We start from the raw sequence: 72,089 nt of genomic DNA, 5'->3' as shown, positions 1-72,089 counted from the left end.
TGGCTGTCTGAGAATACGTGTGTGTGCATTTCTGTATAGTCCGAAAAAGGCCTTTGCAAACTAGTGCCTGAGTTGGAATAGGAAGGTGGAGTTTTGAGGAGGTTTTTTCTTTTGAAATTACATGAATACATCCTCACTGTGAGAATATATAACAAGTAAGAAGTATTCAAAGTAAATCGTGATGGTCTTTCTTCACCCCCCATCAATCCCACTCCCCTCCTCACAGTTATTCACTCACTGCTAACAATCTCCTCTCTATACATTTAGCTGAGGTTTGGGGTTTTATTTTCATAAGTGGGTTCAGACTCTACATATTGATGTGTGACTTGATTTATCAACCAACAACATGTCTTGGAGGTCTCTCTGTGTCAGGACATATAAACCTATCCCATTCTTTTCACACCACTGCATAATATTTCACAGTAATGGATGTACCAGTCTACTCATTCAGGAAGAGATATTAAAGTCCTGGGCAAGATGCAGCTAAACCATCACCGGCAGATGGCTGGTCTAGGCACCATGAGAAATCAGGTGTGACTTGTCTTGAATATCTTCCTAGAGCTCCTCTCCCACGAGCCTGGCTCCAAAGCCAGGCTCTGTTGAAGCCTGGCATCTCCTGCACTCCCATTCCAGCTGAAACCTGTGGCCCTTGGTCCCATTCCCTCGGGGTGGATGAAGCGCCCTGTTGCATCCTTGGTGACAGCTCACCGTGACCAGCCTTTAATGCATTCGTTATAGGATAGTTTGACCAGAGACTAAGCCCTTTCATTCTTCCCTTTCTCAACCCCAGCTTGTTTGCCTTGTCAATGCTCCACACTGGAGACTCATGGTCCTCAGTCTGCTCCAGGACCGTAAGGACCAGCAACCAACCTCCCAGGAAGGAACCACGTTCTCTGTGGCTATGACCTAGGACACACAGCTGAGACCAGGTGGTAGTGTGGGAAAGGGGGTAGAAAATACCAAGGGGAACACAGAGATGGGGGTAGCTAAGAATGAAGGGAGAGAGCTAAGGGAGACTCTTGGAGGCCCATCAAAAACAGATTGTGTAGGGAGTGAAAGACAAGTGAAAGACAATTCAGTGGGAATAATGATGTTTTGCACCACTGCAGAATCTCCTTCTAATGCCCTTCTGACAGGTGGGCATTCATCTTTTACTTGCATACTTCCAATGACAGAGAGCTATTTTCCAAGGATGCCTAAATTAGTTTGAATCAGCGTGTGGGTTCCTGAGACAGAAAACAGGAAAGTGTTAATGGCTTAAAGAAAACAAATAACTGTCTAGGGTATGAGCAAAGGAAGAGTAGACTGAGAAGAGCATCTGTTGGGGATGGAGGGAAAAGAGACCTGGGCAGCAGAGAATACCGGTGCGATAGGCAGAATAATGGTCCCCACACCACCAAAGATGTGCACATCCTAATCCCCAGAACCTATGAGTATTTTACCTTACGTGACAAAAGGCACTTTGCAGATGTGATTAAGGATCTTAATATGGGGAGGATATCATGGATATCCGGGTAGACTCAAAGTAATCACAGGGTCCTTTAAAAGAGGGAGGCAGAAGGGTAAGAGTCAGAGGAGATGTGATTATGGAAGCAGAGGTCTGAGTGATGTGCCATGAGCCAAGAAATGTGCTCAGCTTCTAAAAGCTGAAAAAGACAAGGAAATTATTCCCCGCTAGAGGCTCCCGAAGGAATGCAGCCCTACCAACACCTTGATTTGAGCCTGTGGGACCAGTTTGGGACTTCTGATCTTGAGAACTAAGATAATAAATTTGTGTGGTTTAAGCCATTGTGTTTGTGGTAGTTTGTTACAGCAGCAAAATGAAACCAATACAACCAGGCACTTGACAGTAGAAGAGAGGAAAGGACAACTTTAACATGCCTACAGTTCACCTGGAGATCTTGTTCAAATGCAGACTCTGCATCAGTAAGTCTTGGGCAGGGCCTGAGATTTGCATTTCTACCAAGCTGTCAGGTCATACCAATGTTCCTGATCTGATACACCCTTTGATTAACAGGAGGATAGAAGAAAATCAAGAAAAATACCTGTGTAACATTTTACTGTTCATAAAGCCTTTTTGCATCCATCATATCTCATTTTTATCATACCCACAACACTGAGAGGTAGGTATTATTGTCCCCATGTCACACATGAGGAAGCCAAAGCTAAATCAGAGAGGTGAAGTCATTTGTCCACACAAAAGCACAGAAATAGCGTCAGGCTGGCCCCCAGGTGTCCTGACTCCAGAGCCTGTGCTTCTGCCATTTGACAGTGGTTCCCACCCCTGGCTGAACATTAGAATCACCTGTGGACCTTTTAAAACTCCAGTTGCAGAGGTCAAATCCCAGACTAATGACATCAGAATCCCTTGGTGTGTGACCCAAACATCACTAGTTTTGGAATCAACAAGTGATTCCACCGCACAGCTAAGGTTAAGAACCGTTTCACTAGAGCATTTCACTAGAGCAGCTTCAGCATCAGCATCACCTAGGAACTTGTTAGAAATGCAGATTCTTGGGCCCACCCCAGAACTAACACATTCAAAATTCTGGAGGTGAGGCTCAAGAATCTGGGTGTTGGGCTTCCCTGGTGGCGCAGTGGTTGAGAATCTGCCTGCCAATGCAGGGGACACGGGTTCGAGCCCTGGTCTGGGAAGATCCCACATGCCGCGGAGCAACTGGGCCCGTGAGCCACAGCTACTGAGCCTGCGCGTCTGGAGCCTGTGCTCCGCAACAAGAGAGGCCACGATAGTGAAGAGGCCCGCGCACCGCGATGAAGAGTGGCCCCCGCTTGCCGCAACTAGAGAAAGCCCTCGCACAGAAACGAAGACCTAACACAGCCAAAAATAAATATAAAAATAAATAAATAAATAAGAGATTACTATTAATTAAAGAAAAAAAATTAGATGCAAGAGCATAAGGGAATTGAGATTAAAATAAAATTCACATTTAAAAAAAAGAAAAGAAAAGAATCTGGGTGTTAACCAGCCCTCCAGGGGATTCTGATGCACTCTTGAGCTTTAGCATGGCTTTGAAAAGGGCCACCTTGACTCCACGCATAGAGTCAAGGGCTGGGGAAACAAAAGCACACCTTAGATCCAGGTATAAAATTAGGCCAGGTGCTAAGCGACTGAAACCAGCCTCCTAATGGATGTACCAAAGAATAAAAACAGTTCTCAGGTTGGCAACCAGAATACCAAGTCCCCACGCCACATCCTTTCTGATCCTTTGTAAGAGAGACATCTGCCGAAGGCCCTCTCAGACTGTCAAAACATCCTGGAATATAATATTTGCTTCCAACTCTGCACCTTGCTCTTCACTCCCTCACTTAAAACACTAACCTTTCCCATTTGTGCTCTGACCTGAACTGAGTAAACAAGCTTCTAACCACTCTTCTCCCCACCCCTCTCTTCTTGGTATCCAAGATGAGAGTAGCAGGCAAAAGGTTAGTTCTAATGTGCCCAAGCAAATGGATATACAATCTAAAATAGCAGTGAGCTACACAGCCGTCCTCCCTGGGCCCATCTCACCTGCCTCAGCAACACTGCCGCCCTTTGGCCTAACTCTATCCCTGGAAAATGGAAAATTCCACAACCAAACATTAGAGTAGATACTTTCCAGAATGGAGCTCACCTCCCCTTCTCCTGTCCCAGAGATACCTCAAGTCTACAGGATCAAGAAAAACAAGGTTAATATGATCCTGCAATCACACTCCTGGGCATATATCCAGAGAAAACTCTAATTCGAAAAGATAAATGGACCCCAATGTTCACTGCAGCACTATTTACAATAGCCAGGACATGGAAGCAACCTAAATGTCCATCGACAGATGAATGGATAAAGAAGATGTGGTACATACATACAATGGAATATTACTCAGCCATAAAAAAGAATGAAATAATGCCATTTGCAACAACATGGATGGACCTAGGGATTATCACACTAAGTGAAGTAAGTCAGAAAGAGAAAGACAAATACCATATGATATCACTTATATGTAGAATCTAAAATATGACACAAATGAACTTATCTACAAAACAGAAACAGACTCATAGACATAAAGAACAGACTTGTGGTTGCTAAGGGGGAGGGAAGGTGGGGAAGGGAGGGATTGGGAGTTTGGGATTAGCAGGTGCAAACTATTATATATAGGATGGATAAACAAGGTCCTACTGTACAGCATAGGGAAATATATTCAATACCCTGCAATAAACCATAATGGAAAAGAATATGAAAAGGAACGTGTATATATGTATAACTGAATCAATTTGCTGTACTGTAGAAATTAACACAACATTGTAAATCAACTATACTTCAATAAAATAATTTTTTAAAAAAAAAGAAAGGCAAGGCTACAGGATCGAGAAAGTAGAAGGCAGGGAATCTCCTGGCGGTCCAGTGGTTAGGACTCCACACTTCCACTGCAGGGGGCACGGGTTCAATCCCTGTTCAGGGATCCTGCATGCCTCACGGTGTGGCCTAAAAAAAAAAAAGTACAAGGCTGGCAGCCACAACTCATGACCAGAGACATGGTCCAACATAGTGCAGAAAAAGTTCTCAGTGAGTATACCCATTAGACAGCAGCTCTCGACAGGGAGTAGGCTCTATTCTAAACTGAATGACAGCTAGTAACAATTCTGTTTTGCTTTTCCTGCCCTTCTGAGTCCTCAACTAATCAAGTTCTGAGGGATGAGAAATAGGGGACCAGCACACCCTATTTGAAAGAATTAGAATCTGAGGTGTTAGGACACAACAGTTAGAGCTGATTCACTTTGTTATAAAGCAGAAACTAACACACCATTGTAAAGCAATTATACTCCAATAAAGATGTTTAAAAAAAAGAAAAAAAAGAAACAGCCTAAGCGTGTGGTAACACCCCTGAAAGTATGCTGGACCCTAAAATAGCTTGCCTGCCCCACTTCCCACTTCAACTGATTATGATCATCTTGCTTGATTAAAAGAAGTCATAATAGTAACTGAGAATTCGTTATTAAGCAAATGCTTAATTGAACTGAGATTAGTTGTTAAGCTAGAACTTGAGTCTTAGGAAGAAAAGAAGTGGACATCTAAGATCAAGCTATGGAGAAAGAAAAAGTGTGATTAGAGTCAATTATATCTTCTGCCAGACGGAAGACCTGATGAATGTCCGAGTCTCTCCAAACAAAGTCCTTGAAACATCAGTGAAGGGAGAGAGCCTGGCGAGACAACGGGCAGCAGGTACTTGGGAGTTGTCTAGTAACTTGGTGGTAGGAGGAGGGACTAGCTCAGGACCCAGGGAGACGTCTGCGCTGGGATTGCTGCCTTCAGAGAGTTGGAGAGGCAAGAGCCTGAGGACTGAAAACGAGACGGGGAGTGATTCTTGGTGACCAGCAGTATCCCAAAGAAAGGAAGCTGCCGGCCTGGACTGCCAGCGATGGCCGGCACTGTGTTGCAGCTCTGAACCCACTGCTCTGCCTACCCCCGTGAGAATTTGAGCTGGAGAGCCAGCATGCCCTGGTAAGTGGAAATCCTGCCACTTCAAGACATGGAGTCATCTTTCTCATTTGGAGTGACCCTTGCTATCCTGGCCTCCCTCATTATTGCTGCTAATGCCCTAGTGGCCATGGCTGTGCTGTCGTTGATCCACAAGAATGATGGTGTCAGTCTCTGCTTCACCTTGAATCTGGCTGTGGCTGACACCTTCCTTGGCCTGGCCATCTCTGGCCTAGTCACAGACCAGCTCTCCAGCCCGGCTCGGCCCACACAGAAGACCCTGTGCAGCCTTCGGATGGCATTTGTCACTTCTTCTGCAGCTGCCTCTGTCCTCACGGTCATGCTGATTGCCTTTGACAGGTACCTTGCCATCAAGCAGCCCCTCCGCTATTTCCAGATCATGAATGGGCTCATGGCCGGGGCCTGCATTGCCGGGCTGTGGTTGGTGTCTTACCTCATTGGCTTCCTCCCACTCGGGGTCCGCGTATTCCAGCAGACCGCCTACAAGGGGCCCTGCAGCTTCTTCGCTGTGTTTCACCCACGCTTCGTGCTGACCCTCTCCTGCGTTGGCTTCTTCCCAGCCCTGCTCCTCTTTGTCTTCTTCTACTGTGACATACTCAAGATTGCTTCCACGCACAGCCAGCAGATCCGCAAGACAGAGAATGTGGGAGCCCCGGCCGGGGCTCACCGGCCCCCACGGACCCCCAGTGACTTCAAGGCTGTCCGCACTGTGGCCGTTCTCATTGGCAGCTTCACTCTGTCCTGGACCCCGTTCTTTATCACCAGTATTGTGCAGGTGGCCTGCCAGGAGTGCCACCTCTACCCAGTGCTGGAACGGTACCTGTGGCTGCTTGGTGTGGGCAACTCCCTGCTCAACCCACTCATCTATGCCTATTGGCAGAAGGAGATACGGCAACAGTTCTCCCAGATGGCCCTGGGAATGAAGAAGGGGCTCGCCGCATTCCTCCTCCTTCTCTCGGCCAGGGATGGTGGCCCACAGGGGCCCAGGGAAAGTGCCTGTCACATCACCACCATCTCCCACTCAGAGCTTGATGGCTAAGATGGTAAGGGCAGACAAGTTTCAAAGTGCCTCTCTGTCCCTTCTCAGAGCCCCAGCTAGGAGATCAGATGGAGCTAGGGAAAAGAGAGCACTTGCTTCCAGCAACTGACCACCCCCTGCACCTCCTAACCTCAGACTGAGAGGTAACTAAGGCAGGGTGCTGACTTCCCCCTATAATCAGCTTCCCCATTTGCAAATCTCCATTCCTCCCTGCCCTTCTTTTGCAATGAGTCTGTTTCTTCTGTAGAGGTATACTTACTTAAAGCAAGAAGTATACTACTGGAAAGATGCTTAAACTCAAATCTTATTTTTGAATACACTAGAGCAGCACTGTCTAATAGAAGTCTAATGCAAGCCACCTATGTAATTTTAAATGTTCTAGTAGTCATGTTAAAAAGGTAAAAAAAAAAAAAAGAAGCAGGCAAAAATAATGTTTCATTTAACTCAATATATCCAAAACATTAATTCAACATGTAATCAATATAAAAGATTATTACACTATTTTTTTCATGCTAAACCTTTGAAGTCTGGTGTGTATTTTACCCTTACAGAATATCTCAATTCAAACTAGCCATGTGCCAAATGCTCAAGAGCTACATGTGGCCAGTGGCTATCATATTAGACAGCACAGCACTAGAGAAATGAGGTTCTGTTCTTTTTAACTGTGTACTACAGTGATTGCTTTGGTGAAATGAGGAGTCCTGCCCTCCCTGATGTAAATCAGACATTTTATGTAGTGAGGTTGTATAAATGTAGGAACCTGAATTAGATACTAAAGCTTGTCTTTTTCCACACGTCACGGTGTTCAAAACAGTGTTTCTTTGGCGAATCGCCTGTCTTGTAATTATTTCTGCTGTTACCCCTCCAACCCACCACCTTCCTAACTCTGTGGTGCCCCTTCCCCTCAGTTGGCCTCTTATGTCACTTGTAGCTACTTGCTGATGACGATGCCAAACCACAAATTCTGAGACATTGAAAGGAAAGAAAGGGAAAAAAGGGGTAGGTACCAAAAAAGTCACTGCCAAGCCCCCCACACTGGACCCACTTTGCTCCTCAGAGCTTGACCTTCTTCCATTTACTCTCAAATTTGCATTTTCCTAAGAAACTCAGTTGCATAAGAGGATGTCTCCAAAATGGCCCAAGAGACCAGCCTTATCCTGCTTTCTTGTAGGTACAGAAAATGACTGTTGGCAACTGGGAATTATACTCAGGCTCCCCCTGGGCAACCCTGGCAGCAGAAACTACAAGAATAGAGTGGGGAAGAAACCCAGGAACCACACTCAGCCTTCCTGAGCTTTCCTGTAACCCTTTCCACAACCTCCTGGTCTCCACAGTACATTCCTAGAGAGTTTGTCTCTTAAGGCCCTCAACTAGATTATCTCCCTAGAAAGCTGGTGAGTGGACAACAAAAAAGGGCAGAAGAAACCAAAACAGTATGAAATGATTTGTCTGGGATTTGGTACCAAACACAAACACAAATAGTAACTGGGTTTGGGGACAAAATTGAAAGCAGGCTCAAATCAATGCCCTCCTTATTGGTGGTTCAAAGCTTAATTTCCTGGCCTTGCTGCAAAGGACTGATCTTCCCAAGGTAACACAAGCAAAGCGGAATGGAAGCTAGTTACAGGAGAAAGGCAGGAGCTGAGGGGAGGCCAGCTGATTGTTGTGTTATGAGGTTCAGTCTAAAAAACCCTGCTATTCCTGGGAGTCAGTGTGCGCAGTGGGAAAATCACAGGCTTTGAAGTCCAACAGACCAGTGTTCAAATTATGATTCAGTCATTTAAATTCTCAAAGACACAGTTTCCTCATTTGTAAAATTGGGGTGATAATGCCTACCTTATTTGGCTATAGTGACGATTAACTCAGACAATGCATATGAAAATGCCTAGAACACCACAGCACATTGTTAGTGCTCAGAAAATGTTCTCTTCCTCTTCCTTAAAAATCCTAAAGAATAAAACATCCAGCTGACCAATCTAAGGGAATCCGTCACATCTGCAGACATTAGGAAAAATGAGTGATGAGAGGTGACTCAGGCTGGAAAAGACAAACATAAATCTAATACTTTAGCAGGATCAAGACAGAGCAGATATAAACAAGGCACTGTTATCATATTCTTGGGTTTAAGAGTAACCGCAATTAAGAACACTGTGTTTAGTAAGCCGCCAAGAGCAGAGATACAGAATGCTATGCTAAAGAGCCTAATGGCTTTCTTTGACACAGGCTCCTGTACAGATAAGGGAATGCACTGGAGTGGAGACATTCAGATTTCATTCACACATCCAATGTTGTCTCCTGATGGACTTGCAGAGAAGCCAGATCCTGTTCAGCAATTTGATCAAAACAGCCAAAAAGATATTAAGACCTTGTAGGACAGAATGTAGATCAATTGGTCCCATCTATAATCTCCATGAAAAGCTTATTGTGAATCCGTTAAAAAACATTGTGACATGACTAAGTTTTATACTAATTCCTTGGGTAGCTAATGTTATGTACAGCACACCTCCGTTTCAGAGGACTACCCTCAAGAACAGTACACACAGCCCTCTGGACAGGGGCATTTTGAGTGGTTTCACAAATGTTAGAAGCAGGTTGCCCTGATCCACCAACACTCTCCTGCTTGTCCACATGACCAAAAAGCCCATCTCTGAGAGTTGGCCAGCCAGAGTTAGCCTTGGGATATATTCTCCCTATATGATGAAGTGTTTACTGGTTCACATGGGCAATGAACTTGTGACTCACTTGCTCAGTCACTGGCCAAACTAAACAGAGACCAGTGAAAACAGCAGGCTCGAGAGATACTTCAAGGACACACAGAACAAGAGGAAACATGGTGTTGACAGCTGGGCAATGAGAACAGCAATGGTCCCAAGGCCAGACCCAACCCCTTGCTGCCATCAGCCACTCACTTATTTTGTGACTCCTTCAGTACCTTCCACATCATCCTTCAAATGGCTGGCTGGTCTGGAATCTTCTCCTTTTAATTAATAAATCTTCATTTGTTATTTCTTGCAATCATATAAACTCAATGATCGTACCTACAAGTGTCAACTGGCATTCATTCATTCATCTGTCCATCCATCTACCTACCCAACAAGCATTTATTGAGGGCTAGGTGCTAAAACTACTCCAGCTTTCCTGGATTTCTTTTAGAGCTATATATTGATGTATACATGATGTTCATTATTTTTTTTCTGATTATAAAAGCAATTTTTTTTCATTTTAGAAATTTTTGAATATACAGAAAATCATAAAGGTACCCATAATTATACCACCCAGAGATGATCACTGTTATTTTCCTTCATCTGTTTTCTTCACTTAATATTATATTGTGCTATTTTCCTATGTCATTAAGCTTTCTTCAAAAACATGAGTTCTAAGGATTGCATGTTTTTCAACATGAGTATATAATATTTTAACCATTTTTCTATAGTTGTACATTTATGTTATTTCCAATTTCTCACTGTTATAATACCACTGTAAATACCCTTGTGTATAAATCTTTGACATGTCTGTTTAATGCCCTAAGATAAAATTCTCCAAAGTAGTATTACTAGGTCAAGGAGCATTAAACACATAAAAGAATTTTGATTCATACTTTTGCTGGCCTTTCTTGAAGGGTAATGTTTCCCTAGGATATTTGCTATGAGAAGTCAAAAGTGAGCCATAAATGAACAGACCACAGTGATATGAATATCTCAAAGAAATAAAAGTGCATGGCTTCCTGAAAGCATAAACCATACCAAGAGAGTTGACCAGTTTTTTTTTTTTTAACAAAAGGAAACCTGTTGCTATGCCCTACTGCTAGAGTTAATCTGCAAATCCAGAATTCTGGACTAATGGGACACAGCAGTCTAACAACACCCCTCACAGGACAACTGCATCATTGATACAGCATCATGTGATATACAGATACCAATTTCAGTGTGTTTTCACTCTTAAAATCTTCTGATAGTGGCTTTGTGCAATACCATAAAATGTTAAATAGGCACGAGAATATGAAAATATGATCACATGGAGCCAGGAGCCAGGTCTTGATGCAGCTGAAGCCACGAAGCCATAGTCTCGCAGCCTTGCTGACCAGGAAAGATGTGCTCCACCTAATGGATCCACTGTGGCAGGGTGAAGTATGGGAGAGCTTAACATGCTACTAGCCAGCCATATGTTCACTGGATTTACAAGCTGTTGGGACCATAAGCAGCCACTGAGCTCAAAGAGCCCTCTCACGAGGAGTCCTAGAAACAACTAATGCAGCTGCTAAGGGTCTCAGAGTCTGTTTTAATGCACAAAGCAGTTCCTGTTTCTTTCAAAATGCCTTCTACACAATGGGGCGGGCAGAATTCATTTGCTCCAAAGCTCCAGAGGGACTAAAATCAGACCAAGAACCTGGGGGCTGGGGGGTTCTCTATTTTTTTTAGGTTTGTTTTCATTTGGTGTATGTCACCCAATAGTCCCATGATTGAATTATATTCCCCATTTAATACAATAAATCCATATTGGTTCCAGTTCTATCTCAACTGAGTTGACATTATGGCACTAAAAAGATGATGAACACGCTGAGGTAACAGTCATTGGCCCAGTAAAATGCCATGCTGTCTTACAAAACTGTTCATTGTGCTTTTACCACTCATAATAGTTTTGTGGATTTGCCCACTGAGCCGTTCGACAAATACTAAAGCACATCCTATGGAAGAGCAAACTGACGTCATCTCAGAGGTGGTTTAAAAAGTAAGAAAACTGAACCAAGAAATTAGAGCTGAATGGCTGTGAGGTTATTTCAAATGTGGAAAACGGGCTCATAATCCAAAATTCCAACTACCACTTTAAGATTACCAGGTCCCTTAGTAATCTTATGCAATGATGTGTTAAATTGCTTTTCTTATTTACTAAACGGGAGAGCCAAGGATGCATGAAGAGTGTTTATAATGAGTTAGGCACAGCCCCAAATACAACTGAATTCTGATGCTGAGACACTGGATAGAGAGAAGAGATATCCTTTACTGAAACCTCAGGAATTAAGATTAATGCGAGTGGCCATTCTAACTGAGAAGATATGAAGATCGAAAATATTATCCCTTAAGGGATATGTTTTAGTGAATAGAAAAGAAGTATTTATAATCAGGTTCTTAGAAGTTTAATCATTCCTCCCATAAATTTATAAGCCTAACAACAGACTTCTTTGCATGGGAGGAAAGAGGGTGAGAAGTCTAGCCCCATGCCCAAATTACTCAATTTGAAATTAGTGAGATCTGGGACTTCCCTGGCAGTCCAGTGGTTAAGACTTCACCTTCCAATGGGTGCGGGTCGGGGAGCTAAGATCCCACATGCCTCGGGGCCAAAAAACAAAACATAAAACAGAAGCAATATTGTAACAAATTCAATAAAGACTTTAAAAAAAAGAAATTAGTGACATCTGTATCAATAATTCTAAGTTCTTCAATAAATAGTATTACATACAACAAGAACAAACTCCTGTGTGTATGGTATGCTCACTTAGACTGGGGAAGAAGAGGGGGCTAGTGAGGAAGGAGGTCATGGAGAAGAAAGGCCAACAAAGGAAACATAAGGAAGCAGTAGAAAGTGGAGAATAAGAAGAAAATGATATATTTGCAATCACAGGTCTCCAGGAAATAATTTAAATCTAGTCTTACAGTTAAGTGTCAAAGAGTGATCAACCACAACGACCATTGACCTTCTTTCTCCCAGGGTGCTATAAAGACAGGGGAACTAATGAAATCAGTATTCTTTACTGCTCACCTGCCATAAACTTTAAGTGACCCTGGCCAAGGCTGAGTCAGTACACCTCTAGCATGGTGATTATAAGCATGGGCTCATGACCCAGATGGCCTGGGTTAGAATCCTGGCTCTGCCATTTCCTAGGAATGAAGTTTTTACCTTGCTGTGCCTCAGTTCCTCACCTGAAAAATAAGAATAGTACCTATCTCATAGGGTCGTTGAAAGGATGTAAACAGTTTTATAAACATAATACACTTAAAACAGTATCTGGCACATAAAAGCTTTATAAGCCACTTTGGAAGATAGTTTAGCAGTTTCTTACAAAACTAAACATACGCTTACCATACAATCCAGCAATTGCACTCCTTGGTATTTAACCAAATGAGCTGAAAACTTGTGTCCACATAAACGCTTGCACATGAATATTTATAACAGCTTTATTCATAATTGCCAAAACTTGGAAGCAACCAAGACGTCCTTCCGTAGGTGAATGGATAAATATACTGCAGTACATCCAGAAAGAAAAAAGAGAAAATGAGCTATAAAGCCATGAAAAGACATGGAGGAACCTTAAGTATATATTACTAAGTGATATATACTTATATATAGTATAGCCCATATAAGCCTAAGAAGGCTACATACTGTTTGATTCCAACTATACGACACTCTGGAAAAAGCAAAACCATAGAGACAGTAAAATGATCAGTGGATTCTGGGGGATTGGGGGAGAGGGAAGGATGAATAGGCAGAGCACAGAGGATTTTTAGGATAGTGAAACTATTCTGTATGATACTATAATGGTGGATACATGTCATTATACATTTGTCAAAACCCACAGGATGTATAACACTGAGAGTGAACCCTAATATAAATGACGGATGTGAACTGATAATGATGTGCCAATGTAGGTTCATTGACTGCAACAAATGAATCACCCTGGGTGAGGAATTTTGATCAAGGGGAAGCTGCATGTATGCGGGGGTAGGAGGTACACGGGAAATCTCTGTATCTTCCACACAATTTTGCTACGAATCTAAAACTTCTCTAAAAAAATTAAGTCTATTAAAATTTATTTTGAAAAGGTAGTACTTTAGATTGACAATTAAGAAGACACTGTGGGGTGGTAGAATGAGACAGAGAAGGAATCTGATAACTATGTGCTAGCCTCAAATCTGCCATCATCAGGCTATGTGACTTAGGACAAATTTTCTTAGCTTTTCTGGACCCTATTTTGTCTACCTATACAAAAAGGGGAGTAGAGCTCAGTGGGGCTTAACCTTGTTTGGGTTGCTCCCTTCCAGGCTACCCTCCACACAAGGATTATCTTCCTAAAAAATAAAAGCTGGTTATATTATTCCCTATTTTAAACTTCCTTTACCTGGCCCCTCCCTCCAGGATAAAAGCCAAACTCTTTCTTAGGGTATATAGAGACCCTTCACAATTTGACCCTTTTGGCCACACTATTCTAATTTCCTTTCATTCTAGCCCATATTTCTTTTTTTTTTAATTAACATAACTTTTCTGTTCTCAAATCACCTTATTTTTTTTTAATATTTATTTATTTATTTAGGCTGCGCCAGATCTTTTTTTTTAAATTAATTAATCTATTTATTTATTTTTGGTTCCACTGGGTCTTCGTTGCTGCGCGCGGGCTTTCTCTAGTTACGGCGAGTGGGGCTACTCTTGGTTGCGGTGTGCGGGCTTCTCATTGCGGTGGCTTCTCTTGTTGCAGAGCACGGGTTCTAGGCGCGTGGGCTTCAGTAGTTGTGGTGCGTGGGCTCGGTAGTTGTGGCGCAGGGGCTTAGTTGCTCCGCGGCATATGGGATCTTCCCGGACCAGGGCTCGAACCCATGTCCCCTGCATTGGCAGGCGGATTCTTAACCACTGCGCCACCAGGGAAGCCCTGCACTGGGACTTAGTTGCAGCACATGGGCTCTTAGTTGTGGCATATGGACTTCTTAGTTGTGGCATGCATGTGGGGTCTAGTCCCCCGACCAGGGATCGAACCCAGGCACCCTGCATTGGGAGGGCAGAGCCTTAGCCACTGGACCACCAGGGAAGTCCCTAGCCCATATTTCTTTACAAGTGCTTCTCAAAGTGTAATCTAAGGATCACCCTCCGTCAAATGCCTACGACAAAAGCAAATGCCTTTGCCCCAAATAAGGTTAGGATCTCAGGTGACAGGATACAAGAATCTACATTTTCACAAGATCTCCAGGTGATTCTGCCTCATGTGGCATTTGAAAACCATAACCCTTTATTTCAGCCACGCTGAAATCTCCCCCATTTCCCTGCCTGGAATGTCCTTCCCTGCCTTATCTACCTGGTAACATCTGCTTTTTAGCACAACTGTCACCTCCATTATGAAGCCTTTGGCCAATCCCCTAGGTAATTGGCTGTTCCCTCCTCTGTGCTTCTACAGCACTTAGTTCATCTCTCAGACAGTACTTAGTACCTACTGTATTGTACTTAGTACCTACTTACATATCTGTTTCTCCTACTATAATGTGACCTTGAAATCAGAGACTATGTTTTAATTTATTTTTACATCCCCAGCATCTAAGACATAATAGATAACAATAAATGTTTGTTGAACAAATGAATGAATGGATAAAGATGAAGAACTAAAGTATTCATCTCACAAATATTTGAGTGCCTACAAAGTGGTAGGCACTATTCTGGTACAAGAAAGTAGCCAGAACTTTTTGCCTGTAAGACAGCTAGAACCCTGGACACAGGGTTCTATTTTAAGCCTCTTCCAGCATTTTATCTGTGAAAACTTCCAAATGAGCCCCTTGTTTGTTTATTCATTCTTTAGGATAGAACCACTTGTCTGATGTTTACAAGTGGCATTATGACAATGAATGGCAATGGGAAAGCACAATGTACTTAGTCTATTCCCATAAATGTGCTTTGGGAGTCCAGACTCAACTTCATAGTCACCTTCTCTTTATTGCTTTCTGGAGAACATAATATAAATTAAAGATTTTGCAAATGAGAAAACAGTAAATGAAGACAAAGCCAAAGTTATTCTGCCAATAAATACTTTAATGAGAACCGAGGTCTGTAACATAAATAGCAGTAACTGCCCTGGCCTATGCCTTCTGCTCTAGCCCAAGTCTGGGGCTAACGAACTACATTTAACCCAAATTTGAAGAGAAGGTCATTTTGAGTGTCATCCATCAGTATCCATCTTCACAGAAGATACCAATCTGGGGCCAGAGTCTCAATGTTAATACTTCCTCTCAGGGAAAAGTTCACATGGCAACACAAACACATGAGCAATTTTGAACCATCCTATCGTTCTTCCATCAGGAGGGCCTTGGGAGACCAATGGTTCAGTAAACACTTACAACTTTGTCAAAATACATTAGAACACAGAAAAAGGGAAAAGAAGAGTAGAAAGGTTGGCAGGGCTTGACTCACATATAATTCAGTCCTTAGATTTGAAGCCTCTTGAGCTGCTCGTACGTAATAAAAAACTGAAGAGTAAGTCATGGAAGATCACTGGGATGATACTGAAAGTCAAACCCAGTTCTAAAATTGTGCATTGCATTCTCTTAAATTGAGGTACTTAGTCTGTGCTATTCTAAGTTGCATTTGCTTTAAAGTCTTTTTTTAAAACAATATCTGGCAAATCAAGCATGTGTTGAGTGCTCACCATGTGCCAATTTTGATTGTTGGCATTTAGCAATATAAACATATTACAATTCTAACATATTCTTCAGGGGCAAACAGGCCACACACACACACACACACACACACACACACACACAGACACACAACTATCCAAGAACATCAACGACATATAATTCAGTGCTAGAGTAACTGTTACAGACATTAGGTGATCAGAGGAATCCCAAGGAGGGAGGGAGATACTATCTCCCTTAACCTATAGACTCCACAAGGGCAAGGATTACTTTTCAACCCTGAACTGCTCACCACTGTACAAACACCACCACACACACTATCCAACTCATGGCTCTGCCCATAGGAGGCACTCAAACACACCTAAAGGAAGGAGGGTCATCCATGAGGAAGGAGCCCTGCTTCGCTCTGGATTCTTTTGCTCTATGAGTGTTTTCTGTCTTATTATTTCCCCAGCTATTTTAGTCATACACTTAGGGGTAGGAAATATGGACTACCTCAGCATGGACCTTCCTGTGGACATCTCCTAGCAGGGTTTCCCAAAACTTCCTAGCCCCTTCCAGATTTGGCTGTGTTTGTTGTTGTTGTTTGTTTTAAAGAGGAATAGAAACTTTGCCATTTCTTTTCTAATCCCTTTAGTTTGTATTAGACTCCAACTGAAAGCCATTTCTGTACTTAGTTCCACCCACAGTGGTCACCATTAGAATGCTTGAGTAGATTCTCACTTGCCTAAAGGCTTCAATAATCAAATTTTCCTTCCTATAGCCTAGAATTACCTGGGAGCTTGAAGCATTTACTTTCATTCTCATGTTCCAAAAGGATACAATGATGTTCCAGGGTCCAAGTCGAAGCCAGTTTGGCCAAAATCCTTTATAGAGTGCAAAAAAGCCCTCATGTTTCCACATCTGAGGGAAAGATATAATAAAAAAAATAAGAGTGAATTCTCCTTACACTTTACATCTGACAATTATTTTTATTTTAGTACTCATCTTCCATGCCCCTCCCCAACAACTTAGGATCCATGAATGGTCCTTTTTCTAAAGACATATATTTTGTGTTCTAAATACACCCACCCACTCATTCAACAAATATTTACTAAGCACCTACAATATGCAAGGTACTCTTCTCCATTTTGAGATAATAGTAATAATAGTAAACAAGAGAGAAAGTGTCTGTGGTAGCCAGCCTCCAAGATGGACCCCGATGAAAGCCAACTCCAGTTATTCACACCCTTGTGTAGTCCCTCCCACAACATATCAGGATTGGTCTGTGTCACCAATAGAGTATGGCAGTAGTGAACGTACGTCACCGCCAATGCTATGCTATAAAAGACATTTTGTATATAATAAGGTTTTGGGGCTTCCCTGGTGGCACAGTGGTTGAGAATCTGCCTGCCAATGCAGGGGACACGGGTTCGAGCCCTGGTCTGGGAAGATCCCACATGCCGCGGAGCAACTAAGCCCGTGTGCCACAACTACTGAGCCTGCGCATCTGGAGCCTGTGCTCTGCAACAAGAGAGGCCGCGATAGTGAGAGGCCCGCACACCGCAATGAAGAGTGGCCCCTGCTTGCCACAACTAGAGAAAGCCCTTGCACAGAAACAAAGACCCAACACAGCCAAAAATAAATAAATAAATAAATAAATAAATTTTTTTAAAAATAAGGTTTTGCCTTGTCTGTCTTTGATCATTTACTATGGAGGAAGCCAGCCGCCATGTCATGAAGAGAAGCCCATGTGGTGAGAGACTAAGCCCTCCAGCCAATAGCCAGCGAGGAACAAAGCCTTCCTGCTGACAACTACATGAATGATCCTTAAAGCAGATGTCCCAGCCCCAGTCAAGCCTTCAGATGATTACAACCCTAGCTGACATCTGGACTATTACCTCATGAGACAGCCTAAGCTGAAATCATTCAGCTAAGCTGCTTCTGAATTCCTAACTCACAGAAACTGTGACATAATAAATGCATGTTGTATTAAGGCACTGAGTTTTTGAGTAATTTGTTACACAGCCACAGATAACATACATTCCCTGCCCTCATGGAGTGCATACTCTAGTGGAGCTGACAAACGAATACATAAATTGACATATATTATATTCACAAATAATAAGTACTAATAAGAAAACTAAAGCAGGGTAGGGGAAGAGGAGTTGGGCAAGTCACTGTCCTTCTCTGAATCTGTTTCATCACTGTAAATTCTGTGTATGTAATGCCATGGCTGACCTCATGTGAATGACCAGAGGATTAGATGAGGAATAGTGTAAAATGCTTTGAGTTTAAGTTTTCTGTTTTATACAGCGGAGGTCCTACATATGCCAACTGAGTGGTTATTAGAATTAAATGACACAGAGATTGGTTCAAGATGGCGGAGTAGAAGGACAGGCGCTCACTCCCTCTTGCGAGAGCACCGGAATCACAACTAACTGCTGAACAATCATAGACAGGAGACACTGGAACTCACTACAAAAGATACCCCACATCCAAAGACAAAGGAGAAGCCGCAATGAGATGGTAGGAGTGGTGCAATCACAATAAAATCAAATCCCATAACTGCTGGGTGGGTAACTCACAAACTGGAGAACACTTATATCACAGAAGTCCACCCACTGGAGTGAAGGTTCTGAGCCCCATGTCAGTTTCCAACCTGGGGGTCTGGCAACAGGAGGAGGAATTCCTAGAAAATCAGACTTTGAAGGCTAGCGGGATTTGATTGCAGGACTTCGACAGGACTGGGGGAAACAGAGACTCCACTCTTGGAGGGCACTCACAAAGTAGTGTGCACATCAGGACCCAGGGGAAGGAGCAGTGACCCCATAGGAGACTGAACCAGACCTACCTGCTACTGTTGGAGGGTCTCCTGCAGAGGCGGGGGGTGGCTGTGGCTCACCGTGGGGACAAGGACACTGGCAGCAGAACTTCTGGGAAGTACTCTTTGGCGTGAGCCCTCCCAGAGTCCACCATTAGCCCAACCAAAGAGCCGGGTAGGCTCCAGTGCTGGGTCGACTCAGGCCAAACAACCAACAGGGAGGGAACCCAGCCCCACCCATCAGCAGACAAGCAGATTAAAGTTTTACTGAGCTCTGCCCACCAGAGGAACAGCCAGCTCTACCCACCACCAGTCCCTCCCATCAGGAAGCTTGCACAAGCCTCATAGATAGCCTCATCCACCAGAGAGCAGACAACAGAAGCAAGAAGAACTACAATTCTGCAGCCTGTGGAAGGAAAACCACATTCACAGAAAGATAGACAAAATGAAAAGGCAGAGGACTTTGTGCCAAATGAAGGAACAAGATAAAACCACAGAAAAACAACTAAATGAAGTGGAGAAAGGCAACCTTCCAGAAAAAGAATTCAGAATAATGATAGTGAAGATGATCCAGGACCTCGGAAAAAGAATGGAGGCAAAGACTGAGAAGATGCAAGAAATGTTTAACAAAGACCTAGAAGAATTAAAGAACAAACAGAGATGAACAATACAATAACTGAAATGAAAACTACACTAGAAGGAATCAATAGCAGAATAACTGAGGCAGAAGAATGGATAAGTGACCTAGAAGACAGAAATGGTGGAATTCACTGCTGTGGACCAGAATAAAGAAAAAACAATGAAAAGAAATGAAGACAGCCTAAGAGACTTCTGAGACAACATTAAACACAACATTCGCATTGGGGCTTCCCTGGTGGCGCAGTGGTTGAGAATCTGCCTGCCAATGCAGGGGACACGGGTTCGAGCCCTGGTCTGGGAAGATCCCACATGCCACGGAGCAGCTGGGCCCGTGAGCCACAATTACTGAGCCTGCGCGTCTGGAGCCTGTGCTCCGCAACAAGAGAGGCCACGATAGTGAAGAGGCCCACGCACCACGATGAAGAGTGGCCCCCGCTTGCCGCAACTAGAGAAACCCTCGCACAGAAACGAAGACCCAACACAGCCATAAATTAAAAAAATTTAAAAATTAATTAATTAATTAATTAATTAATTAATTAATTTTAAAAGTTCAGCTATTTTAAAAAAAAAAACATTCGCATTATAGGGGTCCCAGAAGGAGAAGAGAGAGAGAAAGGACCCGAGAATATATTTGAAGAGATTATAGTCGAAAACTTCCCTAACATGGGAAAGGAAATAGCCACTCAAGTCCAGGAAGCGCAGAGAGTCCCAGGCAGGATAAACCCAAGGAGAAACACGCTGAGACACATAATAATCAAATTGACAAAAATTAAAGACAAACAAAACTTATTGAAAGCAACAAGGGAAAAACGACAAATAACATACAAGGGAACTCCCATAAGGTTAACAGCTGATTTCTCAGCAGAAGCTCTACAAGCCATAAGGGAGTGGCACGATATATTTAAAGTGATGAAAGGGAAGAACCTACAACCGAGATTACTTGACCTGGCAAGGATCGCATTCAGATTCGATGGAGAAATCAAAAGCTTTACAGACAAGCAAAAGCTAAGAGAATTCAGCACCACCAAACCAGCTCTACAACAAATGCTAAAGGAACTTCTCTAAGTGGGAAACACAAGAGAAGAAAAGGACCTACAAAAACGAACCCATATAGCACAGGGAGATCAGCTCGGTGCTTTGTGACCACCTAGAGGGGTGGGATAGTGAGGGTGGGAGGGAGACACAAGAGGGAGGAGATACGGGGATATATGTATACATATAGCTGATTCACTTTGTTATAAAGCAAACTAACACCATTGTAAATCAATTTTACTCCAATAAAGATGTTAAAAAAAAAACCAAACCAATAACAATTAAGAAAATGGTAATAGGAACGTACATATCGATAATTACCTTAAACGTGAATGGATTAAATGCTCCAACCTAAAGACACAGGCTAGCTGAATGGATACAAAAACAAGACCCATATATATACTGTCTACAAGAGACCCACTTCAGACCTAGGGACACATACAGACTGAAACTGAGGGGATGGAAAAAGATATTCCATGCAAATGGAAATCAAAAGAAAGCTGGAGTAGCAATTCTCATATCAGACAAAATAGACTTTAAAATAAAGACTATTACAAGAGGCAAAGAAGGACACTACATAATGATCAAGGGATCAATCCAAGAAGAAGATATAACAACTATAAATATCTATGCACCCAACACAGGAGCACCTCAATACATAAGGCAACTGCTAACAGCTATAAAAGAGGAAGTCGACAGTAACAAAATCATAGTGGGGGACTTTAACTCCTCACTTACACCAATGGACAGATCATCCAAACAGAAAATTAATAAGGAAACACAAGCTTTAAATGACACAATAGACCAGATAGATTTAATTGACATTTATAGGACATTCCAACCCAAAACAGCAGATTACACTTTCTTCTCAAGTGCGCATGGAACATTCTCCAGGATAGATCACATCCTGGGTCACAAATCAAGCCTCGGTAAATTTAAGAAAATTGAAATCATATCAAGCATCTTTTCCAACCACAACGCTATGAGATTAGAAATCAATTACAGGGAAAAAAACATAAAAAACACAAACACATGGAGGCTAAACAATACGTTACTAAATAACCAAGAGATCACTGAAGAAATCAAAGAGGAAATTTAAAAAATACCTAGAAACAAATGACAAGGATAACACGGCGACCCAAAACCTATGGGATGCAGCAAAAGCAGTACTAACAGGGAAGTTTATAGCAATACAATCCTACCTCAAGAAACAAGAAAAATCTCAAATAAACAACCTAACCTTCCACCTAAAGCAATTAGAGACAGAAGAACAAAAAACACCTAAAGTTAGCAGAAGGAAAGAAATAATAAAGATCAGATCAGAAATAAATAAAAAAGAAATGAAGGAAACAATAGCAAAGATCAATAAAACTGAAAGCTGGTTCTTTGAGATGCTAAACAAAATTGATAAACCTTTAGCCAGACCTCATCAAGAAAAAGAGGGAGAGGACTCAAATCAGTAGAATTAGAAATGAAAAAGGAGAAGTTACAACAGACACTGCAGAAATACAAAGCATCATAAGAGACTACTACAAGCAACTCTATGCCAATAAAATGGACAACCTGGAAGAAATGGACAAATTCTTAGAAAGGTATAATCTTCCAAGACTGAACCAGGAAGAAATAGAAAATATGAACAGACCAATCACAAGTAATGAAATTGAAACTGTGATTAAAAATCTTCCAACAAACAAAAGTCCAGGACCAGATGGCTTCACAGGTGAATTCTATCAAACATTTAGAGAAGAGCTAACACCCATCTTTCTCAAACTCTTCCAAAAAATTGCAGGAACACTCCCAAACTCATTCTATGAGGCCATCATCACCCTGATACCAAAACCAGACAAAACTACTACAAAAAAAGAAAATTACAGACCAATATCACTGATGAATATAGATGCAAAAATCCTCAACAAAATACTAGCAAACAGAATCCAACAACACATTAAAAGGATCATACACCATGAACAAGTGGGTTTTATCCCAGGGATGCAAGGATTCTTCAATATACACAAATCAATCAGTGTGATACACCATATCAACAAACTGAAAAATAAAAACCATATGATCTCAATAGATGCAGAAAAACCTTCTGACAAAACTCAGCACCCTTTTTTGGTAAAAACTCTCCAGAAAGTGGGCATAGAGGGAACCTACCTCAACATAATAGAGGCCATATATGACAAACCCACAGCAAACATCATTCTCAATAGTGAAAAACTGAAAGCATTTCCTCTAAGATCAGGAACAAGACAGGGATGTACACTCTCACCACTGTTATTCAACATAGTTTTGGAAGTCCTAGCCACGGCAATCAGAGAAGAAAAAATAAAAGGAATACAAATTGGAAAAGAAAAAGGAAGACTGTCACTGCTTGCAGATGACATGATACTATACATAGAGAATCCTAAAGATGCCACCAGAAAACTACTAGAGCTAATCAATGAATCTGGTAAAGTTGCAGGATACAAAATTAATGCACAGAAATCTCTTGCACTCCTATACACTAATGAAAAATCTGAAAGAGAAATTAAGGAAACATTCCCATTTACCATTGCAACAAAAATTATAAAATACCTAGGAATAAACCTACCTAAGGAGACAAAAACCTGTATGCAGAAAAGTATAAGACACTGGTGAAAGAAATCAAAGATGACATAAACAGATGGAGAAATATACCATGTTCTTGGATTGGAAGAATCAATATTGTGAAAATGACTATACTACCCAAAGCAATCTACAGATTCAATGCAATCCCTATCAAATTACTAATGGCAGTTTTTACAGAACTACAACAAAAAATCTTAAAATTTGTATGGAGACACAAAAGACCCCGAATAGCCAAAGCAGTCTTGAGGGAAAAAAATGGAGCTGGAGGAATCAGACTCCCTGACTTCAGACTATACTACAAAGCTAGAGTAATCAAGACAATATGGTACTGGCACAAAAACAGAAATATAGATCAGTGGAATGGGATATAAAGCCCAGAGATAAACCCACGCACCTATGGTCACCATATCTTTGATAAAGGAGGCAAGAATATACAGTGGAGAAAAGACGGTTTCTTCAATAAGTGGTGCTGGGAAAACTGGACAGCTATATGTAAAAGAATAAAATTAGAACACTCTCTAACACCATACACAAAACTAAACTCAAAATGGATTAGAGAGCTAAATGTAAGACCGGAAACTATAAAACTCTTAGAGGAAAACGTAGGAAGAACACTCTTTGACATAAATCACAGCAAGATCGTTTTTGATCCACCTCCTAGAGTAATGGAAATAAAAACAAAAATAAACAAATGGGACCTAATGAAACTTAAAAGCTTTTGCACAGCAAAGGAAACCATAAACAAGACGAAAAGACAACCCTCAGAATGGGAGAAAATATTTGCAAATGAAGCAACTGACAAAGGATTAATCTCCAAGATTTACAAGCAGCTCATTTAGCTCAATATCAAAAAGCAAACAACCCAATCCAAAAATGAGCAGAAGACCTAAATAGACATTCCTCCAAAGAAGATATACAGATTGCCAACAAACACATGAAAGAATGCTTAACTTCACTAATCATTAGAGAAATGCAAATCAAAACTACAATGAGGTATCACCTCACCCCAGTCAGAATGGCCATCATCAGAAAATCTACAAACAATGAATGCTGGAGAGGGTGTGGAGAAAAGGGAACCCTCTTGCACTGTTGGTGGGAATGTAAATTGATACAGCCAGTATGGAGAACAGTATGGAGGTTACTTTAAAAACTAAAACCAGAACTACCATATGACCCAGCAATCCCACTACTGGGCATATACCCAGAGAAAACCATAATTCAAAAAGACACATGCACCCCAGTGTTCATTGCAGCACTATTTACAATAGCCAGGTCATAGAAGCAACCTAAATGTCCATCAACAGATGAATGGATAAAGAAGATGTGGTACATATATACAATGGAATATTACTCAGCCATAAAAAGGAACGAAATGGAGTCATTTGTAGAGACGTGGATGGATCTAGAGACGGTCATACGGAGTCAAGTAAGTCAGAAAGAGAAAAACAAATATCATATATTAACGCATGTATGTGGAACCTAGAGAAATGGTACAGATGAACCGGTTTGCAGGGCAGAAATTGAGACACAGATGTAGAGAACAAACGTATGGACACCAAGGGGGGAAAGTGGCGGGGGGTGGTGGTGGTGGTGTGCTGAATTGGGCGATTGGGATTGACATGTATACACTGATGTGTATAAAATTGATGACTAATAAGAACCTGCTGTATAAAAAAATAAATAAAATAAAATTCAAAAATTCAAAAACAAAAGGATTAAATGACAAATAATGCATACCAAAGGTCATAAATTGATGATGTGTATTGAATTTCACCAACAGAAACAGTTCCTGTTTAATGCATAAATATCTATTAAGTAACTCCTGTGTGTTAGGCATTGTATTCTACATTGAAAAAAATGTTATTTTGCCTTCCCACTGGTGAAGTGAAACCCACCAGTATACTAAAAAATGAATATTTGGATAAGACAACAATATGAGAATCCAGACGTCTAAATATCCCTTATCCCATCCTATAGATTAAGAACACTCAATACGATTATCCTTATTAATCATTTTTAAAGCAAATAGTAACAGAACAAGGGCACTATTTATGGAAACATATGCTTGCCCCAATGGATCATCAGCAAATGCTATAGGTCTCAGACCAAAATTGATGTTGGAAAATTGTGAAAATCAACCAAAATAAATCCTGGATACAGATAACCTAGAATCATAGACTGCTAAGATAAGGCACCTGAGAGATACAACCAAACCCCATCACCTCTCACCTGGAACTGGTCTACAGTCTCCACCGAGAAGCCAAAGCAATCTTTTAAAATTATAAATCAGATAGTCACTTTTCTGTTTAAAGCTCTCCAATGAATTCCCAGTGGATTTCATTCTAACTGCAAATTTTCTTTAATGACCTGCATGATTTAGCCCCTGCCTCTCTCTCCAGTTTCATTTCCTACTACTTTTTCCTTTATTCATCACATGCAGCCATACCAGCCTTGTTTTTAACCCTTGAACATGTCCAACTCATTCCCAACTCAGGGCCTTTGTACCCACTCCCTCTTTTTGGAATGCTTTTCTCTCAGATCTTCTCGTGGCCACCTTCTTCTCATCATTCAGACCTCTGCTCAAATGTCACCTCCTCACAGCCTTTCCCTGGCCATCCTAGCTGAAGTAGTTCCCCACCACTATCACCAAGTCACTATCTCATTATGCTGTGTTAGTTTCTTCATAGTATTTACTTCCATCTGAAGTTATACTGTTTATTGGACTTCCCTGGTGGTCCAGTGGTTAAGACTCCGCACTCCCAATGCAGGGGGCATGGATTTTATCCCTGGTCAGGGAACTAAGATTCCGCATGCTGCACAGCATGACCAAAAAAAGATTTGGAATAATAAAATTACACTGTTTATTACCTGTGTGTTTATTGTCTGTCTCCCTCAACTAGAATGTAATCTCCAGAAAAGCAGGGACCATGTTGGTCTTCTTCACCATTCTATCCCACCACGTAACACTGTCTGGCACAGTAAAGTCTCCACTAAATATCTGAATAAATATTTGTTGAGTAAATGAACACACAAACTTTTACACACACACACACACACACACACAGCCTCTAACACTCTCATGAGCCATACGAATCCTCGTAGAGCTGCAAAACAGGGACTAACTTCTTCCAAACATTAGAACTGGGATGCACACTTTTTGGCTTGAGGCAGTTGAGTGAAAACAAGCAAGAACTTCTGTAGATACACAGAGACAAGAGGCTACTTCATGAAGTTATACATTCATTCAACAAATAATTTGCTGTGGATAAAGTGATAAACAAGATGCATATGGCCCTGCCTTCACGGAACTTAGAGTCTACTGGGCAGACAGCCATTAAAAGCAATTACAATTGACTCTTGAACAATGCAGGTGTTTAGAGGCACCGACCCTCCATGCAGTCAAAAGTCCTCATATAACTTATTTTCAGCCCTCTACATCCAGAGAGTCAACCAACCACAGGTTGTGCAGTACCGTAGTATTTACTCTTGAAAAAAATCTGCATATAAATGGACCCGTGCAGTTCAAACTCATGTTGCTCAAGGTTCAACTAGACAATAAAATGTAACAAATGTGATACAGCCATACAGCAGAATATTACCCAACCATAAAAAGGAACAAAGTACAGGCATACCTCATTTTATTGCACTTCACTTTACTACACTTTGCAGATAGTGGATTTTTAACAAATTGAAGGTTTGTGGCAACCCTGCATGGAGCAAGTCTATCAGCACCATTTTTCCAACAGCACTTGCTCATTTTGTATCTCTCTGTCACTTTTGGTAATTCTCGTCATATTTCAAACTTTTTCATTATATTATATTTGTTATGGTGATCTGTAATCTTTGATGTTACTATTGCAAAGAAATGACTCACTGAAGGCTCAGATGATGGTTAACATTTTTTAGCAAATCAAGGTATGTACATTTTTTTAAGACAATACTAATGCACACTTCATAGACTACTGTATAGCGTAAACATAATTTTTACATGCACTGGGAAACCAAAAAGTTCATGTGACTCCCTTTATTGTGACATTTGCTTTATTGCGACATTTGCTTTATTGTGGTGGTCTGGAAGCATACCTCTGAGGTATGCCTGTACTGATACATGCTACAGCATGGATGAACCTTGAAACATTATGATAAGTGAAATGAGCCAGTCAAAAAGCTCACATATTGCATGATTCCATTTATATAAGATATCCAGAATAGGCAAATCTACAGAGATAAAAGTACATTAGTAGTTTCTTAGGGCTGGGAAGATAGGGAGGTAATAGCTAAAGGGCACAGGGTTTCTTTCTGAGGTCATGAAAATGTTCTAAAGTTGACTGTGGTGATGATGGTTGCACATATCTGTGAATATACCAAAAGCCTATTCACTCTGAATAGGTGAACTTTATGAATTTCATGAAGTTAAAAAAACATCAAAAAAGATGTTTTTTAAAATATATTAAATGCTATGACAGAGCAAGTATATAAAACTACATACACATACACAGTTTAATGGTCAGGGAAGGCCTTTATGAAAAAATAATGCAATCTGAAGAATGAGTAGAAGCTAGCCGTCTAACAAAGTATATGGCATGGGTGAAAACTTGGGAATGAAAGAAAAGTCTAGTACTAGAACTTGTTCAGTATGTCTGGAATACAGAGTAAAGGTAGCAAAGATAAGGCTGTAGAGGTAAAAAGGGGTCAAATCATATGGACCTTGCATCAGAGAGAAGCCATTCAAGGGTTTTAATATAGAGGTAACAGGATGAGATTTGCAGCTGCTCATTTCTACGTCAGAGATGAATGCATAATTTCATTCACCAAAGCGTTATGGCACTCTTACAGATAAAATAAAAAAGTATGATGACAATAAAGAGCAAAGTTGTTTTAAAGAATTTTAATAGCAAGTAAGTGAATGAGTGAGTAAATGTAAGTACTTAAAGGTTACTGTCAGCATGAAAATATGTTTCTGACAATATCATACAGCATAGTGGTTACAAGTATAAACTCTGGAATCAAACAAACCCTGATTTAAATCCCAGATCTGCCACTTATTAGGTGTATAATCTTGGGTAAATACTTAGCTACTCTGAACCTGAGTTCTCTCCTGTATAAAATGGCAAAGATATTATCCACTCTATAGGGTTGCTGGGAGTTAAAGGATATACTCTAGTGTGTGGTACATAATAAACATTCAATAAATGCTATTACTATATTATTATACCCTCTATCTCCTCTTAGCCAACCTTCTTGAAAGAGTGTTTTGTACTTGTCTACTTATCCTCACTTCCTATGTGTTCATCTGTCTCTTCCTATTAGAATTAAAATGTCACGAAGGCCAGGACTTTTTTGTTCACCAACCTAGAACAGTGCCTAGCACAGAAGACACAAACCCTTAGATTAATGGTTTTCAACCTTGGGCGAACATTGCAATCACCTGAGGAGTTTTCAAACTACTGACAACCTGGCTCCCACCCCAGGCATTCTGAGGTCATTGGTTTAAGGTGGGTGCAGAAGCTGTGAATGTTCCCCAGGTGACTGCAGTGTGCATCTAAGATTGAGAACAACTGTCTCCACAAAGCCAGTGTGATCTATTTAAAACGTAAATCTGACCTGATTAAAATCTTTCAATAGCTCCTCATCAAGTAAAAGAATAAGTCCAAGCATCTCAGCATAGCATTCAATATCCTTTATAACCTAACTAACCCTCAGCCACCAACATGAGGAAGGCACCACAGTGTGAAGAATGTTGGGTTGAAGCCAATGGTCTAAGTTGAAATCCCAGCTCTCCCACTTACTAGCTGTGAAACCTTGGGCAGGTTAGTTAATCTTAGCACTTCAGTATGCTGTAATGGTGAGGATTAAATGAATGAATACACGTAAGTCTCATTAGGACAGTCCCCGATACACAGGAAAGCACTCAACAGATGTGAGTTACTATTATTTTAGATGCCTCCATCTACAGGAAACCTATCCCAAACTTCCAAATTGGACCAAAATTTCCTCCCACAGACCCCTGAGTTTATCACTTGACAAGATGTGTTGATTATCTGTTTGTATACATGTGGTGCACTGTAATTTTTCTGTACACACTAAAATGGTGCCTGATAGATAATAGTTGTTAACTAAACTGAGAAACCATATGACAGTATCATATTTTAGCTCCAAATTTGTTTTTTGTAGAAGTATTATCACGAATGATTATATAATACATAATACGTGTATGATATTCAGCTTCCTACAAACACAACATAGCAGAAACTTTCAAAGCCAAACCATGAACAACAGCACAATGCTGAACGGAAACCAAGTACCAGATTTTCTATTATAGCATCTCTGCCTTGTCTGAAATGGGCAAATGTGGGATATGTTAAGTCCTTTCTACCAGTAATTCTACATGGTGCTATTGATAAAAGTATCGTGCAGTCTTAAGCATTCAAACTGGAATAATAATATTAAGGACCACTGTGCATCAGCAGATTGCCAAGGAGACCGCTTTTCTACCTAGGAATTACTCTGAGAGGCTACTAAAAATAGACATAATGATTCTTCCATCTTCAGAATGAAATGCAGCAACTAAGAATAAGGACTGCAAGAAGGTCTGAGACATCAAAGAAAATTAAAAATACAATCCAAGTTCACAGTGTGTGTACCTTTAAAATACCATCCAAAGTGCCCTTGTAGAGGTCCACATGTCCCACAATTGCCCTCTGGTTCATCATGCGAGTTCGAACCACATCAACTGGATTGGAAGCCAGAGCCCCAGCCAAGCCACACGTAAAGCTGGAACTAAAGATAAAAACTTTAAGAAGATAGACTGCCCCACTTGCACCTCTGCCCACTTAAACTGAAATTAGTCCAAACATAAACGTACAATGAGTCAGACTCATCAGATAAAACCTGGCACTTGCCCTTTCATTACAATCTAAAGAGAAAGAAAATCTTTACTAATCTTTACATTATTCAAAAGTTGTCCCCTTCACTTTTCAATCCAAAATTCAGATAGCCTTTTTTTTTTAAGGGGACAGTTTATAAGTCTAGCAAGTTCCCTAAGCAGGAAGTATTATGCATCATCTATTAGTTATGTAAATTTTTCAAACCACAGCATCATATGCCAAATGCATTTGAGTAGTAAAATATCATAAAAGTTGCAAGATGAAGAAAACATAGGATGAAATTAGCAACAGTCTTCAGCCCAAAACTGTGGTTTTGTTTCACAGGCCCTATAAAATTTCACCCTTTTATTCTGTTTCTCATTGAGAAAATTTGCTTTCTGATCCAAAATTAACCAAAGCAAATAAAAGATGAGTTTATTAGATACAGAGGCTGTGTATGAACAAATGCAAATCCTACAGACATCTGATAGGCTACTGTATTAGACACTGCCCCCAAGTACCAAAGTGCCCACAGCATCTGGAATCTCTGTACCTGTATCAGAAGGCTTGAAGTTCTGGTGATGAGAGAGAAAAAGGTATTTAGACCATATGTACCCATTATCAATTCTACATGAGGACTTCAGTGAAAGATGCTTTTTGTGCTTAAAGTACTGAATATATGGAATGAGTACAACCTATCCTACTTACACAAAGTGAGTTAAGATTGTGTCTCCCATCACCCCTGACAATATTAAGTGCTTCTTCGTAATGTCATAGACTGGTAGCTCTACTCCCACAACGATGGCAGCCCGCTGAGCAGTTGGGACAACACCCTACAAAACATAAGTGACATGAGACACCAAGGAAATACACTGGTAGCGACATAAGTCTAAAAGTGAACAAAGTAAGTCAGGAATTAAAAAATAACAGAAAAAATCCAAGTCTGAAGTATAGGAGTTATTCCTCCTTCAAATCAATAGCTAATACCGGAACATTTATAAATTCCCAATTCACTTACTGTACTAAAAAATAAAATCATTGATATGACACCCAAAGCACAAGCAACAAAAGAGAAAATAGATAAATGGGACTTTATCACAATTAAACATTTTTGTGATTCAAAGGATACCATCAAGAAAGTGAAAAGACAACCCACACAATGGGAGAAAATATTTGCAAATCATATATCTGGACTAGTATGTATCATATATTATATATGGACTAGTATCCAAAATAAAGAACTCTTACAACTCAATAATAAAAAGACAAACAACCCAATTAAAAAATGGGCAAAAGATCTAATAGACATTTCCCCAAAGAAGATATACACTTATACACTGCTGGTGGGAATACAATATAGGGCAGCCACTGTGATAAACACTTCGGCAATTCCTCAAAGGTTAAACAGAGAATTACTACATGACCCAGCAATTTCACATCTAGATACATACCCAAGAAAATTATAAACATATATTTATGCAAAAACTTGTGCATGAATGTTCATAACAGCATTATTCATAATAGCCAAAAAGTACAAACCACCCAAATGCTTATTAATTGATGAAGGGATAAACAAAATGTGGTATATACATACAATGGAATTATTATTCAGCCATAAAAAGAAATGAAGTACTGATAAATGCTAAAACATAGATGAAACTTAAAAACAGTACGTTAAACTAAAGAAGCTAGTCATAAATGCCACATATTGTATAATTCCATTTACATGAAATGCCAGAATTGGTAAATCTATAGAGACAGAAACTAGATTAGTGGTTGTCTAGGTCTGGGAAGGTTGGAGGTCATGGGAAGTGACTATTAATGGATATGGGGTTTCTTTTTGTGGTGATAAAAATGTTCTAAACTTAGACAGTGGTGATGGTTGCACAAGTCTTTGGATATCCAAAAAACATTAAATTGTACACTTTAAGATGGCAAATTTTTATGGTATATGAATTATCTCAATAAAGATGTTATTAAAAATAAAACCATGAAGCAAAAGTCAGTAGGGAGAGGAGAGCTTTCAAGTTTATTTCACAGAATTTAGGATGTGCAGAAAGGACACACTAGGATGACAGCAAAGGTATGATGCAGCTAGGGAGAAGGCCAAGGCAAAGGAGTACCTCCTTATGAGTCCTCCTGTGATAACACTATCAGCTTTTCACTCACTAGTACAGTATTCCTATCACAGCTCATGTTACAACACAGGACTGCCAGAGCATTAAAAGTCCTGTTTTTGAAGAATATGAATGACACGAGAAAATGTCTGTAACGCTGAAGAAGGTAAGACATAAAATTATTTATAGTATTATTCTAACTTTAGGGGAAAAGGCATACACACACATGCCAAATTTTTGTAAAAATTTTCACAAGGAATGTTTTACTTTTACAATTGTGTTTAAATTTAAATATCATTTAAAAAACTGAAAATAACATACCATGGGGAACAACTGCTTTCTGTGATACCTGTTATAATTAAAGAGTTCAATCATCTCTAAATTCCCAAACTCCATTTATAAAGTGGAAGTGATGTAGCTGTGCTGTCATCAGGAGATGTTTGATTCTGCTCATCAGGCTGGCTGGCCCAGCAGTACCTTCCTCTCTGATCCTTCCACCTGCTCAACTCTGTTAGAAGATGGCCTCAGAAGACTAATTTGGTGAACCGTAAGGCCCCACAGGCTGAATTCAGGTCACAGACATGTTTTGTGTGGCCTACACAGTGTTTCTTAGAAGGCTGAATTAGCTGTCAACATAAAACAAAAACAAAACCACAGGAATGGATATTTCACACAGGAATGCAAATTTCCAGCTTCTCTTGAAAGCCCAGAAAATTTGGCCACACTGGACTCAACGTGGTGCATGACAGCAATGAACAGGGCAAGTGCTCTCCAGTTCACTACTCGACTGTCTAACTCTGACCTAGGTGCCAGTTACTCTTTATTACTGTACTCCTGTTGTTATTTCTTACAATGGAGTTTGGAAGAAAGTGAAGTGTTTCCAGTGAAAGTGAAATGTTTCCAGTACCCATGTTACAATCAAAGCAGGAAAATAAAATACAGACATGTGTTTGAAGAAAAAGGTAAACATATTTCCTTGTTGAAATGAAAAAAAGATTCCCATATTTTAATATGTAAATAATACATGTCTGTGTCAAAAGAATACATAACACAATATACTTCACTTCTCCTTACATGCCTGGATGGAGTAAATAGCCTGGATCATAAAAGTAGCTATGTTCAGTTCCTCAAAAAATTAAACATAGAATTACCATACAATCCAGCAATCCTACTTTTGGGTATATACACAAAAGAATTGACATCAGTCTTGAAGAGGTATCTGCACATCCATGTTCACAGCAGCATTATTCACAAGAGCCAAGATATAGAAACAAACTAAATGTCCATTAATGTATGACTGGATTAACAAAATGTAGTATACGCATATAATGGAACGTTATTCAGCTTTAAAAAGGAAATTCTGACACATGTGATAACATGAATGAACCTTGAGGACATTATGCTAAGTGAAATAAGCCAGTAATAAAAAGACAAACAGTGTATGATTCCACTTATATGAGGTACCCAGAACCATCAAATTCATAGAGAGATAATAAAAGGTTGGTGGCCAGGGGCTAGGGGAAGAGGAAATGCGGAGCTGTTGTTTAATGGGTACAGAGTTCCAGTTTTGCAGGATGAAAAGAATTCTGGAGACTGGTTGTACAAAAATGTGATATTTTATATGTATTTTACCACAATTAAAAGATTATTTTAATTAAAAACGAAGTAGCTATGTTCCCCTGACAAAATCTCCAATTCTATTTATTGTTCTGTCTTTGTCTTTTCCTTAGCCTTAGTTTGTGAAAAAAGCTCTAGTTAGTTCCATTTTCTGGTTTTAAATTAGACTAACCAAGAAAGTGTACCTTGGGACTTCCCTGGCGGTCCAGTGGTTAAGACTCCACACTTCCACTGCAGGGGCACGGGTTCGATCCCTGGGCAGGGAACTAAGATCCCGCATGCCGTGCAGTGTGGCAAAAAAAAAAAAAGAAAGAAAGAAAGAAAGAAAGAAAGAAAGAAAAAGGAAAAGAAAGTGTACCTCCAAGTGCTTTTTATCAAAAAGCAAACGTCAAGGATCATTAACTGATGCTAAGATCATTTGGCAAAAGGTCATTAAGTAATAGGATATATGCACGTTGTTAGAATATTACCCTACAAATTACTTGCTAATTGCAAAGGGGAAAAAAAACGTACCTTTTACTATGATAAGACCTGGTAGGCATCATCTTAACAAGTAAACGAACTTGGCATCACCAATTTTGGGACAAACTAACATTTTGTGTCTCTTGCTGTGATGCATATGAAATAGTGTCATCTATGAAGTTCTCTTACCAGAAATGTTTAACATGCGTCTAATCAAGCCAACAGATCTAACTTCTAGCTTACAGGAAATACAGGGGAAATGCAAGGAAGCATTTTATATAAGAAAACTGACCTGATCTCATCAATAAAGGAAATTTGAATATGGACTGGGTATTAGATATTAGGGACTTATTAATTTTCTTAGGTGTGACAATGGTATTGTTATTATGTAGGAGAATGTCCTTATTCTTAGGAGATGCATAATGACGTACTTAGGGCAGTACCACGATGTCTGCAACTTCCTTTCAAATAGTTTAGGAAAAAAAGGAAAGAGAGAGACTTATTAGATATTTAAACAACAAAAAAAAGAGAGTGTGCACGTGTGTGTGTGTGTGTGTATGGGTATATGTGTGCATGTGTGTATATACATAAGTAGATAAAGCAAATAGGGCCAAACTTTGAGTCATTTAATCCAGCTATGTAGGTGTTCATTGTTCTGTTCTTCCAACTTGTCTGTATGTTTGAAAATTTTATAGTAAGTAGTTAGGGAAAATTATAAAGAAATAATAAAAGCAACGCTCTCCCTTCTAAGAGTCTATTAATGGATTTCCCATTCTACTCTCTACTACTAGTAGTCTTATTTAATCTTACAAACTTAAGTGATTAAAACTGGATAAAAAATTACAGGAACAAAAATGTTTTAAAAAGTATAGATAGAAGACTGGAAGATAATACGACAAAATGTTAACAGTGATAACTCTAGCTAGTGGGACTACTGGATATTTTTATCTTTTATATATTTTCTCAACATTTTATAGTACATCTTTTACCTTTTATAATGTTAAAAAAGTTGTTTTAGGCAATAACTTTTTATCATAAGCACTACAGACACTACCATAAACATACATTGCTGTGTTAATACAAAACTGGCAAAAATATATATTGAAAAATTAAACTCACTGTGAATTTGAACAAACCAAAATGGCTATCTCAAACAATATAACTTCTCTCACACATACAATCCCCAAACATTAAGCAGAAATAAAGACGACTGATAAGTTTTGGTCCTTTCACAGCTGACAAGGAGCTTCTTACCTTATTTTTTAGGTTACCAAGAATCTTACATAGTATAAGGTGACAATTCACAATTTTATGGCTTTATATAAAAGGTAATCTTTGCAAATTCTAGCAATTGTGTAAAGAATAATACCAAGAAAAGAGTACTCACCCTCCACAGACCCCTGGTACCTTCTTGTTGGTATATATCAATGAAGCTGCCAATCATGCTGCCTTGGAACAAGCTTCCTTGAGCCTGCATTCGAATCTAAAATCGGAAGAGGTGAACATTTTATTTTGACAGAGAACCAAAATGAGATGATTCACTCATTTAAAATGAAGAAAACAGTATTTGGGAATTAAAAATCAGCTTACTATTATGATGAAATTAATGACTTAAGCTACATATAGAAAGAATGTAAGTTGTGTCAAAGTATATTTTATAAAGATGATTTTTATCAGCCTCACATTCCTCATACTAAGTCCATCATTTCTGGAGTTGGAAGAAAATTTGGGGAAAAGAAAGAATGAGTACTCTGTGGTGGTAGAAAATAATCCATTTAAACTATGATTAGTTTAGTAAAAAACTATAAACAACCTATATGTCCAAAAATAACAACAAAGGATTAGTTGCATAAACTATGATACATCCATTTAAGGGAATACTATGCCGCCATAAAATTTTATTGTAGAATAATATTTGTGGATATTGGAAAATGTCAACAATTAATTGCTAAATAGAAAAAGCAGGTTGCAAAGCAGTATGTATGGTATATCATTTTTATCAAAAACATGTAGACTTAAAAATAACCATATGTTCAACAAAGAGACTGACTGAACATACACACCCAAATGTTGACAGTGGCTTACGTCTAAGTGACGAAGCTCCAAGTGGGCATTTTTCTCTTTTGTGTTTTTTTCCTGCCTTCCACTTTTTATTACATTGAACATGCATTGCTTATTGAAGTATAAAAAAAGCAGGAAAAAAGTTTAAAAATATAATTTAATGCTTACAAGACCTTAAATTGAGTTTTACTTGTAAAAAGCATGATACTGTATTCTGCAAAGTAGCCTTTGAGAGGCACAAGAAAGGAGATACAGCATTAAAAGGCCATGTAAAAGATTTGGTACAATTTCCCACCGACTGCACATATAGATCATAGCAGTCAGTCACTAAGTACTAGTGGCCCAAATGTAGGCCTGATTTTCATGAAGCACAACTCTAGGTTTTAATAAATGTTCTTGGTAAGTCATGTTACAGCAGCATGTTTTTATGCGGAAAGTCAACTGCTACTACTAAGAGTTTTGAAATAAAACCTAAACCAAATTAAAATGGAATAGAAACTATCACAAAGACAAATTGAAACCACAAATATCCTATGGTAAGTAGAAGACTTCTTTATGCAGGTGATTCCTGACCAGGGCTGGGATGAGGGTGAGGCAAGTGTGGCACTTTCCTTAGGCACAAAATGTAGTGGGTGGGGGGGGGGTGATGTAAAAAACCTCAGTAATCCAGATAAATAATATCTTAATGTGATATTTTTAAAAATCAAAATTAATGCACAAAAACCCATGATGAACCAAGTATCAAAATTGTAATTAAAGACAGGATCCAACAGGGCGGGATTAGAGTGAGTGAGATGGATTGTACAAAATATTGCTATTTTGTTCATCGTGAATTTTTCACATTCATTTTAATTTTTGAAAACTATTGCATAAAAATGTTATTTCTCTTGATTATTGAGTTCTTTGGTACACCCTTACATTTTGCACCCAAGGGGAGTATCTCCCTTGTCCTAGTCTTGGCCCTGTTCCTGAGCAGTCTTGAAGGATAAATTCATGAGGAAAGGGGGAAAAGGCATTGCAGGCAAAAAGAGAACTACATACACAAAGGCAAGGAAGCGGCACGTAGTTCAGAGAAAGATCTATTCAAGGATAAATGAAAGGATTAAACAGCCCAACTGTGATTATAACTCCTATATAGGATTGTGACTACCCCCGACCCTCCACGTCCCAGCACCACTCACCACTCAGCCCTACCTAAGGATATGAAAGGAAGAGGGAGATTGTAGCATTGGTCAATGGTTGTAATTGTACCAGACAGGTCAGAGCAACAGGAAATTGAAGTGAATCACGTATATGATTAAGTTTAGGATCCTGATGGATAACAAAGGAAGTTTTAGGGAATTAAATATTATTGTTCTTGAAAAGCACATTCTAACAAGTGCAATTATATTGCAAATATTTTAGAGTTTTAGGATATAGTCAATTATCTTCAAAATACTTGTTCTGTAAATCTAAAGTGATATAAAAATTCTGTAGCTAAAGTATTCTCAATTTAACCCAGAAATATCATTTCATATCGTTTCTTCATCAACCACCACTGGTTTCTTTCATGTGTGTTGTTTTTCAAGTCACTCTCTTGGTTCTCAAAACTCTGAATCAAAATAGATCTCCCCTCCACCAACCTAGCCACTTGTGGTTTCAAATAAATAAAACATATGTTCTCTTACTTTTTTTTCTCACATTCCCCCTAAAATGATTTTTAAAAACTTGGGATCCTCTTACACATTTTAATCATATATTTAGTGCTTTTAATTATCATAAGTTTAAATGAGTTAATAAGTAAAAAATGTTAACCATTTTATCTCAAAAATAAGATGCAGATTGCTATTATTAGATTAAGTTAGATTATTAGATTAAATAAGATATAGATTGATATTATTGATATTATTAAATAAATGTTTCATTCTGAATTTTGATAAAATCTGAAAGAAATTCAATTACGTTGTAAAAAACTCAGCACCACTAACCTATACTGTTCTGGTTCTGAATTCAGAATATCTCTAATAGGCCAAAATACATCATTTTAAAGCCAAATCTCATCCTTAATAGAAATATGGATAAGACAGGAAAAGATAGCGACATTATAGATTTACGGTATTTCGATTAGTTATTAAAGGAGGCTTCTCTAAAAACTGTATTTCAATTTATCCCTTTGTCTGATACTCCAGGTTACACCACAGGTCAATATACCATACTATGATTTGGAATGGGTGGGGGAATGTGCCTTTCTTTTGTAAAGTGGGGCAAGGGCTGTTCTAAACACAAGCTCATTTTCAGATCAGTTTTTGAGAAGGGTACAAAGAAAGTAAGGGATCTGGAAATTGATTCCCTTAAAATTGCATAGCCCCCTTGGAAAGAACCTATAAAGGTTTGCATACTCTAGTTTGAAGACCAATGGATTAATGCACATCATAATAAATTGACTACTATTTATTAAGCATCAACTACCTACCAAGTACAATGATAAACAGTTTACATATATTATCTTTAATCCTTAACAACCCTATGCAATACATACTGAATTATCTTCATTTTACAAATGAGGAAACTGAGGCTTAAAGCAGTTAAGTGATTTGCCCAAGGTTTTACAGCTGGCAAGTGACAGAGTGGGGATCTGAGCCTAAATCTGACTCAAAGCTCACGCTCTTCTCGTGTCACACTGCATACATCCAACGCTGCCAGACTTCTCTTACCTTTAGCACATCGGTGGGATTGGCTATAGTGGAAGATATCACTCCTGACACTACCCCACATATCATATTAATTAAAAGAGTTTCATCTGTAAAAATGAACAAAAAAAAGAAAGGTCTGCTTGTAAGAGGTACCAGTTTCCGAGAACAGAGTGCTGAGCTATCAGAGAAAGGGAACCATGTCAGAGAACTGACTACAGAAATGAACCACAAAGCTTATGAAAATAAAGAAACTCAAATATTTCTAGGTTCCAAATCAGTACTGAAACATATAAAATTAAAATAAATATTTCTAAAACACCCTGGAATATATCCTATTATTCTGTATAACTGCCAATATTCCATATAAATTCAGAATGTGCTATTTCTCCTTCAATCATTTCAAACATCTAAAGAAAAAAATTTTTAAGTCTTTTTCTGGAGAATCATCAACTCTAAAGACTTAGGAACCGAATGTTAAAGGATAAAATCTTATGTCTAATAGGAAAAAAAATACCTAAATATTAATTTTAATTGGCCGTATTATCTACTAGCCTCTATTTATTGACAGAAGATTTCTGTAGTTAAATGTGAAAAACTAGTCATTTGGAACTAAATCCTCTCAGCTAGAAAAAAGAACAAAGAAACCACAGTGTATATTGTTCTAAAATTCAATCTTCACCACGCCTCCCCACCATAACGAGCCTACAAATTAAAAACTAGGTAAACCCAAGTGAAGAATCTGTGAAAGGAAATTATTTTAGGACTAGAATCCTTCAGGATCCTCAAAGAAGAGGCTCCAGAAAAAGTTGACTTAGACAATAAAGCAATTCAAAGGACATTACTAACCGAAAAGCTCTCCAGCTGTCCCCAACTATGCAACAGCCTCAGGCCTGTAGTAAAATAACCATTTTAGTATAGTATCCAGCTGAAAAAGCTACAGCAGCAAATAGAGAGACATATGGTAATGCTGAATGTGGGTTAAGGTGGCCATATTTTATATATATATAAAACTACTCTATCTGACCAAAGCTTATCAAAACCCACAGCTAGAGGATTCCTTATAGTTGAAGTCCTCTTGTAGATGAGGACAGCATTAATTTTCTGAACAAGTTTGCTCCATGTTCTCTCTGTGATGACCAGAAGCCTTTTTTTGTTTGTTTGATAGGAAAAGGGACAAACTTGAAGAGCAGGTCCCTCTAACCTACACATCACCTCTGCAAGGATTAATCCCAAATCAGTACAAGCTTATTTTGTCCTTGCAATGACTGTTACCCATTCTCAGGCACCCTGTGATGAACACTTCTCATTAAGCATGATTTCAACAATCCCTTTGAGTGTTACCTCAAAAGAGAATGAGGAGTCTTATACTGACCTTCTAAACGTTCTACAAATAATCTCTTCAAGCTCTGGTAAATGCCAATTTTAATGGTGCCATATGATGCCTGTCTTAGTAAAGCAGGAGCAATTCTGCCAGAAAGAAGGAAAGAAAAAGAAAGTCAGTTATACTTAACATGCACTCACAGATCATACATATCTAGACAGCCTACTCACTTCCATCACCCACCTCATTCCATAAAAACAGCAAAATACGCATTTTTTTCAAGCACCCATGGAACATTCATCAAGAGAGCACATCTAGGTCATGAAACAAACCTCAAAAAATTTAAAATAATTGAAATCATATAGAATATGTTCTCTGACCATAATGGAATTAAGCTGGAAATCAATAAGGAAAATCCACAAACACTTGGAAATTAAATGATACTTCTAAACAATCCATGGGTGACATGGGTGTATTTTTTAAATACATAGAATTGAATGAAAAGGAAAATTCAACCTATTAACATATGTGGGATGCAACCAAAGCAGTGCTGAGAGAGAAATTTATAGCACAAAATGCTTACATTAGAAAAGAGGGAAAGTCTCAAAATCAATAATCTAAGTTCCTACCCTCAAGAAACTAGAAAAAAGAAGAGCAAAATGAACCCAAAGCAAGCAGAAGGAAGTAAATAATAAAGAGCATAAATTAATAAACTTGAAAACAGGAAAATAAAGAAAAATCAATGAAACAAAAAGTTATTTTGAAAAAAATCAATAAAGCTAATAAACCTCTAGCAAGGGTCCCAGTAGTAAAAAGAGAAATGTCACCAACAGGAATGAAACGGGGAATAGCACTACAATTCTGCAGTCATTAAAAGAATAATAAAGGGATACTATAAACAACCTTATGCTCATAAATTCAACAACTTAGAAGAAATGGACTAATTCCTTGCAAACTACAAACTACCAAAACTCGATCAAGATGAAATAGATAATCTGAATAATCTCATAATCATTAAAATTTTTTAATTTATAATTTAAAAGTTCCCAAAAAGGAACTCTCCAGGCCCACCCAGATCATTTCACTGGGGGAGTTCTACCAAATATTTAATAAATGAATGCCAATCTTACACAATCTCTTCCAGAAAACAGAAGAGGGAACACTTCCCAACTCATTTTATGAAGCTAGTATTACCCTGCTAACAAAACCAAAAAAACAGTACAGAAAAGGAAAGCTAACTACAAGCCAATATCTCTCATGAACTTAGATGCAAAAATCCTTAACAAAATATCAGCATATCGAATCCAGTAATGTAGAAAAAGTATACACCATTACCCACTTCATAGATTTTTTTTTAAAAAATCAACCTTACTTCCTAGCAGATGCAGATATATCTTCAATCCTATCAAGGAGGTACCAGAGCCAAGATTTCACCCTATTTAAGTTCTGCTATTAAACTGGAGACATTCTCACTCATACCTCCCTTTGAGATTCTTCCAACTGCAGAACTGTACTTTAGCAGTTATAAATAGAAAGACAGCCGCAGCTCAAACAGTTAAGATTTTAAAATGATGACAAAACATGCATATTTCTGACTTTATTGCTTGCTATCTGAAAAAAATAATCTTGTGATCATCTGTGCCAAGAAAAGAACAAGGTGAAACAGATGACCCATGATTCACTTGCTTAAGGACGTAATACTTGATATTTTCCCCCAAGTAAATTATCTTTGAAATTAAGTCTAACAAAAGTTAATAATAAAACTGATATCCATTCTCTGAGCAATAAACTGGTACCCTAGATGCAGGAGTGGACTAGTAAATTGGCAGCAGATAAACAACACACTGGACAACAGATCACCGACTTATGAATAACCAAAAGATGATCCGCCCAAAAAAATGATGGGTCTCCCACTCTCTCATTCTGCATTTTCTATTTAAACTGCCAGAATAGTATTTCTTTAAAGAGGAAAAATTTTTTTACAAGTCAGTATTTGGCAACTCAGGAAGATTATCACAGAAATATATACTGCGAATTGGTGCTGCTATTCACAGTGGCTATGGATGACTCTCAGGAAAACAGGAAAAAGCCAATGCTGCAAAGAGATATCCATTTTAAAATGTATCACTTATAGCCAAATGAACACAAAATCCAAAGCTCAAGATTTACAAGCAAGTGAAATATAAACTGGCACATCAATATTGAATTATAAGTTGAAATGGTGAATATAAAGGGCACAAACTATCAGACAGCTGAAATACATGGCTTCTCCAAAAAGTATTTCTATTTGTGACGTAAGGAAAGAGTCCAGTCTCACCCTGAATACAGAGCCAATACACCTTCTTCCTTATAGATTCGGAACAAGGCATGAAACATTCCTCGGTATTTTATCTCTTTGAAGCGGACATCAATACTTTGGCCTTGAACCTGAAGTCGCGTTTTGGTCAGGTCCACAGGGAAAGTTCCTGTGAAGGAACACACTCATTTATAAGTTTTTCCAAAGAATCACAGTTAAATTTTGGATGAATTTAAGCCAATGGTAATTTTTAAAACATGAGACAAAGTTCTTTTTCTAACACCTAGGTCTCTACTTAAATATCACTATCAGAGGACAAGAGTTGTATCTGATAAAGTGAAATGTACTATATCTAGGCAGCAGGATTTGACCCACAGTATAACTGTGGTTATAATATAATGTGGATATAATAAAGTGCTTTAGGATAGTTCTAATACACTATAAATGCAAAATACTTAAATGTTTTAATTTCATCTGTTAACATACAATCTGGCATTTATCTGTCTCTTCCTTCTGCCCCCTCCCACCTCAAGTCTCCCTACTTCTCCCTCATAAAATTTCCCCAAATCTTCACCAAGAAGATAGGAGAGCATGGGATTGCTGCTCCACATACTCTTAAATACTATTACAAAGTTTTGTGGGTTTTTTCTTTTATCTGTCTATGAGAAATAGTTTTCTAGTATTATGAAAGATAATGGCAAAGTCCTATTTGGCCTACTCATCTGGGTTCCTCAGGTAATTCAGGACTAACACCAGCACAGTGCTTAGTGGGAAAATTTCTTTAACCAAACTTCTTTCTCTTATTATATCAACACACAGAAGTGGTCATTATATTGGCAAAATATATTTCAAAGACTATTTCAAGGTCTAAAACTAACAAGATGTTTATGCAGCTCTGGTCACTGATGACCTTGATATCATAACACCAGACAATATGCCAAGAAAGTCAATAAAAACTAGTGAATTGGGGTCACTTATGAACAGTTTAGGAAAGAAAATTTGGAAGATGAAAAAACACAATCTAAAAGTATTTCAAAATTAAAATCAAATAGAGAAGAATCTGGTTTGATCTTGGTCAATTTTCTTCTAAAATGGGAAAGAGGTTTGAAAAAAGGAAGTCTGAATACTTACTAAGAAATTTATAAACAACTGAGCACAAAGAAAGGCCACTTGTATAAGAATGTAACAGAAACCCCTATCTTATCTAACTCCCTCTATATTTTCATGTACGTTTCTTAAGCCTAGCAAATTAACAAATCATTAAACTATCAAAACAGCTTCCCAAAATTGACTTTTCTTAACTTCACTTGCCATACCGTTTGTAGTACTTTTTTTTTAAGGTGTATATCTTTTTTTAACATCTTTATTGGAGTATAATTGCTTTACAATGGTGTGTTAGTTTCTGCTGTATAACAAAGTGAATCAGCTATACGTATACATACATTCCCCATATCCCTTCCCTCTTGCGTCTCCCTCCCACCTTCCCTATCCCACCCCTCTAGGTGGACACAAAGCACCGAGCTGATCTCCCTGTGCTATGCAGCTGCTTCCCACTAGCTATCTATTTGACATTTGGTAGTGTATATATGTCCATGCCACTCTCTCACTTCATCCCAGCTTACACTTCCCCCTCCCCATGTCAAGTCCATTCTCTACGTCTGCGTCTTTATTCCTGTCCTGCCCCTAGGTTCATCAGAACCATTTTTTTTTTTTAGATTCCATATATAAAGAAAATATTACTTGATAGCTTTGAGACAACAGTTTGTAAAACAAATAGGGCGGGACTTCCCTGATGGTCCAGTGGTTGAGACTCTGCGCTCCCAGTGCAGGGGGCCCAGGTTCGATCCCTGGTCAGGGAACTAGATCCTGCATGCCGCAACTAAAAGATCCTGCATGCCACAACTAAAGATCCCACATGCCGTACAAAGATCCAGCACGCAGCAACGAAGGTCCTGCGTGCTCCAACGAAGGCCCGGTGCAGCCAAATAAATAAATAAATATATTTTTTTAAAAGTACATTACTTTCTTATGATAAATTTTTTTTAAAAAATAGGGCAAGCTTCTTTTTGCTTCTTCTCTAGTTTTTACCAAAAATAACGCTACCATATCTATACCCTAAGGAGCAGGTTTCTCAGTTTTCACATTCTTACCAAACTCAGCAACAATAGAGGCAAGGCCGCCATATACGAAGGGTTTCCAATTCAGACCAGACATCTCATGGCTTACAGTGGCACTTTTCTGGTGCTAAAAATAAACACAAATCAGAACAAGGCACAAGAGTGAGGAGCATCTGTTAGTGTATGATCACATAATTTATATCAACAAAATTTGCAAATAAAACAAATGTAGAGAAAAAACCCTACGAATTGGAATGACAAAAAATGAAGGCTCCTGTTTTATGTGATGGGTGATCATGAATGTGTTCTTTACTGCCATTCTGTAGAGGTAAGTGTGCGATTCACTCAAATATCAACCTGTGCCCTTCACGTTCTCTAGTTTCTTTAATGTTATTCCCATCCCCACCCAAAGAATTGGTTTCATTCCATCCAGCACACCCAACTTAGACATTCAACTAGACAATTACAAGTGAAGGAGCCTGGACTTTAAATTATATAGGCTGAGGCATCTCATAAAAGCAGTTCATGGTATTCAGTTAGCTTGATTCAGGTGCAAGGCAGACTGACACCACTACCCTCTCATATTCTTAGTCCTCTCATCTCTCCACTAAATTTTAGGGTTTTAGTTCATCTAGCTACTTTCCAGCTACACACAACCTCCCCCCACTAGGCCCAGGGTAAGTTAGGCACATTTTCACCTTCCTTCTGGTTCCCAGAGGAATGACGGCAATATGGATGATGTCTCTCCTCTCTCTGACATTCAACATACATCCATCTAGTGAATCTCCTTTTCCCTGGCCTTTTAAAGCACATATATACAAATATTGTTTTTCTTTGATGTTTGGGTTCTTTAACAATGTATACTACTCCCCATTCCCCTTACCTCCTTCCCCATCCCGCCCCCATTAGACCTGTCACCCTCAATCTTTTCAGCCTTTTTTTCCAGCCACCCCCAGCTATTTCTCTCTTGGATTTTATTTTTTCCACAGTTCTGCCTTCTAAATCAGTGGTTTTCAAATTTCAATGTGCACCAGAATCATCTAGAAGGCAGATTAAAACATTGACTGCTGGGCCTTACCCTCAGAGTTTTTGATTGGTGGTCTGGGTCTGGCGTGAGAATTTGCAAATTTGCAAATAATGCTGATGCTTCCACGCTTTAAGAACTACTCCTCTAGGCATTGCCTACTAAATCCTGGTCCAGCTGGAAGCAATCTATTTTCTGAGGATGGATTCTCAGATTTCTTTTAAATATTCCTTTTTCAGATCTTCATGGTATGCATACTATTGAATTTCAAAAGCAACTTCAAGTGGTTTACAGTCAGGAATGAAGACTCTAAAGTCAGACTTGCCTAGGTTTAAATCCTGACACCACCACTTATTAGTTCTGTGACCGTGGGCAAGTTATTTAACCACTGTGTGCCTGAGTTTTCTGAACTGTAAAATGGGAATAATAATAAATACTATATTATAGGGTTGTTGTGAAAATTAAATAATATACGTAAAACACTTAGAAAAGTACCCGGCACCTAGTTCAACTATTAGCTATTATCATTATTACATTTTTGAATAGTTAAGTACTCATATATACATTTTAACAGATAATACTTACTGCCTACCTCCCCTACTGCCCAATCTGGGGTTAGCACCATTGAATCACAGTCTCTTTTTAGGGGAGACAAGGTTTTGTTTTGTTTCCACATAAGGAATTCTCTGTAACTAAGCACAGAAGAACAATTTTCCAGAGAGGATAGCTAACATGCAGACAAATGTTTTAGAGGCCACAAAAATAATTATGGAAACTTCCTTTCAAACATAGCATGATCAGTCAGTCCATCTGACAGAGTCTGCAATAGACAACTCTTTTGGAGGAAAACTGTTGAAAATAATTCTAAAAAGCAAAGTAAGAATAAGCAATTCAATTATCAGCTGCAGCTTGAGATAAGTCTTGAGTACTAAATACTACCTTATCAACATTTTCAGCTATGCCCGTATTTTAAGATTACAATTGATAGCAAAACATGACACAAATGATGAGAGGGTAGGCATGGAAAAGCAAGGACCATGGCATACCCCTTCTATAAGATGGGGAAAGGGGGAATGCCCTTTCCATTCACCAATTTAGAGATTGCCCAAAACAGTCAAACATTTCAAATGGCTGCTATACTTGTCTCCAACACGTTCTCTTTGTAACGTCTTTCAACTCTTTTCATCACAGAAGAAGCCTGACTTGACAACGTGCTACCCAGCCTTTTAATAAAGAAGATGTGCTCAGGGTTCAGGGAGCAATAATAAAGCAATTAAAGGCAGGGGGCAAAGCCACAGCAGGGGACCAGAAAGACCAGTCACAATCTCAGGTCCGTTAGCCCAGTGGTTCTTTAATGAAATGTTCATGATTCTGGGTTGAACTAAAGAAAATAAGGGCACCTAGTGCCTTTCTTTTCAGCTAAATGTATTTAATGTAAAGGACTATTAGAAGATCATGTTCTTCCTACTCCTGGAGCATTTTTTAAAAATCACCTTTCTTGTATGAAATGTATTAGTAGTTGGCAGCTGATTTTGTTTAGTGTTCTTATTTGGCAAAATAAGACTGGCTACTGGCTACCCTACTTTGTGCTCTCTCCCCACACTTTCATTTAAATTTTATTGGTCCATGAAATCTAAAACTCTGGGACCACTGCCACCTTCCCACCCCCATCTCATAGTAAAATACCTTTCCCTCCAATATCAGGAAAGAATCTTGTTATGAAGAAATCCTGTATCATCTTTGATTAGGTCTGATTTTAGACATTCCTTCCTCATACTGAGCCAAAAGTCTGCCTTCCCCTAGTTTTCACTCATATTTTCGAGGCAATATGAACAATTTATTCTTTTTCCCTAGGGGAGTCCTTCAAATATTTAAAGACAGCTATCATGTTCTACATCTTATTTTTTTAAGCTAAATATCTACAATCATTTTTGTCATTCTCTATATTACACTTCAATTACTACAGCTGAAAATTGCAGTCACTTTTGTGGGGGCCATATCACACTACTGAATCATTCAAATGTCAGCTAAAACCTTTTACATAATGCTGTATATACGCATGCATGTTATGTCATACCTATTCCACAGCTGTATAATGCTCTTTTGAGCCTTCATTTATCCCTTCTATATCTTAAATCTCAGGCATACAAATAATGACTAGGATGAGGTTTATCTTCCGGTTGCCCCATGTTATTTTCTCTCTTAACTAGGTAAGATCCCTGAAGGCCGACACCATGTCTCACAGTACTTTTTATAACCCCTACAATAGCTGGCACAGAACTGGGTACACGCCCATTATTGATAAATACTTGGTTGGTTCCAGTGTGATGTCCTTTATGCATGTATACAGCCTGTATGTAAAAGGTTACAGGGAAATTTTGAAAGTTAACTTACTGGACCTGACCAATGCTACACACTGTACACGACACTTTGCTGATCCTCAGAGATTCTCTCCCTACTAATTCTCTCCCCTGGCTTTTGTTGCAGAGAATTACTTGTGTAAAATACTCCAAGCACTCTAAAAATGATTTTGACTTGTGGGGGCTATCCCCAGATATGGGTAAAAGAAAAGAGTCATATCTGAGTTGAAATAGAAATATAGTACCTTAAATATTTTTATCGTGTTAAGAAGCCAATGAAAAATGCCTTCAAAATGCAGACACGAAAAAAAAAATGCAGACACGTATTCTGAAGCCTGACTAAGGGAAACCTTATAGCCTAAAGAGTGAGAAGAATATCTAGAACACAAATTACATAACCCTGTTACACTACTCCAAAGATCTGGTCAGAAAAATGCAGGTGCCTTTCTTGCTTTCTCTTTTAAGGAAGAGTAGGCGTTAGAGATTCTCAGATTCAGGAGGTAATAATGGAGAGTCAAGCAAATGTTTATTGAAGGCATACTAAATGCCCAAATGTGCTACGGGTATAAACATGATGTTTAAAACACACACACACACACACACACACACATACGTTCTAACACCATGACAATATTTATGTTTCCTGGATAATTAAGGAGATGGGTGTGGGGATAAAAGTTGTATGAAATACAGTTCTTGCCTTTCAAGAGCTTATAAACTGGTTGAAGAAATCAGAGTAGTTCATTAAAGAAAAAAATAAGTGCTAAACTATGTAGCACAAACTATAAGAGCAGGAGAAGCATGGAAAAGGAGACAATCCGCGTGGGCTTGAATAACTTGAAAAGGCTTATGGAGATGAGAGAACTTAAAGTGGGCCTTGACAGAGGGCAGGTAGAATCTCAACAGGTACAGGTAAGGAGAGGGTGTGGGGAGGAGAACAGGATGGATAGATACAAACGTGGGGAAAAACACAGCATATGGAGGCAAGCATCAGTACGGTTTGTTTTCAGAAGGAAGAGTGCAATCTAACTGGAACAGAGAATTATTTTATCTGACTGAAACAATATCAGACGAAAAGTATGATAAGGAACAGGTTAAGTTGAAAGTCCTGAAACCAAAGTGTGTGTGGCAGGGTGGGAGGGATACTGTAAATTTTTGAATAGGGAAGTGACTTGAGGAAATCTACCACATTTAGTTAGCCTACTAGGGCTGCAGCCAACCAGTGGATTACAAACAGGAGAGGCAGGGAAACTAGCTTAGGATGGTGTGAAGTAAAGCAGACAAGATGTTTATTGGCAGTGAGGTTAGAGATAAACTTCTAAAATAGAGACACAAAGGAACTTGATGATGTAGGGAATGAAGGCGAGGGAAGAGTTCAAGATGACTTGAAGCATCCCCAGCCTGAAAAAACCAAGGAAACACTGACAGAACACTACAAATGTCCCTGCTGTTACCTTGTCTGAGAAACTAATTCATGTTAACAATGGCTGTCATCCCAATTAGTTAGCTGAACTGCATTTTAATAGATGCCTTCAATGCCTTGGACCTCAAGGAGTGGCAGGGGGTAGAAACTGAAGGGGAGCATCTTTCAACAGCATCCGTCACACTAATACAATGGAGGTGTTTGCTTACTCCGCTTACAATCACGGCCGCCGTTGCAAACTTCACCCTTAGAAAAATTAGGATTATTCCGGGAAAGATACCCATTCACCCTCTGGGTAGCAGGATCTTGCCAGTTCCTCAGCTGTCAGAGCGAGTTCGTGGAGAGAAGGGAGGCGCCTGAAGGAGGCGGCCTCCCTGGGGGGTCGAGGAAGCAGGGTTCAATCGAAGAAGAAGTAAAACCACCGATGCCAGAAGAGTGAAAGACAGGGAAGGGACTCAGCTGAGGGGAGAGAGAGACCAAAGGACCGTTAAGCCCCTCCCAGGCCGGGAACCAGGCCAGCCCGGCCCCGCGCGGCCTGGCGCGGCCCAGCCCCGCTCCCCAGCCTGGAAGCCCAGGAGCTCCCCCTCACCTGCTCGGGCTCATCGGACGACTGGGAAGCCGAGGCTCCCACAGTCGGAAGCGCCACTGCAACGCCAACCCGGAAGTATTGTTACCAACGGAAGTAACCAAGTCGTCGCCTCGGCAACGGTGGTACAGCCATTCCAGCTCCGTCTGCCTGCCAATGCAGGGGACGCGGGTTCGAGCCCTGGTCTGGGAAGATCCCACGTGACGCGGAGCAACTGGGCCCGTGAGCCACAGTTGCTGAGCCTGCGCGTCTGGAGCCTGTGCTCCGCAACAAGAGAGGCCACGATAATGAGAGGTCCGCGCACCGCGATGAAGAGTGGCCCCCACTTGCCACAACTAGAGAAAGCCCTCGCACAGAAACGAAGACCCAACACAGCCATAAATAAATAAGTAAATAAACTCAAAAGTTAAAAAAAAAAAAAAGCTTGTAAACTCAGTGATCAAAAGACAGGCAACTCATTTTTTTAATGGGAAAAATACTTGAAAGACACTTCATAAAAGAGTCGATCCAAATGACCAATAAGCATATGAAAAAGTGCTGAACATTATTAGTCATCTAGAAAATTACAATTAAAATCACACTGCACACCCACCAGCATGGCTGAAGTTAAAAGGACTGTCAAAACAAGAGGTTTGGTGGAAAGCATTTCAAATTCTCATACACTGCTGGTGGGAGGACCTATTAGTTCTCTATTGCTGTGTTAAAAAAAAATTGCCACAAATTTAGTGGCTTAAAACATCACACATTTACTGTCTCTTAGTTTCTGCAGGTCAGGAGTTCCAGGCGTGACTTGACTGGGTCCTCGGGCTCTGAGTCTCACAAGATTGCAATCAATGTGTCAGCCAGACTGTGTTTTTATTTTGAGACTTGACTGGGGAAGAATTCACTTCCAAGCTCACTCAGGTTGTTGCAGAATTCACTTCTATGCAGTTGTACCACAAGGGCTTCGGTTTCTTGCTGACTGTTGGCCAGAGGCCACTCTCAGCCCCTGAAGCAGTCCCCAGTTTCCCACGATGCGGCCCTCTCCATAGGCAGTTCACAGTACGGCCACTTGCTCCTTCCAGGCCAGCAGGAGACAAGATCCTAAGATGTGGTTTTATCCACGCAGAATATAGTGGGACTATTATTTTCTGTGATAAAGGACTATACCTATTTTTTGAAAGTACAATAGCTTCATTTTTCTGATTATAAAAAAGTACATAGTCATTATAAAACATTTGAACTATATACAAAAGTGGAAAGAAGCTATAAATTACCTGAAAGCCAAACATCCAAAGACTACCCCTCTTAACAGTGTGGAGCACCTCCTCCTAGTCCTTTTTCTATGCCTACACACGTACTTATACTGTCATTCTTGTGATTTGCATGTTCCTGTCACAAGTTCCTGCAGGGTGGCCTCGTGCTAAAGTCAGTGTTTCCAGCTACCTCTAATTTATGGTCCCTCTATATTTGCCCGATTTTAAAAGTCCCCAGTTTTAAAAGTTATGCCTCTTTATGGAGGAAAAAGGAAAATACAAAAACATATATTACAAAAGAAGTAAAAATAAGATGTAAACGTCATCCCCACTACCCAGATACCGGCGTTAACATTTCTATGTGTTTCTTTCTAGTCTTTCCGTCTTTTCTATTACTGTATACATGCCACATAAACCTTGCCTTACCTCCAGCCTCCTTGTAGACCTTGCTCTCTCACTCACCGCCACATTGCTGATCCTGGAGAGCCAACTTCTCCCTTTCTTATTAGCTTCATGTTCTTTCCAGGCTACCAAAGCAAGAAAATCCTCTTCTAACCCTGTGACACCCTCTAGATATTGCCCGATCACCTTCCATTCATAGCCGTTTTAAAAAATTTAACATTTTACTTAACCCAATATAAGCAAAATAATATCATTTCAGAACGTAATCAACATAAAAAGTATTAATGAGATGTTTTATAGTTTCTTTTTATACTAAGTTCTTGTATATTTTACACTCACAACTCATCTCAGACTAGATACATTTCAAATACTCAATAGTCACGTGTGGCAATCTGACCACCGCACTGGACAGCAGAGATCTAACTTTATGCTCCACCTGATAGATTATCATGTACCTCCTCCAGCATCCACCCACTCCAAAGAATCATCTAGCTCACTTGGCTGCATCAACATCACCTGATGTTGTTAGAAATGCAGAATTTCAGGCCCCACAAAAGACCTGTTTAAATTAGAACCTGCATTCTAACACTATCCCCAGGTGATTCATTTGCATACAAAACTTAAGAAGTCTGTTCTACCTCCTGTTAAACACTTCCAGTAGCGTGAAACTCACTATCTCATCCACAAGGAAGCCCTTTCCATCTTTAAATGGTTCCAGTTATTAGAAATACATTTGTCCTTCCTTTATTGAGGATTCCCTACAAGCCCAGCATTATGCTAAGCACTTCACATGAATTACCTCATTTAAGCCCAGCACTCTATGCGATAGTCTAATTTTGTCTCCTTTTGTCATTGCTGCTGCTGTTGTTGTTATTTATGGTAAAATATATATAACATAAGTTAACCTTTTAACCATTTTTAAGTGTACAATTCAGTGGCATTAAGTACATTCACAATGTTGTGCAACCACCACCACTATCCATTTCCAGAACTTTCCATTATCCCAAACAGAAGCTCATTAAACAATCACTTCCCCTTCTCCTCTCCCTGCAGCCCCTAATTACCACTATTCTTTCTGTCTCTCTGAATTCGACTATTCTAGATACGTCATATAAGTGAAACCATACAATATTTGTCCTTTTGTGTCTGGTTTATTTCATTTAGCATAATGGTTTCAATGTTAATCCATGTTGTACCCTATATCAGAAATTCCTTCCTTCGTACAATAATTATTCCATTGTATGTATGTACCACATATTGTTTATCCATTCATCTGTTGATGGACATTTGGGTTGTTTCCACCTTTTGGTTACTGTGAATAATGTTGCTTTGAACATTGGTGTACAACAATCTGTTTGACTCCTTGCTTTGAATTCTATTGGGTATACACTTAGGAGTGGAATTGCTGGGCCATATGGTGATTCTATAATTAACTTTTTAAGGAACCGCCAAACTGTTTTCCACAGCAGCTGCATCATTTTGTCATAGCCTTTTAAAAAATAAGAACAGTTATTGTGGCTAAATTTCTGATCAGAACATTTTAAAAACATGCTCTTTTAAGAAAACTGGAGTATAGAGACAAAGAAGATTTTTGTAAAAACCTCTAATCCCATTATCCCATAAAACTCTTCACATACTGATAACATTCTTCCAGGATTTCTTTTTATGACAATTATTTCTTAAAATAAAGGTTTTGTTTGTTACCATGGAATTCTAAACATGCTTTTGAAGGAATAATATCTTAGAGATATACTTGTCTTAAATATATACCATTTTTCAAATAATATGCAGCCATCAGAAATTATGTTTATGAGAACTATGTAATAATAATAATAAACTCTACCTTCTATTGACTACCATATTCCACAAACCTTTCACATGCTGACTCTATTCCTTACAACAACCCTGTTTAGACTTTACCACTGATGGGCCAGATTTCACCAGCTGTGTGGTCTTGGATAAGTACCCACCCTCCCTGTTCCTAAGTTTCCTCCCCTGTGAAAACAACACTACTGCTAGCACCCACCTCCTGAGTTACTGAGCATTCAAATGTGATGATCCACAAAAGGCATTTGGAACAGAGCCTGGCGCACCACAAGCATTCCAGACATGTCTTTTCACCAAGTAAATTCCAGGTCCCCTGAAAATTTAAACATGAAAAAGAAAATCAAACCATGACAGTACTAGAAGAAAACGCAAGTGAACATTTTTATAATCCTGGGCTGAGGAAGACCTTCTAAGCATGTTATCAGAGGCAGAGACAATAAAAGCAAAGGATTATTAGAACTTACCTCACAATAAAAATCATTTCTGAATGGCAGAAAACACCAAAAAGTTAGAAGATGAGCAATAATTTGGGGAAAAGTTATAACAAATTTGACAGACTAAAAGCTCTTTAATATACAATGAGCTTCATAACTTAAAAAAATACAAACACTTCAAGATATTTTCCTAGAAAAATAGGTAAAAGGTATAAACAACAAAGCAAGACAGTCTGATGTGGCCAATTTATCTGTGGGGACATTTTGATGAGCCCTATTGACACAGCTGCTCCAATGCAGCCACTGTTTCCCACTGTGTCCCATCCCAAGGCACAGTGCACTCTCCCAGCCTGCCCTCTCTCCTCACCTCCAGTCCAGAGGACTTTCACTTTCCACCTTAGTCCTTTCTGCATTGCTTACATTTTCTTTTACAAAACTGTTACTTGTAATCAGAAAAAAATGAAAAGAAAAAAAAGCCAAATCATCTTTATAAAAGAGATTTTATGGTATTAAATATATTTGCATACTCAAATCCTGAAAGTTAAGAATTTCATTGAGCAATTTTCCTCTATAGTCTGGAGCTGAGGATTAGGAATCTTGTGTTCCAAATGCCTTCCTTCCCTATATCTATATCTATGAGATATATATATATATATATATATATATACATATATACATATACATCTAGATAGATAGATGTCTATATCTATATCAGATTCATTCATTCATTCACTGATAGGTACCTACAGGCACCTACTGTGTGCCAGGCACTGTGCTGGGCATGGGGATCTAGCAGTGAACTAGAAACATTCCCTGCCTCCATGGAGCAGAGTCTGGTTGGGGGAGGAGCAGGCAAAAAGGAAGTAAATATTCAGGTTAATAACATTGTCGAGTGTGAAGAATAATGAAGCAGGGAAAGAACACAAAGAATGGCAGGGGCTGCTGTTTTACATTAAATGGTCAGGAAGGTCTCTCTAATGAGGTGATATTTGAGGAGAGGTGTGAAGGAGGTGAGGGAGTGAGCTATAAGGATCTCTGAGAACGTTCCAGGCAAAGAGAACGGCAACAGCAAAGGTCCCTAAGCAGGAGTGACCCTGGTGTGTTTGAGGAACATCAAGTTCACCAGGGTGGCTGGAGCAGAGGGATGAAGGGGGACAGCAGTTGGAGATGAGGTCAGAAAGGTAACAGGGGTCGGGGAGACCAGGTAGGACTGTAACATCCTGGTAAAGACTTTGGATTTTATTCGAAGAGTCTGGGAGAGTTGACGTTATCAGGAAAAAGCAAGACTACAAAAAAGCAGAGGTGTCTATTCTTTACATTTTTAAATGAAAAAGAGAGTAATTTCCATTAAAACAAATGGCTCCTGGTTATTTGTGATTACAGACTAAATGGTGCCCAATCCCTAACCATCTTTCACTGCCCCATGACTGAGACCTGTGCCTCAAATTGGCAGGAGTTACCAATAGGGAAATCTCATGTTTGGGTGTTATGAAGAAAGAGTTCACACAGCAGGCTTGGTGACTTACTCCTTGCATGTCTCCAAGAGAACCATGATTGACCCCTAGCCAATCACTAAGCCTTCACTGCTACAAGAAATCGAAAGGGAAATTAGAAAATATTTTGAACTAAATGAAAAATGAAAACAACAAAACCTGTGGGATGCAGCTCAAGCAGTATTTATAGCACAAAATCCCTATATAGGAAAAGAAGAAAGGCCTCAAATCAATGACCCTAACTTTGATCTTAGGAAACTAGAAAAATAAGAACAAATTAAATTCAGAGTAAGCAGAAGAAGGGACATAATAAAGTTAAGGGCAGAAATCAGGGAAATAGAAAATAGAGAAAAATCAATGAACCAAAAGCTGGTTCTTTGAGAAGATCAATAAAACGTATACACCTGTATCCAGACTGATAAGGAAAAAAGAGAGAAGACATAAATTACCAATATCAGAAATGAGAGACATGTCCTCCAGACAGTAAAACAATAATAAGGAAATATTATGAAAAACAAGAAATAAAGAAAATTTAGATAAATTGAACTTCATCAGAATTTTAAAAAATTTGTGCCTTAAAGGACACTACCAAAAAAGTGAAAAAATAACTCACAGAAAGGGAGAAAATATTTGCAAGTCATATATCTGATAACAGGTTAGTATCTAGACAAAGAACTCTCACAAGTCAATAAAATTTAAATAATCCAATTAAAAAGTGTATATCACCAGGGCAGGAGAAGGACATTATATTGATATGATTATTAAAAGGGGGATAAATTTTACAAGAGGACATATAATACTAAACATTTACACACCTAATAACAGAGCTTCAAAAGACATGAAGCAAAACCGGAATTGAAATAAAAAATAAACAAAAACAGACAGAGATTTCAACACACCTGTCAATAATTGATAGTGAAAGTAGACAGAAAATCAGTAAGGCTATAGAAGAGTTAACACTATATCAAGTTGACCTAACTGGCTTTTATAAAACATTCCAATCAACAACAGATACATTCTTTTCATGGCCAGGGAACATTCACCAGAATAGACCATTTTCTGGGCCATAAAACAATTCACAACACATTTAAAAGTATTAAAATTAATACACATTACTATATATAAAATAGATAACTAATAAGAACCTACTGTATAGCTCAGGGATCTCTACTCAATACCCTGTAATGACCTATATGGGGATAGAATCTAAAAAAGAGTGGATATGTGTATATGTATAACTGATTCACTTTGCTGTACAGCGGAAACTAACACAACATTGTAAATCAACTATACTCCAATAAGGGACTTCCCTGGCAATCCAGTGGTTAAGACTTCGCCTTCTAATGCAGGGTTGCTTGTTGGATCCCTGGTTGGGGATCTAAGATCCCACATGCCTTGTGGCCAAAAAACCAAAACATGCGTACTCGCATCGGCAGCACATATACTAAAATTGGAACGATACAGAGAAGATTAGCATGGCCCCTGCGCAAGGATGACACGCAAATTCGTGAAGCGTTCCATATTTTTTATTTAAATACAGTTGCCATTACCTCTGCTAAATTAAAAATTGATGTAATTTCAAATGATTTTCACATTTTGAAAAATGAGAATAAAATGTTTCTGATAATTCCTAAAATACTAATACTTTTTGGACAAATGAAAAAAAAAAACCAAACCAAAACATGCAACAGAAGCAATATTGTAAATTCAATAAAGACTTTAAAAATAGTCCACATCAAAAAAATCTTAAAGAGAAAAAACTATACTCCAATAAAAATTAATTTTAAAGAACAAAATAAAGACATAAAAAGCCTAACAAAAATTTTTAAATTATTAAAATTATACAAAGTATGTTCTCTGAACACAATGAAATTAAATTAGATTTTATTAGATTAAAGATTAAAGTAGATCAGTAAAAGAAAAATCTCTGGAAAACCCCCAAGTATTTGAAATCTGAATAACACACTTCTAAATAACACATGTCAAGAAAGACATCAAAAAGGAACGAAAGGGAAATTATAAAGCATTTTGAACTGGATAAAATGAAGACATAGATAACTAGACTTACTGTGGTGAATATTTTACAATATATACAATATCAAATCATTATGCTGTACACCTGAAACTAGTATGTTATATGGCAATTACACCTCAATAAAAAATAAATAAAAATTCTACTGCTAAAAAGAAAATGAAAACATAGAAAAATTTATGGGATGCAGCTAAAGTGATGGTTAGAAGAAAGTTTATAGCACTAAATGCCTATATTAGAAAACATTAAGGATCTGGAAAAAATGACCTCAGCTTTCACACTAAGAAATTAAAAGACAGGGACTTCCCTGGTGGTGCAGTGGTTAAGAATCTGCCTGCCAGTGCAGGGGACATGGGTTCGAGCCCTGGTCTGGGAAGATCCCACAGGCAGCAGAGCAACTAAGCCTGTGCGTCAAAACTACTGAGCCCGCACGCCACAACTACTGAAGCCTGTGCGCCTAGAGCCCATGCTCTGCCACAAGAGAAGCCACCGCAATGAGAAGCCCGCGCACTGCGACGAAGAGTAGCCCCCACTCACCGCAACTAGAGAAAGCCCGTGCGCTGCAACGAAGGCCCAATGCAGCCAAAAATATAAACAAATAAATAAGAAATGAAAAGACAAAAAGCAAATTAAACCTAAAGTAAGCAAACTTAAACCCAAAGTAAGGATGACAGAATTCAAACACATCGAAAACAGAAAAACAAAGAAAAGCTGGTTCTTTGAGAATGTCAATAAACTATAAATTATAGATCCTACAAATATCGTGTCTAAAATGGTCCCCATTGATGCCTGCCTCCTGGTATTCATGCCCCTGTGTAGTCCTCTTCCCTTGAGTGTGAACTGACCTAGTGACTTGCTTCTAACCAGTAAAATATGGCAAAGGTAGGGGGATGTCACTTCCAAAACTAGGCTATGACTACCATCTTGCTACACTCTCTCTATTGCTGGCTTTAATGAAACAAGCTGCCATGTTGGAGAGATAACATGACAAAGAACTGAGGGCCACCTCTTGCCAACAGCCAACAAAAAAAATTGAGGACCTCAGTCCAACAACCCACAAGGAACTGAATCCTGCCAAAAACCATGTGAGCATAAAAGTGGATCCTTCCCTAGTCAAGTTTTCAGATGAGACCCTGGTCCTGGCTGACACCTTGATTACAGCCTTTTGATGCAACCGAGCTTGAACTGAGCACCCAGCTAAGCTGTGCCCGAATTCCTGAACTGCAGAACCTGTGAGATAATAAATATGTATTGTTTTAAGCTGCTAAGTTTTTGATAATTTATTATGTAGAAATAGTTAACTAGCACAAATGTTAAAATGATAAGGAAATATTATCAACAGCTTTATGTTAAATTCGACAACTTTGATGAAAAGGATGAATGGACAAATTTCTTAAAATACACAAACTATCGAAGATCATTCAAGAAGAAATCAATAACCCACATAGTCCTACAACTAACACAAAAATTAATTTGTAGTTAAAAAACTTCCCCACAAAGAAAACTTTGGGCCCAGATGACGTGACTGGTGAATTCTCCAAAGCATTTAGTAAGAAATAATTTACAATTCTATACAAACTTTTCCGGAAAACAGAAGATAACAGATTACTTCCCAGTTCATTCTATGAGACCTGCATTACTCCAAAATCAAAATCAAAGACATTATAAGATAGAAAAAAAAAGACTAATATCCCTCAAGAACGTATATGCAAAAATCTTTAGCAAAATTTTAGCAAATAGAGTCTAACAATATGTAAAAAGGATACTTCATCATGACCACATGGGGTTTCTCTGAGGAATGCAAAGTAAGTTTGACAATCAAAAATCAATCACTGTAATCAAAACAGTATGATCCTGGCACAAAAACAGACATATAGACCAATGGAACAGGATAGAAAGCCCAGAAATAAACCCACACGCTTATGTCAATTAATGTACAGCAAAGGAGGCAAGAATATACAATGGAGAAAAGATAGTCTCTTTAGTATGTGGTGCTGGGAAAACTGGACAGCTACATGTAAAAGAATGAAATTAGAAATTCTCTGACACCATATACAAAAATAAACTCAAAATGGATTAAAGACCTAAATGTAAGACCAGATACTATAAAACTCCTAGAGGAAAACATAGGTAGAACACTCTTTGACATAAATTGCAGCAACAGTTTTTTGGATCCGTCTTATAGAGTAATGGAAATAAAAGCAAAACAAAACAAAACAGAAAAACAAATGGACCTAATTAAACTTAAAAGCTTTTGCACAGCAAAGGAAACCATAAACAAAACAAAAAGACAACCTACGGAATGGGAGAAAATATTTGCAAATGATGCAACCGTCAAACGATTAATTTCCAAAATATACAAACAGCTCATAAAGCTTAATATCAAAACAAACAAACAAACAACCTGGGGAATTCCCTGGCGGTCCAGTGGTTAGGACACCACACTTTCACTGCCGAGGGCCCAAGTTCAATCCCTGGTCAGGGAACTAAGATCCCACAAGCCATGCGGGTGCATCAAATAAATAAATATATAAATAAATTAAAAACCCAGTCAAAAAATGGTCAGAAGACCTAAACAGACTTTTCTCCAAAAAAGACATACAGATGGCCAAAAGGCACATGAAAAGATGCTCAATATCACTAATTATTAGAGAAATGCAAATTAAAACTACAATGAGGTGTCACCTCACACCAGTCAGGATGGCCATCATTAAAAAGCCTACAAATAATAAATGCTGGAGACGGTGTGGAGAAAAGGGAACCCTCCTACACTGTTGGTGGGAATGTAAATTGGTGCAGCCACTATGGAGAACAGTATGGATGTTCCTTAAAAAACTAAAAATAGAGTTACCATATGATCCTGCAGTCCCATTCCTGGGCATATACCCAGAGAAAACTCTAACTCGAAAAGATACAAGTACCCCAATGTTCATAGCAGCACTGTTTACAATAGCAAAGACATGGAAGCAACCTAAATGCCCATCGACAGACGAATAGATAAAGAAAATGTGGTATATATAAAATGGAATATTACTCAGCCATAAAAAATGAATGAAATAATGCCATTTGCAGCAACATGCTTGGACCTAGAGATTATCATATTAAGTGAAGTAAGTCAGACAGAGAAAGACAAATATCATATAATATCACTTATATGTGGAATCTAAAAAAACGACACAAATGAACTTATTTACAAAACAGAAATAGACTCACAGACACAGAAAACAAACTTATGGTTACCAAAGGGGATAGCGGGGGAGGGGGATAAATTAGGAGTTTGGGATTAACAGATACACACTACTACTACATATAAAATATATAAACAACAAGGACCTACTGTATAGCACAGGGAACTATACTCAGTATTTTGTAATCACCTATATGGGAAAAAAATCTGAGGCAGAATATATATATATATATATATATATATATACACACATATACATATATATAAATAAAACTGAATCTCTTTGCTGTACACCTGAAACTAACACAACATTGTAAATCAACTATACTTCAATAAAAATGAATTAATTAAAAACAAAAAAATTTTTAAAGAATATATATATGTATAACTGAATCACTTTGCTGTACACTTGACACTAACACAGTGTTGTAAATTAAATAGACTTCAATTAAAAAAAGAAAAAGTCAATCACTGTAATTCACCATATTAATAAAAGAATAAGGAAAAAACATATAATCATCTCATTAGACACAGAAAGCATTTGACAAAAGCATAAAATCTTTTAGCGAACTAGGAATAGAAAGGGATCTTCCTCAATCTGAAGAAAAACCTATAGCTAACAACACATTTAATGAGAGACTGAATGATTTCCCCCTAACATCAGGAACAAGGCAAAGTTATCCACTTTTACTACTTCTCTTCAATATTATACTGGAAATTCTAGTCAGTGCAATAAGGCAAGAAAAAAATGCATATAGACTGGAAAGGAAAATGTTAAGCTCTCTTTCAGGGATGATAAATTGTCCAAACCGAAAATCTTCCAGAATGTACAAGAAAGCTACAACAACTAACAAGTGAGCCTGGAAAGGTTGCAGGATGTAAAGTCAATATACAAGAATCAATTGTATTTTCATATATTAGTCAGAAATAATTGGGCATTTAGATTTTTAAAAATCATTTAAAATAGCATCAAAAATGTGAAATACTTAGGGATAAATTGGATGAAAAATGTGCAAGAGCTAGATATTGAAAACTACAAGACTACAAAATTAAAGAAGGGTTAAATAGAAAGAGATACTATACTCATGAGCTGGAAGACTCAATATTAATAAGATGTTAGTTTTCCTCAAGTTGAGGAATAGATTCAATACAATACCAACCAAAATCCTAGGAGGATTTCCTGTAAAAATTGACAAGCTGATTCTAAAATTCATAATTGATATGCAAAGAACCTAGAATAGATAAAAAACAATTTGGAAAAAGAATGACAAAAGACTTATACTACTTGATTTCAAGATTTATATAAAATTTATATAAAATTATAAATTTATAATTTTAGAATCATAAAGGTACAGTAATCAAGACACAATAGTATTGCCAGAAGGATAGACATACTGATCAATGGAACAGAATAGAGGGTCCAGAAGTTGATCCATACATATACAGTCAACTGATTTTTGACTGAGGTGACTAGGATAATATTTTCAACAAATGATGCTGTCAAAATTGGATAACCTTATGCAAAAAAAATCAAGTTTCACTTATTTCATTTCCTATATAAAAATAAACTCGCAATGAATCATAGACCTAAAGGTTAAATATTTCTTGAAACTGTTATGCAGCAGTTACTTTCTAACTGATACAGAGGGATTCTATGGTGTAAAAAAATGTGAAGAATTATATTCCTTTCTTAAAGATTTATAGTTTACAATATCCAATTAAAAACTGAGAAATCCAACAGTAAACAAATCTGTTTAATTTTGTTTAACCCAGTAATACACAAATGTGTTTGACCATGGAGATCTTTGTTTGCACATTAGTAATAGTCTATGAAACACACTTTGGAAACTATGGTCTTGTTCAAAATTTTTGCTTTACATGTGGGGAATGTGATGTCCAGAGAGAGAGTTCACTTGACCAAGTCCACTTGAATAATGGAAGATGTCTGCAGGCCTAAATCTTCTGCTCCTTGTATTACACAACAGATTATCATTTTCATTTGGTATGGTATATGCCTTGAAGGTTTCATAAGCACGTGTTGCTTCTATTTCTGTGTTTCCACTACTCCATGGGCTGTCTGTATTATAGCACTTATCATCATATAGTACAATCACCTGTATTCCCCATGAGATTGAGCATTCCTTCTGCCCAGGGAATGTGGACTGACCATTTTTGTTCTGCCCAGTTAATTCCAGTGACTAGAATACAGCAGAATCTCAATAAATGTTTCATGAACAAAAGGAGGGGGGCAGATTTCCACGTGAACAGCCCAAGAACAAGAGTACAGACATCCAAGAGAAGAGTACAAGACTCCAAGTTGGGAAGAAAGATACTGAGGAAAAGTGATCCAAGGGAGGGAGACAGGATTGGTGGGAGATTCGCACAGCATCAGGAAAGAAGATCCAATGAGATATAGTGGTATCATCAATGCAGAGAAGATATTTGGTTCAGGACAGCTGGTACGTTGTTGCATAATCTCTAAATAATTAGCTATGCTAAAGGCCAAGAAAATGCTCTGCTCCATGCAAAAAAATGCACATTATGACATACTAACATTAAAATAATTATTTCAGTTGGAAAACATTGGATATATATCATAAATAAGTATCGGTTCAGTATGTTGAGGGAAATCATTTCAAGCTTGTTATTCTCAAAATAAAGATATTACAATATATGAAAACAAAAGTACATCACAAAAGAAACTAATATTTATTGAGCATGACAAGCTGTTGACATGCCTACCCCATTTAGGTCTCATAACTACCCTGTGAGGTAAATATCTCCCTGTCCCTTTTAAAAAGATTTGAGAAACTGAAACATCCTCTCTTCTAAGAATCTGCATTCTGTCATAAGAATCTGGATTGCCCCTGTTTTGTTCCCAATAATTTCCAAAACCAAAAAAAAAAATTTAATGTAGTGAACTTCTCCAATGACTCCAATTTTACAGAGTTTAATTTTCCTGACTTACAGAACCTTTGGTTGAGCACTTAAAAAACAGTAACAGGGCTTCCCTGGTGGCGCAGTGGTGGAGAATCTGCCTGCCTATGCAGGGGACACGGGTTCGAGCCCTGGTCTGGAAAGATCCCACATGCCACGGAGCAACTAGGCCCGTGAGCCACAACTACTGAGCCTGCGCGTCTGGAGCCTGTGCTCTGCAACAGGAGAGGCCGCGATAGTGAGAGGCCCGCGCACCGCGATGAAGAGTGGCCCCCGCTCGCCGCAACTAGAGAAAGCCCTCGCACAGAAGCGAAGACCCAACACAGCCAAAAATAAATAAATAAATAAATAAACAAACAAACAAACAAACAGTAACAGATCCATCATCTTGCTCAGGACAAACTGTAGGAATTCAAAACAGCTACCTCTCTAAGGAGAATCCAAAACTTATAAGAGTTCCTAACATGGTTTGTATCAAAACCAATTTGTAACTTTTCATGGGAACAGAAGTAAAAAGAGGGATGGATGCTTATAGAGTGCTTAATAAATTCCACATATTGTGCTAAACAATTTATAAAGTTTCCTCTGTGTAATTCTCACACCCTTCTTATGAGATAAGATATACCTTGCTTCTGGAATGTTTATTTTAAAAGTTATGAGTTTTAAAAGTTAGAAAAACAAAGTGCATAAATGGGATAAATGTTTAATAATGGAGATTAGCCATAAATACACAGAAAGTAAACTTAAAGACAGCACTAGTCTAGGAAAAAGAATTTCATTTAACTTTAAATCTAAATTTCTATTTGTATCATTTATTTCATTAACATTTTAAATAATAGTCCACAAGTATAAGGCAAATACATTGAGTGATACTATTTCCCAACAATACTTGGGAAATATTGGTTATGTTCTGTTTTGAAAAACCAGTCACTTACATGAGAGATTTTAAGATTATTAAGTTTAAATTGTAAATTTTTGCCTCTGATCTTCATTTTGGAACGAAGTGAATCTCACTACATTTACACACATGCAGTCAAAATTGTATCCAGTGACACTACCATACACAGTAAAGATCCATTATATCACAGTTGTATAGAACAGCTGTGGGTCCTGCCTCCTACCCAGCAGTTAACAACAAAATTCAACCCGTTAAAAGGGCAGTGGCCCTTTGGTTTCAGCTGAAATTTTTTCGTTATTAAATTATTCCCCATGTCAAAAAAAAAAAAGCCAAAACAGTCTTAAAATAAAAGTGCCCAGCTAAATTGTCTGGAAATTCTAGCCCTGTACTGTCTTTCTTATAACTGACATCTTTCAGGTATCATAAACTATATTAATCTGATCTTGGAGAGGGGAATTGAAAGGGATGTTGAAGAAAATTTAATGTTCTTTTTTCATATAAGACCCCAAATACCTAAATTCCTAATAAACATCAGGCTCAGAGAGTGACTCATGATTTCACTGTTCTCAACTGGTTAAATCGAATGACCCCTCTGGCAGTCAAGTTTTAAATCTGCAAGTCTAGACATTACATCAAAATTCAGATGTCCAAGTCGGGGAAGCTGGACTCCAGCCCCGAGAACTACTGCTCAAAGCAGATGGGGTTTAAACTGCCTGATCTCCACATCGCTTTTTTTTTTTTTTTGTAAACCTGGCAGCACTCGCAGATGCAGCGGAAAGTTCTCATACCGCACTGAAGTCGAACAGGTCGCTAAGCTCCTAGGTCCCTATAGCGGCCACGCGCTGCTGCTGGGTTTCATCGTAAGACCCCACTTCCAGCAGGTCCTAAGGCTGGGGAAAGGGGCTCAGTGGGAGGCAACCAAAGCCAGAGTGGGGAGTAGGCAGGTGGGGCACGGAGTCGGGAAAGAGGAAGAAGGTTGGGGGCGACGGGTTGACTTCCAATGTCCCCTACTAGTTCCCAAAGCGGTGCGGGCAGGAGGTGGGAGACCCCAGGCCGGGTAAGGGGGTCAATTAGGCATCCCACCAGCTGGGCGGCAGCGGCGGCGAGGAGAGACGTGAAGTGACCCGCTAGCCCCGCAAGGGTAGAATTGCCAAGTTGCAGGGAACGCGCCTCTGGCAGCGCGGGATCCGAGAGGCCGCCGGATGTCCCCAACGGGGTCCTGGGGTCGGAAAACAGGTCCAAGGAGCGTTGTTAAAAAGAAAACAGCGTCTCGCTGTCGCCTGGCATCCTCCTCCCTTGGCTTGGCCTCCTCCCACTTTTGCTGTCCTGCCCGCGGCCGACCGGCCCCGGACCTGCCGAGACCACGAGGCTCGCTGGGCTCGGAAACCGCGTTCTGTCCCACGTGCCCCGGAGCCCGGGCGCCGGCCCTAGTCTGGCGCGTCGCCCGCGGACTCGTGATCCCGGACTCGCGCCCCACATCCGCTCCCCAGTGTAGAGCGGGCTAAGGGTTCGGCGCGCTACCGAGGAGCGCAGGAGTCGGGGCGCGGGTCAGGGGCACTCCTCTACCTGCTGCCAGCCTGAAACTGCCAGCCGCCCCACGACTGTATCCATCCACCGCGATTCCAGTTCCTTTGGTGGGGAGAGCGCCTCGGTTCACTTTGCCCCGCAGGGGCTCTGGGTCCCGGCGGGGTAGGTGGCTCTCCGTCCTGGCTGCCCCTTCCTCCCGGGACGAGGTGGCCGTTCCCCGGATTAGAGCTGGTGGGTCGCCTCAGGCGGGCATTTTTTCGCTGGGGTGGTCTCAGCACGGGCTCGGCCCCAGCTCCCGCTCCTGCGCGCCCCCTAGACCGCGAAGAGCCCCTGGTTAACCCCTTAGCCCCCGGCTCGCTGGCGCCACCTGCGCGGAGGAAGTAGGGGCCCGCGGGTGGCCGAGGGGCTGCTGGCGCAGAAGAGCCGGCGGGCATCTGAAGGGGCGGGGGGACGCTACACAGCGGGAGGACAAAGCCCTCTGTGAGGGAAGGAGGGGCCGGCGGAGAGGAATGCAGGCCCCCTGGGGAGTGCGGAGCTATGGGCACCGCGGCGCCTCCTGCCTTCCGCTCTTCCCGCTCCTTCCTCCTCCCCGAAGCGCACCCAGAAGGAGATGCAGCTGCGGACGCATCTGCATCCGCTGCCCAGGCCATTGATGGCTGCCGTCCCCCAGCCAGCCGCTCTGGACGCTGGCGACTCAGGCCCGGGGAGGCTGTGCTGCGCTTGGCGCTGAAGATGCGCGCATGAGGGGAGGCCAGGATACCTCGGCCCACTCTTGGAGTAGGTTTAGGTTGGTCAAATTCGGTGCGGAGCCCAATGCAGAATAAAGGGCAAAACCTCCCTCAAACTCTACAAAGCAGTGTGGGCTTCAGGTTTCCAAACACGACACTCACTGAGCCCCTCACGTCGACGATCATTTCCTCCCACCAGAATCCAACTTTTCATCCTTCGAATACCAACTGATTCAGAGGGAGAAATAGCCATCTGCCCAAATCCTCAGTCACTGCGACTGTGTGGGTACTGACTGGTAGAATTTTTCATATCGATCATGGTCACAGAATTGCAGTGGGACCAGTCCCTGGAAATGGATCAGAGCACCCTTTCATTTTACCAAGAACCAGATAGGTTCTGTCGCATAGCCACTACCTGGCATAAGTTCTGAACTTGGCTTGAGGAAGAACCCTCAAAAGCAGTAGAAAGAAAAGATAACTAACCTCCATTCATTTCAATTCAGGATTCAGGAAGAAATTCCAGTGACAGCTAGTCACTTTTGGGGTCAGTGAATTCAGTAAAGAATGGTAAGGCCCAGGCAGAAAAGACACTGCTGAGAAAGAAGACACATCCAGAGTAATAAATGCAAGGAAACAGCATGGCAAGAAGGAGTCGTTGGTACTCTGAGTTGGATGGAAACAGAAAGGTTGATTCAACAGAAAATATACTTTCTTAAAATGCGAGTTGTACAGCAGGGAAGGCAATTGTAGCTTGGGAATGGGGATTTTCATGATGTTGTCAATGGCTAAACCGAGACCCTGTGCCAGACAGACGCTGTGGTAACTTCCCCAATATCCATACCTTCTTATCTTGGTGGTCACCTCCTGTTCTTTAATATCACATCCCTGCCCTTACTCCCTCCTGGAACATATGATTCCAATCTTAGCAAATTGGCACAATTCAAATTCAGATTAATCAGCGTAGTCCCATGCCCTGCCATTGGTTGTCTATGGGCATAACCTAATTGGGGCCAATGAGGGTAGCAATTTCCTGGGGCTTTGGAGAAAGTTTTTCTTTCATATTCTGGAGGAGTTTCAGAAGCAACCCCCTCCTCTGCATGTGCTCAAAGAAATAAAGAGCCCCTAATACTGCGGGCAGCTATACATTAGCAATAAGAAAGAGCCAAGTTAAAATAAAGCAGACATCAAGAAGCATAGGCAGAAAGAAATCTGACTTTGGTGCCATTTTTGAGCCTCTGAATCAAACAGCTTTTGAGTCTAGGTCCACCTTCATTGATTGGGCCAGTGAGATTTGAGTTTTCTGTTACTTGTAATCTAGTGTTTCTAACTAATACAGGCCCAATGGTCATTTTTGGTAGCAAAGACGCAAGCGTAAAATGGGCAGATGGATTAAATAACTTTTAAGGCCCCATCCCAGTGATAAGAGTCTACTTCATTTCAGTGGTAGAGCTAAAAGGAAATCCTGGAGAAGGAGGAAACATGTAACCTGATCTGAGGGATTCATGTCTGTTTTCAAGAGTAACAAAGAGCCAACTTTTCACCGTTCACATAACAACTGATTCAGAGGGAGAAATAACCATCTGCCCAAATCCTCAGTCATGGCGACTCCTGTGCGGGACTGAATGGTGGAATTTTTCATAGCTATTATGGCCCATTATGTTTTATTGTATACTTTCTTTTCTTCACTATACTGCAAATTCCATGAGAGTTGGGGCTGCCGGGCATCTTTCTGCAACATATAACAAAGTAGACACTCAGAAAATGGGAGCTGGAATAAAATCTGTCAATCATTTGACATTATAACAGAAAAAATTGTATGCTGTAATGCAGTCTTTGCATGTGTCATTTTTTTTATAGCTACTTTATTTATTTATTTATTTATTTATTTATTTATTTTTATTTTTGGCTGTGTTGGGTCTTCGGTTCGTGCGAGGGCTTTCTCTAGTTGCGGCAAGCGGGGGCCACTCTTCATCGCGGTGCGGGGACCGCTCTTCATCGCGGTGCGCGGGCCTTTCACTATCGCGGCCCCTCCCGTTGCGGGGCACAGGCTCCAGATGCGCAGGCTCAGTAGTTGTGGCTCACGGGCCCAGCTGCTCCGTGGCATGTGGGATCTTCCCAGACCAGGGCTCGAACCCGTGTCCCCTGCATTAGCAGGCAGATTCTCAACCACTGCGCCACCAGGGAAGCCCGCATGTGTCATTTTTAATGACACATTTTATTATTCCCACCAGGGTGTTTCCTATAATAGCTCTGTCCAGTTGGGACTAGAGGGAACAATATGATAAAAAAAATTAGTTTAATAACAATCAAACCCTTCAGTTCACGGCATGTCTGTTATCACTGAACTATAAACCCAAGATTTAAACCTACTTTATCATAAGCCAGGTTTCAGAATTTACCAACAGTTTACTCCCGCTATTCTCCTCTATCAGCCAGCAAGAATATCCCACCTCTGGGATTCCCTGGTAGAAAATTCATTTACATTTACTCTCTGAACATTGGTAGATACAAAGATTTCTCTAAACCTTGCTGGTATTCTTGTTTATTTTTATTAAGGTAAAATTCACATCACATACAATGAACCATTTTAAAGTGTTCAATTCAGTGACATCTAGTACATTCACAGTGCTGTGCAACCATCACCCCTATCCAGTTTCAAATCCTTTCATTACCCCAGAAGAACACTCCATACCCAGTAAGTACTCACTCCCCACTTGCCCCTCCACCCATACCCTGGCAACCACTAATCTGCCATCTAACTTTATGCATTTGACTATTCTGGATATTTCATATTAAAAAATCATACAATATATGACCTTTGTGTCTGGCTTCTTCCACTTAGCATTATGTTTTCAAGGTTCACTGATGTTATAGCATGCATCAGTACGCCATTCTTTTTAGGGAAGAATAATATTCCATTTTATGATTACGCCATACTTTGTTTATCCTTTCATCCATCGATGGACATTTGGGTTGTTTCTACCTTTTGGCGAATATGAATATTGCTGCTACAAACATTAATGTACAAGTTTTTGTTTGGATATGCTTTCATTTCGCTTGGGAATATACCTTAGAGTAGAATTTCTGGATCATATGGTAATTCTATGTTTATCTATTTGAGGAACCACCAAACTGTTTTCCACAGCAGGGACAATATTTTACATTTCCTCTAGGAATGTATGAGGGTTCCTATATCTATACATCCTCACCAGGACTTTTATTATCCATTTTTTTTATTATACCCACCCTAGTGTGTATGAAGTGGTACCACATTGATTTGCATTTCCTTAAGGACATCTTTTCATGTGTTTGTTGGTCTTTTGTATGACTTCTTTGGAGAAATGTTTATTCAAGTCCTTTGCTGATTTTTAATTGGGTTGTTTGTCTTTCTGTTGTTGAGTTGTAAGAGTTTTTTATATATTCTGGATATTAAACCCTTATCAGAAATATGATTTGCAAATATTTTCTACAATTCATAACTTGTCTTTTCCCCACTTTCTTGATAATGAACTTAGAGGAACAAAAGTTTTAAATTTTCATGAAGTCAGATTTATTTATTCTTCGGTTGCTTGTATTTTGGGCATCAATCTAATAAACAATTGCTAAACCCTTATACAATGCTGGTAAGAATGTAATATGGTGCAGCCAGTGTGGAAAACACTTTGGCCATACCTCACAAAGTTAAACATATACATAAATATATGATCTAGTAATTCCATTCCTAAGTATATACCCAAGAAAATTAAAAATGATATGTTCACACAAAAACCTATACACCAATGGTCATAACAGCATTATTCATTATAGCTAGACACAAAAGGACACATACTGTATGATTCCACTTATATGAGGTATCTACTTTACACAAATTTATAGAGAAAGAAAGTAGGAGAGAGGTTACAGGCACTGGGAGACAAGGGAAATGGGTAGTTATTGCTTAATTGTTACAGTCTTTCTGTTTGGGGTGATGGAAAAGTTATGAAATAGTGGTGATGGTTACACAACAATGTGAATACATTTAATGCCATTATATCACAAACTTTAAAATGGTTAAAATGGTAATTTTTATGTGATACATATTTTGCCACAACTAAAAAATAGCATAATACACCAAAAACCATTGCATTGTACTCTTTAAGTGAGCAAATCCATTATATACGAATTATATCTCAATAAAGCTGTTCTGAAAATCCGTTATCACCCCCCAAAAAAAGTATCATTAAGAAGGACAAAAATATTTAGGAATATATTTAACCAAAGAAATGCAAGACTTGTACACTGAAAAATACAAACTACTCTTGAAAGAAATTAAGGAAAACCTAAATAAGTGGAAAGCCAGCCCGATTTGATAGACTAGAGAGGTAATAGGGTTAGGATGGCAATTCTCCCCAAATCGATTTGCGGTTTGATGTAAGAACTATCAAGATACCTTTTTTTATAGAAATAGATGAGCTTATCCTAAATTTCATATGGAATTCCAAAAGACCTTGGATAGCCAAAACAATTTTGAAAAAGAAGAACAATGATGAAAGATTCACACTACCCAATTACACAGCTTACTATAAAGCTGCAGTAACCAAAACAGTGTTTAGCAGTGAGAATCCAGAGGTAAGCTATATCTCTATGGGCAATTGATTTTCAGCAAGGGTGACACATTGATTCAATGGGGAAAAATAGTGTTTTCAGCAAATCATTCTGTGACAATTAGATACTTATATACAAAAGAATGTATTTGGCCCCTACTTCAAACCATACATAAAATTCACTCAAAATGGATTTTAAAAAAATGAAATGTAACCTAAAACTATAAAAATTTAGAAGGAAATATAGGTTAAATCTTTGTGACCTTGCATTGAGAAATGGTTTCTTCATTATTATACCAAAAGTACAGGCATGAAAAGAAAAAGTAAATGACTTGGACTTCATCAAAATTAACGATGTTTGTGCCTCAAAGGACACTATCAAGAAAGTGATGAGACAACATACAAATGGGAGAAATTATTTGCAAATCATGTATCTCATAAGAAGGTAGTATCAAGAATATATAAAGAACTCTCACACTTAGAACAAAAAGATAAACAACCCAGTTAAAAAAATAGGTAAAGGACTTGAACAGGAATTTCTCCAAATAAGATATATAAAGTCAATAAACACATGAAAAAATCCTCAATTCTTTAGTCATTAGGGAAACACATCAAAATCACAATGAGATATCACTTCACATCCACTGTACATCTACAATTTTTAAAAGGTTAAAAAACAAGTGTTGGCAAAAAATGTGGAGAAACTGGAACCATCATATACTGTGGATGGGAATATAAAATGGAATGGTCCCTGTGAAAGACAGTTTGGCAGTTCCTCATAAAGTTATGCATAGAGTTACCATATGACCAAACAACCCACTTCTAGGTATATACCCCCAAAATTGAAAATATTATTATTCTTAATAATTATTCTTATAGAGAA

At 39.2% G+C, this 72,089-nt stretch overlaps 2 protein-coding genes and 1 non-coding gene across 4 annotated transcripts; 2 read left to right on the top strand and 1 right to left on the bottom strand.

The window, feature by feature from the left end:
- The first annotated feature begins 5,523 nt into the window (after positions 1-5,523).
- Positions 5,524-6,531, top strand: GPR119 (G protein-coupled receptor 119). Its single transcript, XM_068534158.1, has one exon. It carries the CDS (start codon positions 5,524-5,526, stop codon positions 6,529-6,531), a length of 1,008 nt encoding a protein of 335 aa, XP_068390259.1.
- An 8,763-nt stretch (positions 6,532-15,294) lies between these two features.
- On the bottom strand, positions 15,295-50,029 carry SLC25A14 (solute carrier family 25 member 14). 2 transcript variants are annotated; one of them, XM_068533093.1, is made up of 10 exons: positions 49,927-50,029; positions 44,564-44,657; positions 42,435-42,582; positions 40,169-40,263; positions 38,818-38,903; positions 35,451-35,546; positions 30,576-30,700; positions 29,646-29,781; positions 16,740-16,820; positions 15,295-15,749 (listed from the first exon to the last, which is right to left on the bottom strand). In XM_068533093.1, exons 2-10 carry the CDS (start codon positions 44,625-44,627, stop codon positions 15,708-15,710), a joined length of 873 nt encoding a protein of 290 aa, XP_068389194.1. In that variant the 5' UTR covers positions 44,628-44,657; positions 49,927-50,029; the 3' UTR covers positions 15,295-15,707. The 2 variants fall into 2 exon arrangements, with proteins under 2 accessions (XP_068389194.1, XP_068389195.1); XM_068533094.1 differs by lacking the exon at positions 38,818-38,903 and adding an exon at positions 39,643-39,686 and having other exon boundaries at positions 49,927-50,005.
- Positions 50,030-56,734: 6,705 nt separating this feature from the next.
- Positions 56,735-56,841, top strand: LOC137757546 (U6 spliceosomal RNA). The gene has a single exon (XR_011072387.1). It is a non-coding gene; the product is annotated as a U6 spliceosomal RNA (small nuclear RNA).
- The last annotated feature ends 15,248 nt before the right edge of the window (positions 56,842-72,089 follow it).

The sequence above is a fragment of the Eschrichtius robustus genome, chromosome X, assembly GCF_028021215.1.
Source record: "Eschrichtius robustus isolate mEscRob2 chromosome X, mEscRob2.pri, whole genome shotgun sequence".
NCBI classification, from domain to species: Eukaryota; Metazoa; Chordata; class Mammalia; order Artiodactyla; family Eschrichtiidae; genus Eschrichtius; species Eschrichtius robustus.
The sequence above is the reverse complement of the archived record's forward strand: the minus strand, read 5'-3'. Positions and strand labels throughout refer to the sequence as shown.

Coding starts and splice junctions, on each gene's coding strand:
- GPR119 (XM_068534158.1), top strand. CDS start 5,524: ATGGAGTCATCTTTCTCATTTGGAGTGACCCTTGCTATCCTGGCCTCC.
- SLC25A14 (XM_068533093.1), bottom strand. CDS start 44,627: ATGTCTGGTCTGAATTGGAAACCCTTCGTATATGGCGGCCTTGCCTCT. Junction 40,264..42,434: donor GTATTGGCTCTGTATTCAGG/GTGAGACTGGAC, acceptor TCTTTCTGGCAG/AATTGCTCCTGCTTTACTAA. Junction 16,821..29,645: donor CTTTGGATGGTATTTTAAAG/GTACACACACTG, acceptor TCTTTCCCTCAG/ATGTGGAAACATGAGGGCTT.